This window comes from Dipteris shenzhenensis, chromosome 19 (genome assembly GCF_047967505.1).
Source record: "Dipteris shenzhenensis isolate YYH24624 ecotype China chromosome 19, Dip_SZ_1.0, whole genome shotgun sequence".
Taxonomy (NCBI): domain Eukaryota; kingdom Viridiplantae; phylum Streptophyta; class Polypodiopsida; order Gleicheniales; family Dipteridaceae; genus Dipteris; species Dipteris shenzhenensis.
This window is the reverse complement of record NC_141614.1, coordinates 45,549,117-45,621,205: the sequence shown is the minus strand read 5'-3', so window position 1 is coordinate 45,621,205 and position 72,089 is coordinate 45,549,117. Positions and strand designations below refer to the sequence as shown.

At 44.3% G+C, this 72,089-nt stretch overlaps 1 protein-coding gene across 1 annotated transcript; it reads right to left on the bottom strand.

The window, feature by feature from the left end:
* Positions 1–29,156: 29,156 nt before the first annotated feature.
* Positions 29,157–30,637, bottom strand: LOC147890532 (uncharacterized). The gene has a single exon (XM_087390315.1). The coding sequence runs from the start codon at positions 30,635–30,637 to the stop codon at positions 29,228–29,230; it is 1,410 nt and encodes a 469-aa protein (XP_087246441.1). The 3' UTR covers positions 29,157–29,227.
* Positions 30,638–72,089: the final 41,452 nt, after the last annotated feature.

The following is a 72,089-nucleotide window of genomic DNA, read 5'->3' as shown; positions in this document are numbered from 1 at the left end:
CTTATGTTCTTTTGTAAAGAGTGATCAGGGTTGGGACTCCGCATACATAGAAAGAATGATTCAAGAGTTTGAATCGCTATGCCACATTCTCTCTTGCCTCTCTTTGCTGCATAAACACCACTATAGATCTTCAAATCTGATGAATATGCTCGCTCTAGAGTAACCTGCATGGCTTCTTTGTCTTTTTTATCAACAAATATGACAATGTTACAAATCGCCACTTTGCTAATGGTGGTATATACTATTCTATCAATGAAGTTATGGATATCATCGCTAGAAACTTCATTGATAAAGAATAGTTGTGGCTTATCCCATGCTGACTCATTCTTAAAGAAGTCATCTTCTGAGACTCCCCTGAAGTTGACAAGCTTTCCAGACTCTGCCGTAACCTCTACATTGAATTGAAAGCTTTGGTGCATATCTGTTGGCATTCTTATCTCGCTGATTAATCTTTCCACATATGCAACCACCTGTTGTGGGATCTCTTTTCTCATATAAGAGGTTACTATTTCCGACCCATCTTCATCCTTTTTAATCCACCTGTTGGCCCATAGCTTTACCTTGGGTGTTGACAAAGAAGCTATATGCTTCACCACATTATAGTCAATGTTGCAATGAGTAAGTGGAATTTGTTTCTCTGACAGCAAATACTTGATGGCACTATGCACTGCATCACGCCTCACCTGTACATTGATGCATTCTTCCATGCAGTGGTCTTTGTCTTTTTTTCCAAAAAACCATTCTTTCTTTAAAATTCTTTGTGCTGCCATGGATGCATACTTATCAGGTAAGTACTTTACAGGCCTCCACATCCTTGCCGTCAACTCCTTCTTATCCATTACCTTTGACTTGCCGGAGATAAACAAAGGAGCTTCATAGGTCAGCTGTCCACGCTCACAAGCAATGCACGTTTCAAGCATCTCATTGAACACTTCAACAGGACGAAAGATGATAGAAGTATAGTCGGCATATCTGTCCCTCACCACCTTGAGGCTTGTCATACTTTCTTCCCGCTCTTGGGTTCCCCTAGGCACAACTGCACTCAAAGAAGTATAAAAGTTTGTGAGTGTGTCGGCGTCTGCTTTTGTGACCTTTCGCTTCAAATCAGGATTTGGGGAACCAAATGTTGTCCATATCACCCTTGCCTTCTGTAAGACCTCTGATGTTGAGGATATCTTACGCTTTCCATGGACATAATGATTAAGTCTTTCGGACTCAATCAAAGACTTAATCTCATGCTTGAATATACAGATCGTTGCAGGATAATAATGGAATGAGCTTATCTTTACAAATTGTTCTGGAGTGAGTCTTTTGCCCTCCTTTGCTTCCCTTGCGATCTGATTACAAGCATAAGCCCAATGTTGACCATCAATGGGCTGGAATCTGCAATGAAGGAGAAATTCCTTCTTGACTTCCTTTAGCATATTCTCTCCTTGTGCCTCTTCGCCTTGTTCATGTGGAATATTTTTTAGAGTGTTTTTAAAGAATTGACTGAAGATCTCCTCGAAATGTGTAGGCCCTGTAAATGTTATTTGATCCAGAAAACTATTTTTGGTTGGACAAAACATTATTGGGCGCAAGACCACATTACTTGCCACAGGTTTCTTGCCATCTCTCAAAGCCTCGTATATTTGCATTGCATAGGATATATCAAGGCTTCGGCTATTAGTAAACAGAGCTGCAGCTTCCACATCTTTGGCATTCACAAACCACGTCCTTTGACCCCAGATATATCCCACATCATCATCTGTAACTGCTTCATTAAGACGCAGATTAAGATTTTTAATTGATGTGAGTTCATCTTGATCATCTTCAGCCTCGGATTCTGAGTCTTCTTCATCTTTCTCTTTTTTTGACCGTTTTTCATCCACATTATCTTTCTCTACAGTGGGACGATGTCTTTTCTTACTGCTTGGAACCGTGGCTCTTGCAGTACTAGCCTTTTGCATTTCACGTCGTGGCTTGCTAGCAAGAGCTTCTAGCATAACTGCAGTGGATCGACCTTGATCTTCTTCAATTTTTGCTAATTCCCGTGCACTCAAGGCTTGTTTTTCATCATCCTTAGTTACATTCACCATTTCTGGCTCTACAAGTTTGCGCTCATGTTCTACAGGTTTGTGACAGTGTGCCTGTTCTTCTTGTCCCTGCATTGAAGTCTGAGCTTTTTGATCTCCTTCATGTGATGATTCTTGCATATGGAGAGCATATTCTGCATCCTGAAAGTATTCAAGCATTATCTTTGCATGCATCCTTTTTGCCACCACACTAGGAAATTGCTCCCAAGTATATGAAAGAGTCTCCAATGCCCTTTGCAACTCTGGAAACTTTGATGGTTGAGGAGGAGGCATCACAAAGGTCTTTGCGTCTCTCCTTGACACAATAAAATGCATACCGCCAACTTCAGGATCTGAACTCTTTGTTAAAATATCCACAAAGGTGTCTTTTCGCTGAATTATTATGCCTACTACAAGGCTTGAAGTCATATCTTTTTTGAAGAAAGTAGCATCCCATGGATCTTCAACACCATTGAACTCCCTTTTTGACATAAGTAGAAAGAGTCTCTTTTCCTTTTGATGAAGAAACCAGGCTCTTCTACCCATGTGATATCGAGTCCACCTACCAAAGCCATTGGGGCTATATTCCTTTCCTTTGAAATTCAAAGTGACATCAGAAACCCATTCTCTGATCTCAGAGTCATCTAGCATAGCCATCACATTAGCTGATTGCTCCATAATCCTACAAGAAAAGATAATGAAGAATTTAGATACATACAAGTAAAGTACAATATACAACCCTTGATACAATAAATGTGGAAAATAGCCCAAAAGGCTTTACAAGGCTTCATATGGCAATAAATGTGGGAAATAGCCTAAAAGGCTTTACAAGGCTTAAATATTTGTACAAATGTAAAAGAATTAGCCAATAAAGCTTTACAAGTAATATAAAATGTTGTCTAGTGATAAAGCTTCAATCTTCGTGAAGATTCATGTAATCTGTCCATACATTGATATCTGAGCACTGATACCCAACTGTTGCAATCTATCCACTAAAAACTGTTCCACTGATATCCACTTATGCAGCCCACATGATATCCACTTATGCATCCCACTGATACTCGTTAATTAGTGAATGGTCGGGATGGTCGGGTTTATTACAAGGCACTTCATATGACAATAAATGTAAAAAATAGCATAAAAGGCTTTACAAGGATTTTTATGACAATAAATGAGCTTAAATATTTATACAAATGCAATAAAAATAACCAATAATCATCAAGCTCCAATATGTCCCATGACATGTAATCTGTCCACTGATATATGCAATCTGTCCACTGATATCTGCTCATGCAATCTGTCCACTGATATCTGCTCATGCAATCTGCCCACTGATAAACTTCTTGGTAAATGGTAAAAGGTCTTATTTAATAGCATGTTATGAGTGTTAAACCGCATGTGAGCGAAGGGACTGACAACGAATAGGAACTAGTTAGAAAAATTTGAACATGGCTTCGATTGGCAACTTGGAGAATTGTCTCTCCTCTAAGGCAATCTAATCTATGCTAAACTATGCTAAACCAACCGTCGAAGCGAAGAAAAGCAATAAATAATTTCTTTTTCTGTGTTCATTTTAATGTGCTGGGGTTTAAGAGGCTTAAATATGCAAAAGAAGGGGTTGTGATGTAGAGGCTAAACCTGCATGTGATATAAATAAAGAACAAGTATCTAAAGAAAAGTTAACATTTTTCAATTTAAAAGATGAATATATATAAAAACATTATCTCACTTTCAAAACAAACCATAAATTCACTCTTTTATAATTTTTTAAAAGTATAATATAAAGTATGTAAATATATAAAACTCTCTTTACTTTCTCTCTCTCTCTCTCTCTCTCTCTCTCTACTCCTAAATCTCTTTGCAGCCATAGTCAAGACACCTCATTCTCTCTCTTAATCTCTCTCTCTCTCTCTATAACTCTTAAGCATTTTTCATTCCTCTCTCTCTCTCCCTCTCTCTCCCTCTCTCTCTTTCTCTCTCCCTCTCTCTCTTTCTCTCTCTCTCCCTCTCTCTCCCTACTCTCTCCCTCCCTCAAGGAGCCACGGTCCCCAAGAGAAGCCAAGGTCCCCAAGAGACCGGCTTCTCTCTCTTAATCTCTCTCCCTCTCTCTCCTCTCTCTTTCTTTCTCTCCCTACTCTTCTCTCTCATTTAAAAATATAATATAAAAGATGTAAATATATAAAACTCTCTTTACTTTCTCTCTCTCTCTCTCTCTCCTCCTAAATCTCCTTGTAGTCATAGTCAAGACACCTCATTCTCTCTCTTAATCTCTCTCTCTCTCTCTTTGACAACTCTTAAGTATTTTTCTCTCTATCCTCATCCCACTTATTCTCTCTCTCCCTCTCTCTCCCTCTAGCACAGAAGTTTCATTCCTCTCTCTCTCTCTCTCTCCCTCTCTCTCTCTCTCTCTCTCTCTCTCCCTCTCTCTCCCTAAGTCTCCCTCTTCTCTTCTCTCTCTCTCTCTCTTTTCCTCTCTCCTCTCGCCACGTTTCATTCCCATAAACTTTCTCTCTCTCTCCCTCTCTCTCTTTCTCTCTCTCCCTCTCTCTCTTTCTCTCTCCCTCTCTCTCCCTACTCTCTCCCTCCCTCAAGTAGCCACGGCCCCCAAGAGACCCGCTTCTCTCTCTTAATCTCTCTCCCCCTCTCTCCTCTCTCTTTACCAGCTTCTCTCTCTTAATCTCTCTCCGCCTCTCTCCTCTCTCTTTCTTTCCCTCCCTACTCTTCTCTCTCTTAATCTCTCTCCGCCTCTCTCCTCTCTCTTTCTTTCCCTCCCTACTCTTCTCTCTCATTTAAGGAGCCCCTCTTCTCTGTGTGAATCTCTCTCTCTCTCTCTCCCTCTCTTAAGGAGCCCCTCTTCTCTCTCTTAATTTCTCTCTTTCCCTCCCTCCCTATTCTCCCATTTCTCAAATTTACAAACTCGAATATAAATAAAAAACTAATTAAAATAGAACTCAAAAACTCAAATAAGAAACTAATTTAAAAAGAATTGTAATGCCTTCTAAAAGACCACCCTCCTCAAAAACTTTAAGAATAAACTAATTGAAAAAGAATTATAAGTAAAGAAAAAGAATTACAATACGAATTTTAAGAAATAGAACTCAAAAACCTTAACAAGAAACTAATTGAAAAGAATTGTAAGTAAAGAAATAGAATTACAAGACGAATAAAAAAGAATGCAAGTACCTGGAAAAAGTGAAAAAAGTAAGGCTCGGCTTATCCTTTCTCTTCCGCTCTTGGTTGCTTCAATGAAACGAGGAGAGAGTTAAAACTAGTCCACTCCTACACATAAATTTGAATTTTCAAAAAAGAGAGGGAAATTTGAATTCATTATAAATTTGAATTCAAATTTGTGTTCAACATTCTTCTTATACTTTCTTCTTATACGTTCCTTTTGAATTCAAATTTATGTTCAACATTCTTCTTGATACTTTCTTCAACATTCTTCTCGATTCTTGTAAGTCCTTTTCATTCTCGTAAGTCCTTTTCATGTAAGTCCTTTTCATTCTCGTACGTCCTTTTCATTCTTCTCGTAAGTCAAATCTTATTTTTCGTTCTTGCTCGTGATAGTAAGTCAAATCCTCCTCTCCCATCTCTCTCTCTCCTTCTCTCTCTCTCCTCTCTCTCCTCTCCTTCCCTCCATCCATCCCTCGACCCAATCCTCTCCTCCAACCTCCTTCCCTCCCCTCCCCTTCCCCCGCCGCCAAAACTCCTCCCTTCCCTCCGCTCTCCCTCCTTCCCCAAAATCCCTCTCCCCTCTTGCTACCCTTCCCCTCTCCCGTCGCCTAACCTCTTCCTCCCCTACCCCTTTTTCTCCCTACCCCCTTTTAACCTTCCTCCCTTTTCCCCACCCCCCTTGGCGACCCCCCCAACCTTTCCACCCTCTTCCCCACTCTCCCTTTGGCCCCCCCTCCCTCCTTCCTTGGCGACCCCCCCCTCCTCTCACCCAGCTCCCCCTCCGCCCTCCCTGGGGCTGGCCGCCAGCCCCCCCCTCTCCTCACTCCCTGGGCTAGCGGCCGCGGCCGCTAGCCCCCCCCCCTCCTCTCACCCACCCCCCCCCCTTCGCAACCCACCCATCCCCCCCCTTCACCCTCCCTGGCTGGCGGCCGCGGCCGCCAGCCCCCCCCCCCCTCTCCTCTCTCCCTGGGCTGGCGGCCGCGGCCGCCAGCCCCCCCCCCTCCTCTGACCCAGCCCCTCCCCCTCTTCACCCTCCCCCCCCCTTCCCAACCCACCCATCCCGCTCCCTGGCTGGCGGCCGCGGCCGCCAGCCCCCCCCCTCCTCTCACCCAGTCCCCCTGCCCTTCTCCGCTGGCGGCCGCGGCCGCCAGCCCCCCCCCCTCCTCTCACCCACCCCCCACCCCTCCCCCCCTTCACCCTCCCTGGCTGGCGGCCGCGGCCGCCAGCCCCCCCCCCCCTCTCCTCTCTCCCTGGGCTGGCGGCCGCGGCCGCCAGCCCCCCCCCCCCCTTCTCACCCACCCCCCACCCCTCCCCCCCTCCTCTTTCTTCACCCTCCCCCCCCCCCTTCCCAACCCACCCCCCCTCCCTTCACGCTCCCTGGCTGGCGGCCGCGGCCGCCAGCCCCCCCCCCCTCTCACCCAGCCCCCCCCCCTCTCCTTCCTCTCTCCCTAGGCTGGCGGCCGCGGCCGCCAGCCCCCCCCCCTCCTCTCACCCACCCCCCCCCCTCACACTCCCGCCCCCCCTTCGCAACCCACCCATCCCCCCCCTTGACCCTCCTTGGCTGGCGGCCGCGGCCGCCAGCCCCCTCCCCCCCTCTCACCCGGGGGGGTCTTCACCCTCCCCCCCCCCCCCTTCGCGACCCACCCGTCCCCCCTTCACCACCCTCCCTGGCTGGCGGCCGCGACCGCTAGCCCCCTCCCCTCCTCTCACCCAGCCCCCCCCCCCTCTCCTCTCACCCAACCCCTTCGCAACCCCCTCTCCTCTCTCCCTGGGCTGGCGGCCGCGGCCGCCAGCCCCCCCCCCTCCTCTCACCCAGTCCCTCTCTCTTCGCTCTCCCCCCCCCTTTCGGAACCCACCCTGGCTGGCGGCCGCGGCCGCCAGCCCCCCCCCCCCCTCCTCTCACCCAGTCCCCTCTTCACCCACCCCCCCCCCCTTTCGCAACCCCTCCCCCACCCCCCCTTCCCCCCCTCAGCCGCTCCCCCACCCTCCCGGGCTGGCGGCCGCGGCCGCCAGCCCCCCCTCTTCACCGCGCCCCCCCCTCCCCCTCTCAGCCGCGCCCCCCCTCCCTCCTCCCCCCCTTCAGCCGCTCCCTCACCCTCCCTGGCTGGCGGCCGCGGCCGCCAGCCCCCACTCTTCACCCTCCCCCCCCCTCCCCCCCTCAGCCGCGCCCCCCTCCCTCCCCCTCTCCCCCCTCTTCACCCGCCCCCCCCCTTTCGCAACCCCTCCCCCACCCCCCCTTCCCCCCCTCAGCCGCTCCCCCACCCTCCCGGGCTGGCGGCCGCGGCCGCCAGCCCCCCCTCTTCACCGCGCCCCCCCCCTCCCCCTCCTCCCCCCCTCCCCCCCTCCCTCCTCCCCCCCTTCAGCCGCTCCCTCACCCTCCTTGGCTGGCGGCCGCGGCCGCCAGCCCCCCCTCTTCACCCTCCCCCCCCCTCCCCCCCTCAGCCGCGCCCCCCTCCCTCCCCCTCTCAGCCGCTCCCCCCTCCTCTCAGCTGCGCCCCCCCCTCCTCCTCTCAGCCGCTCCCCCCTCCTCCTCTCAGCCTCCCCTCTGCACCCACCCGCTTCCCTCCCACCCGCCGCGCCAGCCTCCCCTCCCACCCTCACACCCACCTCCCTCTTCGCCCCTTCTTCCCCTCCCTTCTTCCTCCCTCCCGTCCCACCCTCTTCCTCCCCTCCCTTCCTCCTCCCTCCCCTCCCCTGAACCTTTCTCTCTCTAATTTCTCTCTCTTCAAATTTTAAAAAAGAAACTAGAAAAAAAAGTTTGCAAGTACCTGGAAACAGTTTGTAAGTTTGCTCTTTCTTGCTTTCTTGCTCTTCCTTCCTTGCTCTCTTGATCGTCCTTGCTTTCTTGCTTGAATGAAATGAGGGGAGAAAGAATGAATGAAGGAAGACTATATATAAGAAAAATTAGGTTTTCCTCCTCCTCTCCTATTGGCTTTCCATTCCTCCCCTCTCTCCTATTGGCTTTTCATTTATCTCCTCTCCCATTGGCTCCCATTACTCCCCCTCTCCTATTGAACCCCCATCCCTCATCCATTAGCCCTCCTCCCATCCATCCATTTCTTCTTCCTCCCCATTGCCACCACTCCCATCCCACATTTCCACCACGTCCCATTTTCCAAAATCCCATATTTCCCCATCTCACCCTCCTCTTTTTCATCCCCTATTAACTTCCTCACTCATTTCACTCCCTTATTAGCCTACTCCCCTATTACCTTCCCCTCTCCCATTCCATTCTTCCCTCCCCACTCTCACTTCCACTTCCCATTACTCACTTGCCATTTAAAAACTATTAATATATTATTATACTATTTTTTATACTAATTATCATACACCCTTATTACTTCCACCCTTATTACTTCCCTATCCTATTCCACTCCTCCCTCCTCATTCCCACTTCCACTTCCCATTACTCATTTGCTATACACATTTGCAAACTATTAATATATTATTACATGATTTTTTATACTATTTGTAAACTTACATATGGGCAAAATCACAGGTGTCAAAGCGATCCTATTGTGGTCATACAACAACTGTGCTTTTATTCAAGGGTATATTTATCCTCATCAACAAGCTTATTTACTCAAGGTATGAAGTGCATAATTTGTGCACTAGGTGTTTACTTTGTGCCAAAATTGTTTGCCACACACACACACACATATACATATACCGAGAATTTTCTAATATTATCGCATCTACATTTCTCCAATGGGCATAAAACTTTGTACACTCCTCAACCTAGGTCTTATTGACTTGCATACAAAGTGGTGCACCCATCTCATAAGTACTTGTTCGGATAACACACCTCCTATGTATTTTATGACGATTGTGCATAACACTAGGAACAAAATGGTGTATCATGTGAGACAGACTATGCAAAGCATATCCAATGGACACAAGACTTTACACGTTCCTCAACCTAGGCAGTATTGACTTGTGTGCAAAGTGGCATCCCCATCCGATAAGTACTTGTTCGAAAAATACACCTATGATCGTGTTTTTTGACGATTATGCATGACACTAAGGCAATAATGGTGTTTTATGCTTGATCGACAATGCAAAGCATATCCGATGGGCACAATACTTTGCACACACCTTCAACTAGGTAGAATCGACTTACATGCAAAGTGGCATGCCCATCCCATAAGTGCTTGATCCTATAACATACCTAGAAACGTGTTTTTTGACGGATGTGCATGACACTAGAGTAAAAATAGTATTTAATGCTCGATAGACCATGCAAAGGATATCCGATGGGCACAAAACTTTTCGTACGCCTCAACCTAGGTGGTATTGAAATGTTCTCAATGAGGCACACCCATCCGATAAGTACTTGGTCAGATAACACACCTAATGGCGTGTTTTTTTGTGAATGTGCATGTCATTAGGAAAAAAATGATGTATAATGCGTGATCGACCATGCAAATCATATCCGATGGTGACAATACTTTGCACGCACCTCAACGTAGTTAAAACGGACTTGCGTGCAAAGTGGAGCCCCCATATGATAAATATTTATTTGAATAACACACCTATGGCCATGTTTTTATATGGTTGTGCATGACACTAAGGCAAAAACGGTGTGTTATGCTTGATCGACAATGCAAAGCATATCCGATGGGCACGATACTTTGCACACACCTTCAACTAGGTGTAATTGACTTACATGCAAAGTGGCACGCCCATCGCATAAGTGCTTGATCAGATAACACACCTAGCAGTGTGTTTTTTTACGAATGTGCATGGCACTAAGGCAAAAATGGAATTTAATGCTCGATCGACCATGCAAAGCATATCCGATGGGCACGATACTTTGCACACACCTTCAACTAGGTGGAATTGACTTACATGAAAAGTGGCATTCCCATCGCATAAGTGCTTGATCGGATAACACACCTAGCAGCGTGTTTTTTTACGGATGTGCATGGCACTAAGGCAAAAATGGTATTTAATGCTCGATCGACCATGCAAAGCATATCCGATGGGCATAATACTTTTCCTATACCTCAACCTAATTGTTATTAAAATGTTGTCAAAGAGGCACATCCATCCGATAAGTACTTGGTCAGATAACATACCCAAGGGCGTGTTTTTTTGCGGATGTGCATACCACTAGGGAAAAAATGGTGTATAATGCGTGATCGACCATGCAAATCATATCCGATGGTGACAATACTTTGCACGCACCTCAATGTACTTAAAACGAACTTGCGTTCAAAGTGGAGCCCCCATCTGATAAGTACTTATTTGAATAACACACCTATGGCCGTGTTTTTATATGATTGTGCATGACACTAAGGCAAAAACGGTGTGTTGTGCTTGATCAACCATGCAAATCATATCCGAAGGTGACAATAATTTGCACACACCTCAAATTAGTTGAAACGGACTTGCGTGCAAACTAGAGCCCCCATCCGATAAGTACTAGTTTGAATAACACATCTAGGACAGCGTTTTTTTACGAATGTGCATGACACTAAGATAAAAACGGTGTTTTATGCTTGATCGACAATGCAAATCATATCCGATGGGCACAATACTTTGCACACACCTTCAACTAGGTAGAATCGACTTACATGCAAAGTGGCATGCCCGTCCCATAAGTGCTTGATCCTATAACATACCTAGAAACGTGTTTTTTGACGGATGTGCATGACACTAGAGTAAAAATAGAATTTAATGCTCGATAGACCATGCAAAGGATATCCGACGGGTACAAAACTTTTCGTACGCCTCAACCTAGGTGGTATTGAAATGTTCTCAATGAGGCACACCCATCCGATAAGTACTTGGTCAGATAACACACCTAATGGCGTGTTTTTTTGTGAATGTGCATGTCATTAGGAAAAAAATGATGTGTAATGCGTGATCGACCATGCAAATCATATCCGATGGTGACAATACTTTGCACGCACCTCAACGTAGTTAAAACAGACTTGCGTGCAAAGTGGAGGCCCCATCTGATAAGTATTTATTTGAATAACACACCTATGGCCGTGTTTTTATATGGTTGTGCATGACACTAAGGCAAAAACAGTGTGTTATGCTCGATCGACAATGCATAGCATATCCGATGGGCACAATACTTTGCACATACCTTTAACTAGGTGGAATTGACTTACATGCAAAGTGGCACGCCCATCGCATAAGTGCTTGATCAGATAACACACCTAGCAGCGTGTTTTTTTACGGATGTGCATGGCACTAAGGCAAAAATGGAATTTAATGCTCGATCGACCATGCAAAGCATATCCGATGGGCACGATACTTTGCACACACCTTCAACTAAGTGGAATTGACTTACATGCAAAGTGGCATTCCCATCGCATAAGTGCTTGATCAGATAACACACCTAGCAGCGTGTTTTTTTACGGATGTGCATGGCACTAAGGCAAAAATTGAATTTAATGCTCGATCGACCATGCAAAGCATATCCGATGGGCACGATACTTTGCACACACCTTCAACTAAGTGGAATTGACTTACATGCAAAGTGGCATTCCCATCGCATAAGTGTTGATCGGATAACACACCTAGCAGCGTGTTTTTTTACGGATGTGCATGGCACTAAGGCAAAAATGGAATTTAATGCTCGATCGACCATGCAAAGCATATCCGATGGGCACGATACTTTGCACACACCTTCAACTAAGTGGAATTGACTTACATGCAAAGTGGCATTCCCATCGCATAAGTGCTTGATCGGATAACACACCTAGCAGCGTGTTTTTTTACGGATGTGCATGGCACTAAGGCAAAAATGGAATTTAATGCTCGATCGACCATGCAAAGCATATCCGATGGGCATAATACTTTTCTCATACCTCAACCTAGGTGGTATAAAAATGTTGTCAAAGAGGCACACCCATCCGATAAGTACTTGGTCAGATAACATACCTAAGGGCGTGTTTTTTTGCGAATGTGCATACCACTAGGGAAAAAACGGTGTATAATGCGTGATCGACCATGTAAATCATATCCGATGGTGACAATACTTTGCACGCACCTCAACATAGTTAAAACGGACTTGCGTGCAAAGTGGAGGCCCCATCTGATAAGTATTTATTTGAATAACACACCTATGGCCGTGTTTTTATATGGTTGTGCATGACACTAAGGCAAAAACAGTGTGTTATGCTTGATCGACAATGCAAAGCATATCCGATGGGCACAATACTTTGCACACACCTTCAACTAGGTGGAATTAATTACATGCAAAGTGGCACGCCCATCGCATAAGTGCTTGATCAGATAACACACCTAGCAGCGTGTTTTTTTACGGATGTGCATGGCACTAAGGCAAAAATGGTATTTAATGCTTGATCCACCATGCAAAGCATATCCGATGGGCACAATACTTTGCACATACCTTTAACTAGGTGGAATTGACTTACATGCAAAGTGGCACGCCCATCGCATAAGTGCTTGATCAGATAACACACCTAGCAGCGTGTTTTTTTACGGATGTGCATATGGCACTAAGGCAAAAATGGAATTTAATGCTCGATCGACCATGCAAAGCATATTCGATGGGCACGATACTTTGCACACACCTTCAACTAAGTGGAATTGACTTACATGCAAAGTGGCATTCCCATCGCATAAGTGCTTGATCGGATAACACACCTAGCAGCGTGTTCTTTTACGGATGTGCATGGCACTAAGGCAAAAATGGAATTTAATGCTCAATCGACCATGCAAAGCATATCTGATGGGCATAATACTTTACCTATACCTCAACTTAGGTTGTATTAAAATGTTGTCAAAGAGGCACACCCATCTGATAAGTACTTGGTCAGATAACATACCTAAGGGCGTGTTTTTTTGCGAATGTGCATGCCACTAGGGAAAAAACGGTGTATAATGTGTGATCGACCATGTAAATCATATCCGATGGTGACAATACTTTGCACGCACCTCAACGTAGTTAAAACGGACTTGCGTGCAAAGTGGAGGCCTCATCTGATAAGTATTTATTTGAATAACACACCTATGGCCGTGTTTTTATATGGTTGTGCATGACACTAAGGCAAAAACAGTGTGTTATGCTTGATCGACAATGCAAAGCATATCCGATGGGCACAATACTTTGCACACACCTTCAACTAGGTGGAATTAACTTACATGCAAAGTGGCACGCCCATCGCATAAGTGCTTGATCAGATAACACACCTAGCAGCGTATTTTTTTACGGATGTGCATGGCACTAAGGCAAAAATGGTATTTAATGCTCGATCAACCATGCAAAGCATATCCGATGGGCACAATACTTTGCACATACCTTTAACTAGGTGGAATTGACTTACATGCAAAGTGGCACGCCCATCCCATAAGTGCTTGATTGGATAACATACCTATCAGCGTGTTTTTTTACGGATGTGCATGAAACTAGAGCAAAAATAGTATTTAATGGTCGATCGACCATGCAAAGCATATCCGATGGGCACAATACTTTGCACACACCTTCAACTAGGTGGAATTGACTTACATGAAAAGTGGCACGCCCATCGCATAAGTGCTTGATCAGATAACAAACGTAGAAGTGTGTTTTTTAACGGATGTGCATGGCACTAAGGCAAAAATGGTATTTAATGCTCGATCGACCATGCAAAGCATATCCGCGATTGGCACGATCCTTCAACTAGGTGGAATTGACTTACATGCAAAGTGGCATTCCCATCGCATAAGTGCTTGATCGGATAACACACCTAGCAGCGTGTTTTTTTACGGATGTGCATGGCACTAAGGCAAAAATGGTATTTAATGCTCGATCGACCATGCAAAGCATATCCAATGGGTAAAATACTTTTCCTATACTTCAACTTAGGTCGTATTAAAATGTTGTCAAAGAGGCACACCCATCCGATAAGCACTTGGTCAGATAACATACCTAAGGGCGTGTTTTTTTGCGGATGTGCATACCACTAGGGAAAAAACAGCGTATAATGCGTGATCAACCATGCAAATCATATCCGATGGTGACAATACTTTACACCTCAACCTAGTGGAAACGGACTTGCATGCAAATTGGAGCCCTTATCCGATAAGTACTAGTTTGAATAATACACCTAGGACCGTGTTTTTTCATGGTTGTGCATGACACCAAGGCAAAAACGGTGTCTTATGCTTGATCGACAATGCAAAGCATATCCGATGGGCACAATACTTTGCACACACCTTCAACTAGGTGGAATCGACTTACATGCAAAGTGGCACACCCATCCCATAAGTGCTTGATTGGATAACATACCTAGCAGCGTGTTTTTTGACGGAAGTGCATGACACTAGAGTAAAAATAGTATTTAATACTCGATTGACCATGCAAAGGATATCTGATGGGCACAATACTTTTCACACACTTTCAACTAGGTGGAATTGACTTACATGCAAAGTGGCATTCCCATCGCATAAGTGCTTGATCGGATAACACACCTAGGAGCGTGTTTTTTTACGGATGTGCATGGCACTAAGGCAAAAATGGTATTTACTGCTCGATCGACCATGCAAAGCATATCCGATGGGCATAATACTTTTCTCATACCTCAACCTAGGTGGTATTAAAATGTTGTCAAAGAGGCACACCCATCCGATAAGTACTTGGTCAGATAACATACCTAAGGGCGTGTTTTTTTGCGAATGTGCATACCACTAGGGAAAAAACGGTGTATAATGCGTGATCGACCATGTAAATCATATCCGATGGTGACAATACTTTGCACGCACCTCAACATAGTTAAAATGGACTTGCGTGCAAAGTGGAGGCCCCATCTGATAAGTATTTATTTGAATAACACACCTATGGCCGTGTTTTTATATGGTTGTGCATGACACTAAGGCAAAAACAGTGTGTTATGCTTGATCGACAATGCAAAGCATATCCGATGGGCACAATACTTTGCACACACCTTCAACTAGGTGGAATTAACTTACATGCAAAGTGGCACGCCCATCGCATAAGTGCTTGATCAGATAACACACCTAGCAGCGTGTTTTTTTACGGATGTGCATGGCACTAAGGCAAAAATGGTATTTAATGCTTGATCCACCATGCAAAGCATATCCGATGGGCACAATACTTTGCACATACCTTTAACTAGGTGGAATTGACTTACATGCAAAGTGGCACGCCCATCGCATAAGTGCTTGATCAGATAACACACCTAGCAGCGTGTTTTTTTACGGATGTGCATGGCACTAAGGCAAAAATGGAATTTAATGCTCGATCGACCATGCAAAGCATATTCGATGGGCACGATACTTTGCACACACCTTCAACTAAGTGGAATTGACTTACATGCAAAGTGGAATTCCCATCGCATAAGTGCTTGATCGGATAACACACCTAGCAGCGTGTTTTTTTACGGATGTGCATGGCACTAAGGCAAAAATGGAATTTAATGCTCGATCGACCATGCAAAGCATATCTGATGGGCATAATACTTTACCTATACCTCAACTTAGGTTGTATTAAAATGTTGTCAAAGAGGCACACCCATCTGATAAGTACTTGGTCAGATAACATACCTAAGGGCGTGTTTTTTTGCGAATGTGCATGCCACTAGGGAAAAAACGGTGTATAATGCGTGATCGACCATGTAAATCATATCCGATGGTGACAATACTTTGCACGCACCTCAACGTAGTTAAAACGGACTTGCGTGCAAAGTGGAGGCCTCATCTGATAAGTATTTATTTGAATAACACACCTATGGCCGTGTTTTTATATGGTTGTGCATGACACTAAGGCAAAAACAGTGTGTTATGCTTGATCGACAATGCAAAGCATATCCGATGGGCACAATACTTTGCACACACCTTCAACTAGGTGGAATTAACTTACATGCAAAGTGGCACGCCCATCACATAAGTGCTTGATCAGATAACACACCTAGCAGCGTATTTTTTTACGGATGTGCATGGCACTAAGGCAAAAATGGTATTTAATGCTCGATCAACCATGCAAAGCATATCCGATGGGCACAATACTTTGCACATACCTTTAACTAGGTGGAATTGACTTACATGCAAAGTGGCACGCCCATCCCATAAGTGCTTGATTGGATAACATACCTATCAGCGTGTTTTTTTACGGATGTGCATGAAACTAGAGCAAAAATAGTATTTAATGGTCGATCGACCATGCAAAGCATATTCGATGGGCATAATACTTTGCACACACCTTCAACTAGGTGGAATTGACTTACATGAAAAGTGGCACGCCCATCGCATAAGTGCTTGATCAGATAACAAACGTAGAAGTGTGTTTTTTAACGGATGTGCATGGCACTAAGGCAAAAATGGTATTTAATGCTCGATCGACCATGCAAAGCATATCCGCGATTGGCACGATCCTTCAACTAGGTGGAATTGACTTACATGCAAAGTGGCATTCCCATCGCATAAGTGCTTGATCGGATAACACACCTAGCAGCGTGTTTTTTTACGGATGTGCATGGCACTAAGGCAAAAATGGTATTTAATGCTCGATCGACCATGCAAAGCATATCCAATGGGTAAAATACTTTTCCTATACTTCAACTTAGGTCGTATTAAAATGTTGTCAGAGAGGCACACCCATCCGATAAGCACTTGGTCAGATAACATACCTAAGGGCGTGTTTTTTTGCGGATGTGCATACCACTAGGGAAAAAACAGTGTATAATGCGTGATCAACCATGCAAATCATATCCGATGGTGACAATACTTTACACCTCAACCTAGTGGAAACGGACTTGCATGCAAATTGGAGCCCTTATCCGATAAGTACTAGTTTGAATAATACACCTAGGACCGTGTTTTTTCATGGTTGTGCATGACACCAAGGCAAAAACGGTGTCTTATGCTTGATCGACAATGCAAAGCATATCCGATGGGCACAATACTTTGCACACACCTTCAACTAGGTGGAATCGACTTACATGCAAAGTGGCACACCCATCCCATAAGTGCTTCATTGGATAACATACCTAGCAGCGTGTTTTTTGACGGAAGTGCATGACACTAGAGTAAAAATAGTATTTAATACTTGATTGACCATGCAAAGGATATCTGATGGGCACAATACTTTTCACACACTTTCAACTAGGTGGAATTGACTTACATGCAAAGTGGCATTCCCATCGCATAAGTGCTTGATCGGATAACACACCTAGGAGCGTGTTTTTTTACGGATGTGCATGGCACTAAGGCAAAAATTGTATTTACTGCTCGATCGACCATGCAAAGCATATCCGATGGGCATAATACTTTTCTCATACCTCAACCTAGGTGGTATTAAAATTTTGTCAAAGAGGCACACCCATCCGATAAGTACTTGGTCAGATAACATACCTAAGGGCGTGTTTTTTTGCGGATGTGCATACCACTAGGAAAAAATGGTGTATAATGCGTGATCAACCATGCAAATCATATCCGATGGTGACAATACTTTGCACACACCTCAACCTAGTGGAAACGGACTTGCATGCAAATTGGAGCCCTTATCCGATAAGTACTAGTTTGAATAACACATCTAGGACTGCGTTTTTTTACGAATGTGCATGACACTAAGATAAAAACGGTGTTTTATGCTTGATCGACAATGCAAAGCATATCCGATGGGCACAATACTTTGCACACACCTTCAACTAGGTGGAATCGACTTACATGCAAAGTGGCACGCCCATCCCATAAGTTCTTGATCGGATAACATACCTAGAAGCGTGTTTTTTGACGGATGTGCATGACACTAGAGCAAAAATAGTATTTAATGCTCGATCGACCATGCAAAGCATATCCGATGGGCACAAAACTTTTCGTATGCCTCAACCTAGGTGGTATTGAAATGTTCGCAATGAGGCACACCCATCCGATAAGTAATTGGTCAGATAACACACCTAGTAGCGTGTTTTTTTACGGATGTGCATGGCACTAAGGCAAAAATGGTATTTAATGCTCGATCCACCATGCAAAGCATATCCGATGGGCACGATACTTTGCACACACCTTCAACTAGGTGGAATAGACTTATATGCAAAGCGGCACGCGCATCCCATAAGTGCTTGATTGGATTACATACCTAGCAACGTGTTTTTTGACGGATGTGCATGACACTAGAGCAAAAATAGTATTTAATGCTCGATCGACCATGCAAAGCATATCCGATGGACACAAAACGTTTCTTACGCCTTAACCTAGGTGGTATTGAAATGTTCTCAATGAGGCACACCCATTCGATAAGTACTTGGTCAGATAACACACCTAATGGCGTGTATTTTTGCGGATGTGCATATCATTAGGAAAAAAATGGTGTATAATGCGTGATCGACCATGCAAATCATATCCGATGGTGACAATACTTTGCACGCACCTCAATGTAGTTAAAACGGACTTGCGTGCAAAGTGGAGCCCCCATCTGATAAGTACTTATTTGAATAACACACCTATGGCCGTGTTTTTATATGGTTGTGCATGACACTAAGGCAAAAACGGTGTGTTATGCTTGATCGACAATGCAAAGCATATCCGATGAATACAATACTTTGCACACACCTTCAACTAGGTGTAATTGACTTACATGCAAAGTGGCACGCCCATCGCATAAGTGCTTGATCAGATAACACACCTAGCAGCGTGTTTTTTTACGGATGTGCATGGCACTAAGGCAAAAATGGTATTTAATGCTCGATCGACCATGCAAAGCATATCCGATGGGCACGATACTTTGCACACACCTTCAACTAGCTAGAATCGACTTACATGCAAAGTGGCATGCCCATCCCATAAGTGCTTGATCCTATAACATACCTAGAAACGTGTTTTTTGACGGATGTGCATGACACTAGAGTAAAAATAGTATTTAATGCTCGATAGACCATGCAAAGGATATCCGATGGGCACAAAACTTTTCGTACGCCTCAACCTAGGTGGTATTGAAATGTTCTCAATGAGGCACACCCATCCGATAAGTACTTGGTCAAATAACACACCTAATGGCGTGTTTTTTTGCGGATGTGCATATCATTAGGAAAAAAATGGTGTATAATGCGTGATCGACCATGCAAATCATATTCGATGGTGACAATACGTTGCATGCACCTCAACGTAGTTGAAACAAACTTGCGTGCAAAGTGGATCCCCCATCTGATAAGTACTTATTTGAATATCACACCTATGGCCGTATTTTTATATGGTTGTGCATGACACTAAGGCAGAAACGGTGTGTTATGCTCGATCGACAATACAAAGCATATCCGATGAGCACAATACTTTTCACACACCTTCAACTAGGTGTAATTGACTTACATGCAAAGTGGCACGCCCATCGCATAAGTGCTTGATCAGATAACACACCTAGCAGCGTGTTTTTTTACGGATGTGCATGGCACTAAGGCAAAAATGGTATTTAATGCTCAATCAACCATGCAAATCATATCGGATGGCCACGATAATTTGCACACATCTTCAACTAGGTGTAATTGACTCACATGCAAAGTGGCATTCCCATTGCATAAGTTCTTGATCGGATAACACACCTAGCAGCGTGTTTTTTTACGAATGTGCATGGCACTAAGGCAAAAATGGTATTTAATGCTCGATCGACCATGCAAAGCATATCCGATGGGCATAATACTTTTCTTATACCTCAACCTAGGTGGTATTAAAATGTTGTCAAAGAGGTACACCCATCCGATAAGTACTTGGTCAGATAACATACCTAAGGGCGTGTTTTTTTGCGGATGTGCATACCACTAGGGAAAAACGGTGTATAATGCGTGATCGACCATGCAAATCATATCTGATGGTGACAATACTTTGCACACACCTCAACCTAGTTGAAACAGACTTGCGTGCAAACTGGAGCCCCCATCCGATAAGTACTAGTCTGAATAACACATCTAGGACTGCGTTTTTTGACGAATGTGCATGGCACTAAGGCAAAAATGGTATTTAATGCTCGATCGACCATGCAAAGGATATCCAATGGGCACAAAACTTTTTTTACGCCTCAACCTAGGTGGTATTGAAATGTTCTCAATGAGGCACACCCATCCGATAAGTACTTGGTCAGATAACACACCTAATGGCGTGTTTTTGTGCGAATGTGCATATCATTAGGGAAAAAATGGTGTATAATGCGTGATCGACCATGCAAATCATATCCAATGGTGACAATACTTTGCACGCACCTCAATGTAGTTAAAAAGGACTTGCGTGCAAAGTGGAGCCCCCATCTGATAAGTACTTATTTGAATAACACACCTATGGCCGTGTTTTTATATGGTTGTGCATGACAGTAAGGCAGAAATAGTGTGTTATGCTTGATCGACAATGCAAAGCATATTGGATGGGCACAATACTTTGCACACACCTTCAACTAGGTGGAATTGACTTACATGCAAAGTGGCATTCCCATCGCATAAGTACTTGATCGGATAACACACCTAGCAGCGTGTTTTTTTTATGGATGTGCATGATAGGAGCAAAAATAGTATTTAATGCTCGATGGACCATGCAAACCATATCCGATGGGCAAAACACTTTTTGTACACCTCAACTAGGTGGAATTGACTTACATGCAAAGTGGCACCCGCATCCCATTAGTGTTTGATTGGATAACGTACCTAGTAGGCTCATGTTTTTTTACGGATGTGCATGACACTAGAGCAAAAATAGTATTTAATGCTTGATTGACCATGCAAAGGATAACTTGGCATGTCCATCTGATGAGTACTTGATCGGATAACTTCTCCCACTAATAAATTAAGTACTAATTAAAAATTATAATAAATAAGTAGATTATTAAAAAGAGACTAATATTTATGTAATTGTTGCCACTGCAGCTTGCTTGCGAAGGACTCTCACAAAGGAGATGGCTATAGATTTTGTTCCAGGGATGGATGTGATTTTATGTAGCAAAAGAGAAGTAGTTGCATTTGCTACAATCCATGATAGTGATCCCAATTCTCTTTGCCACTTTCGAAGACTTGGCGAAGATAAGGTAGCAGTTACTGTATCAAAGATTCTTAGCGCACATGTTGAGCTAAAGTATAAATGTGGAGATATGGAAACACTTGGAGATGTTATGCCCTACAATACATCCAACAAATCATTTATAGCATGGGACAAAGATGAGACTTATGCAACAGACATTATCAAGAATACAAAGTGCACCACCTTGGATTTTACTATAGGGGACATTTTACAAATGAGATCATTTGCAAATAAGATTGTAGCAGAAGGTGAAGTATTGGGATTTGAACAAGTGGAGCAATGGTCATTTGCGCAGATGAGGATTCTAAAAGTCACTGATGATGGTATGGTTGATAACATAACATCCTTATGTGATCCCTACTATGAGGTAGGCAAGAATATGAGATGGAGCATGCAATTTTTAAACATGAGAAAGAGGCACGTGGTTTTCAATGATAAAGACAACGCATACTACAATATCAAAGGACCTAAAAAGCGTGCCCATGTGCCAGGCTCTATCACTTCAAATGTGGATGATTTCAATATACTCAATTATAGAAGTGACATCTTATCTGGAGTGGATGAGTTCATTGGTTCCAAGAAACAAAATGATTTTAGAAGCGAAGCCTTATCTGGGGTGGATGAATTCTTGCACAGTGAGAAGGGCAAAGGTTTCAATAGCGATGTCTTGTCAAGTGTGGATGAGTTCATGCATATTAACAAACCTGGTGTCAATCAAGGTTGTGGATTTGTGAAAGCCATGCAAGATGTCCCAATGAGTGATGTTCTCTCAGGAGTGGAAGAGTTTCAAGGTTCTCAATACTCTCGTAGAATATTGAATTCATTGAATGGTCCTAAGAGTATGTTAAAAATGAGGATGAGATCAACAGAGGATTATTCAGTATTTAACTTTGATTGTGATATGAACAAGGATGCAACGACCAATCATGGATGCTTGGTTACAAACAAATGTGAGGAGAAGAAGTGCATAAATACAGATAACAATGTGTACGAGGAACGAAAACGGTCATACATATGCATGAAGAGAAAGAGAATCCAGGCAGATCCACAAAAGCAACCAAAGAGGAAGAGAGTAATGAAGGAGGAGAACATGTTAAATGCATTGGGATATCTATGTTGCAAGCGAAGATGTATGCGCTTCATTGATCTTGCAGACATCAGGGAATGTAGAGGACACGTGTGGCAAAGAAGGGGAAGCGAAAGAAATGAATACCTTCTCACAAGTCTCTCTTGCTTTCTTCAGAATGGCAATAAAAGGCTAAGTTCAAGACAAAAGGTAAAACCTCTCGTAAATGGAAAAAGGATTTGCAATAAGGCATATCGCAATATTACTGGATTATCCCATGGTACATATTGGGATTTAGTCACCAAGGCAAAGGGCGGCAACAAATTTAGCATTCACGGTAATAGAGGAAGGTCCAAATCAAGAATCTCAACTGTCAGGGCAGCAGCAATTTTACAAGACTTCATACATGAAAATGCTTTGCCTCAACCCCATATATCTACCAAACTCCCTAACGGTGACGCGATCACTGAAATGCACCTTCCAATGGGCTTGACAAAGCTCGAAGTATTTGACTCTATTGCAGAAAAGCAAAGGCAAAGAGGGGATGCTGTAGCTTCTTCTCATACTTTGTATACTCTTTGGAAGAAGAACTTTGGATATGTTAAAATCCCAAGGAGGCAAAAAATGTCAAAGTGCAATGTCTGTGATGATTTAAAGCGAGCGATTGAGAGTGCAACATGTCCAAATCAAAGGGAATTATACAAAAAAAACCGAAAATCTCATCATGACCTTATTCGACATTCCAGACAAAAATATGCATTTTGGAAGGAGCAAGCTATTTCGCATCCTGATGACTACATGTGTCTTATTGTAGATGGCATGGATCAGAATACAACAACATTGCCTCGTTTTGTTGCCACTCCACCTAAATTACAAGGAAAGCACTTTCTAAAGACACATCTATGTGGAGTGTTAGTGCATGGAATTAAGTTCTTTGCAGATATATGGATTGATTCCTTGCATCTACATGATAGCAATCAAGTTGTAACATCTATTATGAAGGCAATTCGCAATGTACATGCAGAAAAAGGTCGCCTGCCACCGACTTTGAGAATACAAGCTGATAATTGCTGGCGAGAAAATAAGAATGTACTTATGTTTGCCTTCTGCTCCATGCTAGTTGCTCATCGAATCTTCAATGAGGTCGAATGTGGATTTTTGTATGTTGGGCATACACATGAGGATATCGATCAGGTTTTTAGCACAGTCTCAAGGGAGCTTAAATGCAAGGATGTGGAGACAATAGATGACTTGGTAAGAAGATGTGGCAGGCAAGTTGGTGGTCGTAAGGAAAGTACAGTATGTGAGAGGCTCGAAAGAATGTATGATTAGAAGAGCTTCATTCTACCTTTCATACAAACGGGTGGTGATGCATTGACAGGTCATACCAATCCACACTACTTTCATTTTTTTTTAAAAGATGAAAAACCCGTAATGCAATGGCAACAGTATTCTCATGATACAAAATGGGAACCTGAAGAACCTTACAGTCTCTTAACTTCAATTCCCAGCAAGGAAAGGTATCCAACATGGGCTCCTATACAAGAATTTAATGAGAGATCTAATTGTGAAATAGATGGATTAAAAGCATTTATTACATACAAAGAGGAAATGCTCCAGAGATATCCTGATTCGAAGCCTGCTTGGAGAGAACACACTACCACTGTAATTAACAAGACACGAAATTTAATAAAGGACCTTGAGAGAATGCGAGGCTCAAAGGATGTCAAGGAAGAATGCAATATGTTTTGGCCAAATGTTCATAACGATTTGCACCCAGCTCCAGTCTTTGAAAATGATTTTGTATCATTACTCCCACGTCCATATTGTGGACCGAAGAAGAGAGAGTTTATGCCACAAGTAGATATAGAGGTTGATTGTTTTGTTGTGGTTCGGCCATCGGATGATGAATATGAGAATGTGAAGTTTTGGGTTGCAAAAGTAGTTGATGTGCAAAGAGATGACCAAGGGAGAGCTACAACATTTACAGCAGTATGGTATGAGCCAAAGGGCAAGAAGGAGAATATGGATAACAACACATTATATACTAATTGTATAATGAAGGAGTGGGTCCCAAATGATGAAGCAGTCTCTCAAGTTTCGACAGAGACAATCATAGTGTCTTGGCATTCAAGGGCAAAGAAATCAAAGAAGCACATGGGATATGAGGTAGAAGGAAAAATAAAAATACCACAGCAAACTATTTTGCATATACACGAATTTTTAAGGATGCTCGCCATGGAGGAAGTAGAAGGAGATAGCGCAAATGAAGAATGTCCATGATTAAAGCTTTGTATTGAAGTCCATTGATTCAGAAGGATTTTATTTGGGTACTAGGCAAGGAGCCAATCCAAGACAATTATAATCAGAGTCATCACCTCGTATGTCAAATGAGAGTCAAAATATGCACTGGATGTCACCCAAGGGTCAAGGCTTGCCAAGACAATAGGGAGTTAATGCAGATGGCACCTGGCAAGGGACTATCACATTGAGCAATAAGACAATGGGGAGTCAATGCACCCAAGGGGCAAGGCTTGGCAAGATAACTTGTGGGAGTTAATGCAGATGGCACCTGTATTTTGCACTGGATGTCACCCAAGGGTCAAGGCTTGGCAAGACAACAGGGAGTTAATGCAGATGGCACCTGGCAAGGGACTATCGCATTGAGCAATAAGACAATGGGGAGTCAATGCACCCAAGGGGCAAGGCTTGGCAAGACAAGCCTAGGTCAAATTATGCAGATGGCAATTGGCAAGGGACTGTCGTGACATTGAGCAATAAGACAATGGGGTGTCAAATTATGCAGATGGCACGAATTGAGGCTCTTTAAGAGCAACAATTTAAATTGTAAACATATGTTCAATCTATATCATTTTGGATATAAAGACTGTAGCTAAGAGCAACGTCTCTCAATGTAATCATATACATAAAGCTACAATTGCTATTATCCCTCTTTGGTCTTATAATGGCATCATGTCTTCTTTCTATTTATTAAAAGTTTTGTTAAATTTTGTGCATATTGCCGAGTGACAATGTTATTTTCATGAAATATTTAAGTCTCCTTTCATGGATTTATAAATTTATCATGTCAATGAAAAACGTCAAGGAAAAATATTTAAAATAATTAAATTAACAAATAACTTAGATATAGCTAGAATTTCTAATATAGGATTATTTCAAATTCTTGCATGTTGGTGTAAAAGTATAGATTGAAAAAACAATATTTGTATGTGAATATGATAGAGCCACAAAGTGAACTTTTGATTTGGGAAGGAAAAACGTCAAGGAAAAATATTAAAAATAATTAAATTAACAAATAACTTAGATATAGCTAGAATTTCTAATATAGGATTATTTCAAATTCTTGCATGTTGGTGCAAAAGTATAGATTGAAAAAACAATATTTTTATGTGAATATGACAGTGCCACAAAGTGAACTTTTGATTTGGGAAGAAACTTTTTAGAAAGTAAAATTTTGATTTGGAAAGGATATTTTCATAAAGTAAAGTTTTCATTTGGAAAGGATTTTTGGGCTTCGTCCAAAAACAACACAAAAAGTCCAAAATTAATGAAATAGGTGTTCCTTCTTTTTGTTAGCACTAGTAGAGGACTCAGCTTTGGTGGAGGAACCACCTTTGCCTTTTGTAGTGGTAGAGAAAGCAACATCCCCAGTGCCGCCTCCATCTCGATCTTTAAGCCTCAATTCCTCCTGCATAAGTAAAGCACAGAACTCCTTAAATGACAATGGTTGGGATCTCACCTGAGTGTTAAGTGTTGTTACCAATCCATCAAACCTTGGTGGACATATTCGAAGACACTACCGAGCTAGCTCTTCGCTAGTCTTTTGTATCCCAGCACCAGCCATCTGGTCATGCAAATTTTTGATTCGGCTTATGAACACCTCCGCTATCTCTCCTTCATTAAACTTCTTAACTGCGAGTTGATTCTCCAAGTCCTGGATCCTTGTCTCATTTCGCATCTCATACAGACTCTTCAATATGTTCCAGGCCACAATTGCCTTAGATGTATGCGGAATCAAGGTCAAAACACTATCAGTAGTACTTGTAACTAGGGCACATAGAGCATCTATGTTCCTGCATTTCGAAGCTTGTAGAAGGTCGGAATTAGGAGGTATCATACTCCCCGGATTTGCTGGGTCGGGGGTTCCTTGTGGTTCTGGGTCAGTCCCTAGTACTATCTCCAGAAGCTCATATGAATCTAGAATAGCACTAATTTTAAACTTCTAAGTTCGTACCATCTAGCTTGCCTTCAGTGAAGGCTGGTGGGCAAATCCTCAATGCCTGGATTATTGGTGCAACAGCAGCTGCTAAACTCGAGCCGCTTCCTATTGCCATCACTCCGTATGCTGTTAAAGCCCTCGCCTCTCTTTTATTCTTTGATCCTTAGAGCCGCCTGAGATCTAATACCATGTTAAATAGTTACATGGCGCAATGGCACAAAAACTGAACAAAGAATAGAGAGTACACAGCAAACTAGAGAGGAACAAACTTTTTTTTCAATACTGATGTAGTGCAGATGATGGCTCCATCCACCCATGCACTCCCATAGTGGAGCTTAGATGGCGATCTAGACAGATACTAGGTGAAGAGCTACTAGCTGGAAGATCTGATCTGATCTGAACTGATCTGATACAATGGACTAGGGAGGTCACCTCTTTATAGCTATGAGGGCGGTAGTCAGATCAAAGTAGTCGGTGGAGCCGACCAGTCAACCTTGTCGGTGGAGCTGACCAGTCAACCTAGTTAGTGGAACCGACTAGTCGTCTATGGAATATTCAAGGAATATTTCATATACCATCACCTCGAGGGCTCTCACCCCCGAACCCCTACCAGGGGGACCCTTGGCCCCCCTGGGACCCCCTAGATCCTAGTAAGAATAAGGGGCTTCCACACAGTCACCTTTCTACCATCAATAGTCTCATTGATAGACCTCATCTAACATGCAAGTCACCATCCAGTGTCTCGAGCTTACACATGGCTTCTTCTCATATGGGGGCCTTACAACTTGAGCACCTTGGACCACTAGCGATTACCAGGAGGGTGGGACATTGAGCATATCTAACAAAAGAGAAAGTAGGCAGGGCAAGAGAGGATCCTAGTTTTAAGGTCATTAGGGATAGATATGAAGATTGCAAGTGCATCATCTCTAATAAAGATGAAGTGTTTGAGAAAGTAGTTTGTCAGAGATAGATATCAAAACTACACTTGCAACATCTCTCATAAAGATAAGTTATTTAAGAAAATACTTCATGTTAGTTTAGCTTACAATGAAAGGGAAAATAATGTATGAGGCAATAGACTGAGTTAGTGAAAAGTAAAGGGTGATAAGAAATGTTTACCGAAGATGGATGATTTTTGCATATTAGTTTTGTTAAGAAGTGAAACTTTTATATTGTCATTGAAAGTTTATATGCCCTAACAAAAATCAAATTTTGAAACACTAACCAAGATTTGAAACTTGCATGCAAAACATTGAAAAGTTTTGCCAAGATGTACATATTTTACTTAGAAATTCAAAAGAAACTATATAATTTAATCATACTATGTTTTTCCAATATTATGAAACTAAAAAATTAGCTTGATAAACTTTTGCCATGATATTATATTAGTATAAAAGTATAGCTTTGATAAAAACATCCATGTTACCGAATGATATCTATTAGTGTCCCTAGCCCGTTGAATATCAAGGTGGATAAGTTGAAATAGTCTGTGGGAAAGAAGCAAGGTTTTTGGGATTGAGAGGAAGATAGAAAGAGTTATAGTTTTCACCATTGATGAAGCAATAAACATTACTCCATATGTTTTGATTTATTGAGGTGACAAACCTAATTTTTCATTGTTGAGCCTTGTGCTCGATGGATTATTAAGGAAGAGTTGCTTTGTAGTAGCCAAAGGGGAGAGCAAGCCTAAATTTGAGTGTGTTTCTATATGTGAGTATGTCCTCTAAGTTTGAGAGGTTGTGCCTGTATGTGTGCATGTATCCTAAGTTTGAGTGTGTATGTGTGTGTGAGTGTGAGTGTGAGTGTGTGTGTGAGTGTGTGTGTGTGTGTGTGTGTGTGGGAGGGGGGGGTGGGGGGGAATAGTTACAAGAGAGAATTTTTTTTATTTATGAGAGAGAGAGAGAGAGAGAGTCTGTAACAAGGATGTATGCATGTATGTGTGTGAAATGTACATGAGAAAGAGGGGGAGAATATCCTATGTTGAGTATCTGTATGTATGCACGCGATGTAGACACTGAAGGGAGAGAGAGCACACATAGCTGGTTGATAAGGAGAGAAATATTATTAAGTGCACTAAGAGAGAGAGAGCGAGAGGAGTGTTAGGGGGGGATTTTTTGTGTGAAAGATTTGCCTCTCAGCTGGTTGATACGGAGAAAAATATTATTAACTGCACTAAGAGAGAGAGAGCAAGAGAGAGGAGTGTTAGGGGGGGATTTTTTGTGTGAAAGATTTGCCTCTCGATCAACATCATATGGCCACTCATCTAAATGAATCATTGATTAAACTAGAGAGTAACTTCAAAATTTTATTTCTTGAAATAAGAGACATTTTAAGATCCCACCTTTGAGACCCAATGGAGCAGGTCTCTATGCTATAATCTATTCGTACTTTTTATTCCCAATATTTCTCTTTTCAAACAATCACTAGCCAAGTGTTGTAAGGAGATAAAAGAGTACAAATTAGCCAAAAAAAAAATCCATTCATACACCCATATTCGAATACTGTGTATATAACAGGATGCATAGTTATGAAGCTACGGAAAAAACTCCTAAATCGACTCGGAAACTACAGTAACGTTATAAATTCTGGAAAGTCCTACATAGTAGGAAGCTATAATACAGCATAAAAGTGTAGAGTAACAAAGTGCGAAGTGAACAACATCGATTACATACTTAGCATAAAAATCGGCCCAGTTATTGAAAACTAGAACGAGAGAACGAATTAGAACCCTTTGTAAGCAGTATACTTGCGGTTGAGGCATTTGGTGATCTCCTCGCAGAAGACTTTCCATTCGTCTCCATACTTTGCATTGGTATCAGGATGATAGTGGCTGATTGCTCTCCTGAGAACTGCCTTGGTTTCTCCCTGTGTGCCCAGAGTGCCAATGCACTTGGAGGTATCAGGATGTGGGTGCTCCTTGTACACGTACCGAAGCAACGATTCTGTGCTTTTTTGGCACTCGTTCCATAGCTTGTCTACCTTTTCTTGCAGCCGCTTTAGAATCGGCTCGCGAGCCTTCTCCTCCTCCTCCTCTTCCTTAGCCACTACCCTCTCCTGGTGTTGCTTTACTTTCTCCAAGGAGTACTTGTACCAATCGGATGTCATTATTCTGGACGACATCAGAATTAGAGCTAGCCTCGTCGCCTGAAGATGAAACTGATGAGCTTTCTCATGCATCTTGAACACCTCTGAGTACACTTTGCCTATTCTACTCATTGCCACTGCCTCGTTTTCCATGTCTAGCTCCTGGGTTCGTACTGCGGCCTCCCGATAATAATCCAGAGCGTTCCACGCGAACTCCATATCCGCTTCCTCTTCCTCAACCGTATACTTTGTCAATGCCACATCCCCGAGGGCCAAGGCTTGCTTCGACTCGGCAATGCAACGATACATGTGCACTTGCTCTTCAAGTCTTTGCACCTCCTGCGAAGCTATTTTGTTTGGCCGAGTTCTAACTAAGAGGTCTTTTGCTCTCTGCAATGGCTGATGACAATCGCACATCAAGCTGAGGCACTTTTTGTAATCCGCTTGCCCTTCCTCTTTCGATATTGCTGCAATGCCTTGGCTGAGAAGAGCCCTGGCATAATTTTGGTTCGCCAAAATGGCAGCCTCACAATTGACAGCATTACAGGGAACAACTTCGTGGAATACCTCGCACAGGTATCTGAGAATGGGAGCGTGAAGTAACCCAGATGACTGTTCAGTTGCCCAATCTGCCATCTTGATGAGAACGCTGTCAAGATGATCCAACCACTCCTTAGCTTTGCCTGCTATTTCTCCAGTCTCTTTGGCTTTCATAATGTACTCCACGCTTTGACGAAGATAGTGTTTGCAAACTGGACTAGCAATCTTGGCTACCCCTGCATGATCGGAAATCCCTCCTTTGATCAAAGCCTGCTCAAGTTCGGCTTTACTCCACATCCAGAGGAGTGCACCCAAGTTCTTGCAACATGATGCCCTATCGTCTAAACAGCTAGAGCTTTCTTTCAATGCTTCCGTATAGAGCTGCTGAGCACGAAAAAACTTCATTCTCCTCAGAGAAAATGCAAAATTACCGGCAGACGCTTGCTTGTACAAAAGATTTCCTTCTTTGCGTAGCCTCTCGCTCTTCAGCGAGTTACCGGCAGACATAGCTTCTTCGGCTTCCTCTTGAGCTACAACACCGTTCTGCTTATTTATCACTCCTATCTTAACTGATGTGCTGTGGATACTGTCGTTCTTTCGTCTGGAATTTGTTTCCGAATGTTTCGTTGCGAAAGTACCTAACCTCGACTAGGAGTCAAGCTATCTTCTTATATTACAAGAGTGCTTCAATGATTCTGAGCGTGAGTGTTACGATCCAGGCACTTCGGATAGTCGCGAATGATTCGTTGCGAAAGTGCCTAACCTCGACTAACATGAAAGCGAATTATCGAGGAGTCAAGCTATCTTCTTATATTACAAGAGTGCTTCAATGATTCTGAGCGTGAGTGTTACGATCCAGGCACTTCGGATAGTCGCAAGGATCACGCTCGCTTTAAAAAAATCTCGTGTTACGATCCAGAGTCGTAAGGATCACGCGAGCTTTGTCTTATGGAAATCTCACTTTATCCTCCATGAAAGACCTGGGTCACCTAAAGGCCACTAACTAATGGCTGTTACATCAGAAAAATCCTCGACAATGAATCCTTATGAGGTTATCTTCTATCTGAACCTTGAACACTTGTAGCTTGCATAGATGATATCAAATGTTGATTCCAAGCCTCCAACATTGCGATCCTTTTGTTACATCAGAAAAATCCTCGACAATGAATCCTTCTGAGGTTATCTTTTATCTGAACCTTTACCTGTAATTCTTTATTTTTCTTCTCTATGCCATCATATGCAGACATTTGAACACTTGTAGCTTGCATAGATGATATCAAATGTTGATTCCAAGCCTCCAACATTGCGATCCTTTTGTCTCTTTCACTAAGCAAAGATTGATATTGGCTGGCTGTGAAGGCTACTTGCTCCATGACCAATCAACCTTCGAGAATATCCTAACAAATCATTCTCACCCTTACATAGAAACTTTATTAAGCTGGTCAATCCATGGAATTGAGAAGTCTGACAAGTTTGTGGATCTACTGGATATATTTTTCCTTCTAACCACAAATCCATATGTGCTTTTCCTTGATTTTGAAGAGCTACTAAATCACTTTCACTTGCTAAGGAGGATTCATTTCTCTTTAAAAATGGTGCATTCTTTACATCTATTTGAAAATGGATATCCACCTTTTTTTATTCCAAGTGGCTTGCATGATTTCATGCACTTTCCACCTAATATAATATAAAATTGACATCAATAAATAATATACAAACATGACATGTTTTAGAAAAGTATCAAACCAAGCAAAAATGAAAACCCCAATTGCATGCAAAATCTAATGATTGAAATCTATAAATTCAAAAAAACATTTACTTATCTCATCAAACATTGTTAAACTATGTGAATGAACAATATTTCACAAGAATCTTTGAAGAAAAAATGTGATCAAACTTGTCCTCCTCAATGGTCCCTCTTGTAATCCAGGATGCTAAAATTGATGGATTTTTCTCCAATACTAATTATATGCTTCCAAACAACTCCAAATCTATTTCTAATCATCTTCTATAAAAAAACTCAATAGTAAGAAAGTATCTTTTAAAACCAAAAAATCTTTCTTCCTATTTTAATCATGTATTAAAAGAAAACAACAAAATTACCAAGACAAACTACAAATTAACTGCTTCTTCAAAGTTGCATCATAAAGTCTCATTATTTAATGGTCTCTCTTATAATCCAGGATGCTAAAATTGATGGATTATTCTCCAATACTAATTATATGCTTCCAAACAACTTCTAACCATCTTCTATAAAAAAACTCAATAGTAAGAAAGTATCTTTTAAAACCAAAAAATCTTTCTTCCTATTTTAATCATGTATTAAAAGAAAACAACAAAATTACCAAAACAAACTACAAATTAACTGCTTCTTCAAAGTTGCATCCTAAAATCTCATTGTTTTCATTGTCTTGCATTGTTCAAAATGTTTTCTCACCTGAATCTCCATGCAAGCTGCTTTGATAGACCTTGATTTGAGTTGAAAACTAAAAACATTCTAAAACTACATGAATGAATAGTAGTACCTGATTCTTGGAGCAAAATTCTTTGAAAGAAAAATGTGATAAAACTTGTCTCTCCCAGTGGTCCCAAATGTTTCCAGGATTGATGAAGTTGATGGTTCTTTCTTTAAAACAAATTATATGCTCCCAAACATCTCGAAATCTATTTCAAGTAATATTCTATAGAAAACCATTGATAGTAAGAGAGAAAAAGACTCATTTCTCACGGAATTTCTTACAAAACAAACAAATTTTTAAGTGTTTTCAAACCATGAAATAAAACAAAACAACACTACACAAAATGAACTACGAACTAACTGTCTCTTCAAAGTTATATCATTAACAAACAAATATCGTCATAATCACTCTGTTGCATTGTTCCAAAGATTATCTCACCTAAACCTCCATACAAGCTATCTGGATGGACCCAAACCTTCACAAATGGTTTGAAATCATGCACCCTTAGAGATTACAATAGGGAAAGTAACTAGTATTGAGAGATGGGCAAAAGAAAGATTGATTCTCATGCATCAGCAACTGCAATGCCTAAAAGTCAATCTTCTTTGATCCTTTCTCAAAGAATCTCGTCCAGTAGCTCCTTCTAAGCTACAAACACCTTGCATCATTCATTGCTCGCTCAAAACATTGATTGCCTTGTCTTCTTGAATGAAATGATTTTAGATCATGGGAGAATCTCAGATGAGAGAGAAAGTGGCAAGATTTAAAGGAGAAGCACCCAAAATAGAGAAAGAAGAAGGTAGGTTGAATCTCATTCAAAAATCTTGAACGTTTTGAAAGAATGAGAGTGAAATGGGAGGGAAATACAAGTAGAGAAGAGAAGTGACGAGATTTTGGTGTGAGAGTCCATCCCATGAGAGGAAGAATAGAGAAAGAAGCTTCCCGCTCAAGAGCCAATAGGAAAAAGAGGGCTGGAGCAAAGGAAAATTCAACATGGTGCTCAGAAATGAGGGGGAAGCAAGAGGAATGAGAGAGAATGAAAGGAGTGTGGTAGTTGGATGGGAGGATTTGGTTTCAGGTCAAATGATTCAAGTTTGGTTGAGAAACTAGGTTTCTCAGTTTGGTTATAGTTAAAAAACGTGATGGGAGAGTTGAGGCAGCAAGTGGGTGCTCCACCTCATTGTTTGGGCCATTGAATAAAGAAATAGAGAAGTCAAGCCACTTCCAATATTATATTGCCCTCCACTAGCCAATATTCTATTGGGTTTTATTCACCTTATTCTTCCATGTCACGAACCCAAGGGCTCCCTTACAAGGCCCTTTTTTAATCTAATTTTTTTGTAATGGGGGAGGGGGGGAGGGAGAGGAGAATAGGACAGGGAAGATGAAGATGGAGAAGAATAGGGAGAGGGAGTGAGGAGCAACAAGCCATAGAGGAGAAAGGGATGAGAGGAATTTCACAAAGGATAGAGCATGATGAACATAAAAAACACTCTTGAAAGAAGAGAAAGCTTGTATTCCTCAAGCTTGCAAATAGCCAACTAAAGACCAAATTTTGACTTTTGGCCTTTTATATAAGCCAACTTTGAAGGGAGGGCCAACCCTATGCTCTCACTCCTCTTCCTACCATTCTAGTATCTTATTCTTAGTATTACAAAGTTCATGGGCACATTGTGCATATCTACAAGAGTTTGTAGGAAGGCATAAAATGTAACAATGTTAACCTAGGTAGTACATGCACCCCTTCCTACAATTGATCCATCCTTGGATCAACATATTCAAACTAGACCAAAAGTTTGTGTTGTCTAGATGAGGGAATGCTAGTTGAGTAGTCATTGAGAGATTTGACAAAATAAAATTGTGGCTCCTAGAAATGAGCATCATGAATGTTCTTAAAATTTCATATGTGATGATCATGAAGGTTGCGCACTCAGAGACCGGGGGGGGGGGGCACTATGTAAAATCTCCGGATAGCACGTGCAATCAAGGGGTATTTAAAAAAATCCCTACCTAGAGATTTTTGTAACCTATATACACCCCTTCTATAAACTTTGAGATAATTAAAGTATCGTGTATGAATATTTTGACTTTTTAAAATAAAAAACCCCTTATGTATGTATATTTTCTATAACTCCATAAAAATATAAAACCTCTTCCATTGATCGCACGTACTATCTAACATATTTCTTTTTGATCGAGACTCAGAGGTACATGTGGATTAGGAGGTGCCCTCAGTAAGCTTGAAGACTAACATATGGCAGATATTTAATTGGCTTTACTACTACAATTGGAGATCTTGTGGGGATATCCCACAAAAAAATGATTAGTAGTTGGAAAAAGTGAATTGAAGCAAGGACAACTACAGGATCAAGAACTATTGCATACATGTTGATAAAAGTTTGTATTTGATATGTGAGACCGTAGATAATGGTGACCTTTTCAAAGTCAAAGCATGGGAAATTATAGCCCACATTAGGGTCGCTTTTTTGAATCTAGAAGAATAGACTCCATTTCCAATGGCAATGGAGAGGCATATAGGTTGGGTGGACATGATTGTCCCTATAGGCATTGTGGTACATTTGCCAATATCTCAGCTACATAAAACAAGGAACCTACTACGTTGGTTCACTCCAACATCTATTTCATTGAAGAGTATAACTAGGGGATTGGGATCTATGTATCCATCTTGTTGGAGGTAGTGGCCTTCACCCACTGCTTGTGTGGAGCATGTTTATTCATAGGGTGGCAAGCAGCAGTGACACGTGTATTTGAGTAGATTAATTTCATAAACATATGGGGACTTTAGACATCCTTGAATATAAAAGTCCTATTGAGATTCTCCTCTCCTATCCCTCTCGGGACCTTTTGGGGGGAGAGGAGGCATGACATGGGTAGGAGGTGGGGGATTGGGACCCCCACACTCGGCATTATGTAGGACATATGTGACAACCATGCAAGCTGCCAAGTCGATGGTATTGAAGCAAGCCTGAACCTGTGGACTGTAGCAATTCTTTGATGGATAGCATGCTGCTATAGATACTGATTGTTCATGGTGGTGCATTGTTTGTGACTTTACTACGGTAGCAACAGAGGCTCTTAAAGGATCTGACTATGATTCAACTCGCTTTGGTCTTTAGCGGAGGCTACTTGGTTACAAATTGGCCTTTGTCTGCTTGTGTGGGGACTTTGGTTCATGCCACATGGGTATTTGGTTAGGTGCCCATTTGATTTAGTTGAGGGTCACATTTGTTTTGCTCAATTGTACCTTGGGGTTTGTCCACAGGGTGGTGTCTGAGGTAGTGGCCTTTACCCCTCGCCTATGTTGAGCATGTTTATTCATGTGGTGGCTCACAACAGTGACATGTTTATTTGAGTAGATTAATCCCATAAGCATGTGGGGACTTTGGACATACTTGAATATAAATGCCTATTGAGACCCTCCTCTCCTATCCCTCTCGAGGCCTTTTGGGGGAAGAGGAGGCATGACATGGCTAGGAGGTGGGGGATTGGGACCCCCCGCACTCAAAGTCACCTAGGACATATGTGGTAGCCACGTAGGCTGCCAACAAATCTTTAGTATAAGATGAGAATACCAAATGGGTGATATTGTTAGTATTGTATAGGACAGAGGATACCAAAGGGGTGGCATTGAGTGACATTGTCGACTTAAAGATAATTACGGGCTTGTTCAACTAGGCATGCGAGTTCTTAAATACCTCAAAGGAACTCTTGACTATGGCATCACTTATAGATCGGGAGATTTCTTGATTGGCTATTGCGACTTGGATTGGGCAAGTGACGTTGACTCTGAAAAGTCAGTTGCTTCTTACTTGTATCTAGGATTTGTTCTTGGGTAAGCAAAAGCAACCCATAGTGACCCTCTCTTCTACTAAAGCAGAGTACAAGGCATCTTGTTTCTCTGCATGTGAGGTAGTTTGGCTTCGAAGGATCTCGATAGACATAGGAGTTCCAGTGAGAGAACCTACATAACTAAGGTGTGACAACCAAAGTTGCATGCCCATCTCTAACAACCCTGTGTTTTATGCTCGGACAAAGCACATCAAGATTCAATACCACTATGTGTTGAGAGTTCACGCTCAACATCATGTGATCATGTGTGCATAGCACCATCACGTGATCATATGTGCATAGCACTAACCTTATAGAGTGCTATAAAGGAAAGGGTTAGATCCCCTAACCCTAACCCTAAAAGGGTTTGTATATATTCTATTTTTTCAACTAATTCTAGTGTACAGTTAGTCATTTGTGGTGTGCTCTCTAGCTGTGCCCTCTCTCCTCATCTCCACTCTTCTCCTCTCCCCTCTTCATATTTTGTCATGGTATCAGAGCTTCCTTGTCTTCCGCTGAGACATTGAGTTTCTTGAGAGTGTGAGAGAGATTGTGAGATTGAGAGTTCTCTTGAGTGATTGTGAGATCCTTCCCTTCACTTCCGTTGAGAGAAAATTCCGTCCATTTGGTGAGATATTTCCGTCCATTCTATGTGTGATTTCTTCATGAGAGATTGAGAGATTTCTGTTCATTCTATTGAAGGAATTCTTAGTTCATCGAGAGAAGAGAGATCTGAGATACATCTCTTCCGTTGTGAGGTTGTATGAAAGAGAGACATTTCAAGAGTTTGTAAGGTCTGTGTAAGTTTGTTCTCGGAGTTATGTGGTTCTTTGTGAGAAGTTCACGTTCTTCTATGGCATAGCTTTCCAACAAAGCTCGATTCCTTCAACGACAAAAGCTGCTCCTCACAACACCGGCCAAAGGAATGGCATGCGAACAGTCGACCTGACCACAGGTTCAGTTACTGCATTCCAAGCTCCTCATCAGAAGCTCAAGAATCTCCATGGTATTCTCGCTGCCGTTTCTTGGGGTGTTCTTCTCATCGTGGGAGCTATGGCGGCTCTTCAGCAGACACCCAATTAGGGAATCCAGCATGTAAAGGTATAAATGGAGAGCCTATGGAGACTCTATATTGATCAGAACCCGGGACTGTATGATGATCATCACCTCGGTAATGATCGAAGTCCGCTAGAAGACGTCGAAGCCCAGGTCTCCCCGGATCATTGAGATCCAGGGAATTCTCCCAGGCCGAAAGCTTGTTTCCATGCTTGGAGAATTTCTTCAGAAGGGTTGACAGGTTGGCGATGGCCGCGGCGAGTTGATCATTTGCGCTGTCCATCAATAGCGCGCAGTCTTCAAGAGCTTGATGCTCGAGGATAGGAAGATCTTGCTCCCACGAGCAAATCCTTGCAAAAGCATGCGCCTCGCGCACAATTGACAGAGCTATTTTAAACGTGATAGCCACTAGTGCTTGAGGACTGGCGTGGCCAGAACCCGGATACGAAGAGAGGTCCCGTATGCAAGCATCGGGATAAATGGTCGTGTTGCAAATTAAGGCTATGGAGTGTGAGACCAAAGTTGTAGAAGACTGTGCGTGCAAAATAGGCTGGACTTCGACATGGGCTTTGGACGATCGGGCGGTGAAGCCAGGCAAAAGTAACTGCAAGGACAAGGAGAATGAAGGCAGACACAAACAAGATAATGCGGGTCTTTCTTCCATGGTGCCATGGCACGAGGGACTTCAGTTACTAACAATATCCCTGCTCCATCGACCTTGCAACTCCCTCAACGCGGCACCAGCAGCTCCTAGCTCCAAGAAAAATACCAGCGACGATAGCCACCGGCCAAGCGACCTGATCGAAGGTCACCCAAAGAAGATCCGTCGACAGAATCTTCAAATTTCTGCACCTATCACTCACCTTGGGTTCCGATTAACCCAGGTGCAGTTAGGAAAGGATAGGGTTGATCCACGTTGCATCTTATCTTGCCACGTCAGCAGGCTCCAGCATCTGCCACATCATCACTTATCCTTGTGCCACGTGGCAACATCATCCTATCTGCCACATCATCAGCCTATCCACACTGCCACGTCATCTGACATGTCAGCACTGCCACATCATTAGGCCACATCATCAGGCCACATCATCAGTGCCACATCACCCTGCTGACATCATCTGTGCCACCTCAGCAGTCCAGTCAGCACTGACCCTCTGCAGGCACAGTCCCTTGCTAGGCACACTGTGCACACACTGCATGTGCACACTCCTGCCACCTCAGCACAGAGCTTCACTGGCACACCTCTTGCTAAGCACAGTGCCACATCATCACTGCATATGACTCACAGTGACACATCATCATTGAGCACCATTTGCACTCCTTTTGCCCCTCCACCTAGATCAAGTCATATCTCTTGATCCAGGAAGAATTTGAGGGTGCTCCAAAAAGGAAAGTCGCTCAATTTTTCGTGCTCTACGCGCTCGTTACATCACGTGCACATTTCGGTGCAAGTTACACTCACATTTAAGCCTCGCCGACAAAACCACTTCCTTCACGCACATTTGCCTCTACATCGACGCATCTGACCCAGCACTTAAAAAGAACAAAGGAAAAGGAATTATTTGCTGCTCTTTCATCGATTGACGGTTGGTTTAGATCTAGATCAGAGTAGACTAGATTGCCATAGAGGGGACGCTTTGAATTCCCCAAGTTGCCAATCTAAGCCATGCCCGAAATTCCCGACTAGTACCTACTCGGAGTCAGTCCATACGCTCACATTCGATTTCACATCATTACATTACCTGAAACCTTACGTTCATCAGTTCAGTGAGCAGACTTCAGAGTTCAGAGGCATTGCAGATTGATTCAGTGGGCAGATAGCACTTGATTTCACACACACATGCCACCATTGTAAAGCCTATTTGGCTATCTCACGGCATCGTGCACATCATTTTTTCAGCCTTGTAAAGCCTCTTGGCTATTCCCGGCATCATTGCCACAAGCCTTGTAACACAGGTCAGATCTTATTTACTGCAGTTCTATCTTCACCGACGGTACAGAGATTTCACTTGGCATCTTCAGTGTATTTGCAGTTGATTCATACAGAGTTTTTCAGGACACTTTTGAGTACATTGTTTGCACCATGTCGACTAGCAACCTCAATCTGGAGGCATCTGCTAAGTTAGACAACTCCAATTACGGTACATGGAAATACCGAATGGAGACCATTCTTGTGCTTCAGGACAAATGGGAGTATGTCGATGGATCCATACCTAGACCATTGGCCGATCCAGCCACCAGTAGCTCTACTCCATCTGTTGTCACAGCACCAGCAATGGGATCTACATCGGGATCTACATCTACACAAACAGTTTCCGCACCAGTAGCAGATCCTGCCATTGCCCGAGCTCAAGCAGAATGGGATAAGAAAGACAAGTATGCCTATCACCTGATCAAGCAGAATGTGCAAGATGTCATGCTAGGATAGCTCAACACAGTCAAGACATCAAAAGAAGCATGGGATATGTTCGCAGCTCTCTACGAGTCCAAGAACACATCCAGGATTCTCACCCTGAGAAACCAGATCAACCAGAGTTTCCGCAACAGCAGTGAAACCGGTCATGCTTATGTACTCCGCATCAAAGACTACAACAATCAACTTGCAGCAGCAGGAGAGACTATGAATCCCGCAGAAATGGTTCAAGTAATCCTGAATGGACTAGGAGAAGGATATGAGAATCTAGTCCAGAGTATTGCCATCCAACGGCAAATTCCAACACTGGAAGAACTTCAGTCAGTTCTACTTGGTGAAGAACTCAGGACTCAGGCCATTCAGGCACGTAAAGGTCATTCTAATGATCAGGCATTCACAGCTTCAGACAGAAGCAGAGGCAAAGGCAGAAAACAGAGGTAGATCATATCAAAAAAGTGGTCATCATCATCAACAAAATCAAAGTCAGAATCAGCATCAGCATCAGCAGCATCCTCAGCAACATCAAAATCAGCAAAGAGGAAATCATTCCAACCAAGGAAGATTCCAAGGACGAGGGAATGCATCCACCAATGTGTCAAACATTCAATGCAACTATTGTCACAAGTTTGGACACTATGAAAGAGATTGCCGCAAGAAGCAGTATGACCAAGGCGGTCAATCCAGCAGTAATCGAGGGAATTCCCGAGGAAGAGGAAATCATCGTGGTGGACATTCTAGTCACAGTCATTTTGCAAATGAACATGGCAATATGTTTCTTACAAGTGAGGAATTGCATCAGACTGATACAATGCACCTAGACACTGATTTCAATCCCAAAGAGGATTTCAGCTATCAAGTCGACCAAGTGGAACAGGATCCTTGGTACATCAACAGCGGTGCATCATCTCATATGACAAATCATCAGGAATGGTTCACAGAAATGAAGCCATTAGAAGGTCAAAAGAATGTCATCTACACAGCAGACAATACACCGAATCCGGTTCAAGGGACAGGTGTTATCCCTATGAACAATTTCACTGGTACAAAAGGATTAGTCAAAGATGTGCTCTATGTTCCGAAGCTCAGCAAGAACCTTTTGTCAGTAGGTCAAATGACGGAACACAACTACAAAGTCATCTTCGACGGTGATGAATGCACTATCAGAGACAAATCCAAAAGAGGTCAGCTAGTAGCAAAAGGTGTCAAGGAAGGATGCTTATACAGGATGCTAGCTACAATACCAGATAAGCATGCCATGTCAGCTCAAATGCAACAGATGCCACTATCCGCAAAATGGCACAAGAGATATGGTCATGTCAACTTCAAGTACTTGTTAGATCTAAGGAATCAGAATATGGCAATTGGGATTCCGAAGCTACAGTTTCTTGGAAAAGTTTGTGAAGCATGCTGCTTCGGCAAACAAAAGCGAACCAACTTTGTCAAAAGTACCTCTCGTGCACGAGGTATTCTTGATTTGATTCATACAGATGTATGGGGTTATGCCCAAACACGCAGCATCAATGGTTCACTTTATTACTTGACCTTCATCGACGACTACAGTAGATATTGTTGGGTCTACTTTCTGAAAGAGAAATCTGAAGTGTTTGCCAGATTTCAAGAATTCAAAGCCATGGTAGAAAACCAAACAGGCAGAAAGATCAAGGTCATGAGATCAGACAGAGGAGGTGAATACATGTCTTCAGCCTTCATCAACTTTTGCAAAACTCACGGCATTCGAAGACAATTCACATGTGCAGATACTCCTCAGCAAAATGCAATAGCTGAAAGGAAAAATGGGACTTTAGCAGACAGTGCTAGAGCAATGCTTAGTGAAAAGCATCTTCCGAATCAGTATTGGGCAGAAGCAATAGCTACAGCTAACTACTTGCTTAATCGGCTTCCTACCGAACCGATACAAGGTATGACTCCTTATGAAGCATTCACTGGACACAAGCCACGCATTGGGCATCTCCGCATATTTGGTTGCATAGCATATGCCCATCTTGAGGGAAGGTGTCGAGAGTTCACGCTCAACATCATGTGATCATGTGTGCATAGCACCATCACATGATCATATGTGCATAGCACTAACCTTATAGAGTGCTATAAAGGAAAGGGTTAGATCCCCTAACCCTAACCCTAAAAGGGTTTGTATATATTCTATTTTTTCAACTAATTCTAGTGTACAGTTAGTCATTTGTGGTGTGCTCTCTAGCTGTGCCCTCTCTCCTCATCTCCACTCTTCTCCTCTCCCCTCTTCATATTTTGTCACTATGTATGGGAGCTAATCTAGGATGAGATTGTTGATATGGAGTACTGATGCACTGAGAAAAATTGTGTTGACATCTTCACCAAAGCTTCGGCGAAGGAACAACATCTTCATGAGTTTGGCATTGGGCCAAGAAACTAGTCCACCTTCAGGTGGACATTGAGAGGGGGGTGGTATATGTGCAATGCTCACCTCTCATATGTGACCACTACTCTTCCATAGTGTTCTTTTGTAAGGCACCCATTATGAGGAGAAGCCATGGTGTGAGCACTGGACATTGGTAGGATCCTACTTTTGACACTATATGAGGTCTCATGGTGACCGTTTGATGTTTAGAGATGGTAGAAGGAACAACATACTCCTCGAGGGTTCAAGGGCAAGGCTCCCGATCTTAGGGGTCTAGGGGCAATGCCCCTGGAGCGACGAGGTCCAAGGTTTGTCGATAGGCCCCGGTCCACGATGGTATTCCTTTTGTTGCATTCGCACAAGCATTCACGTGTGAATTTGTTTATGCACATGTGGTTGTTGGTCGGTGGTCAATGGTCTTTGGCCGGTGGTGAAATTCAAGCAAACTTGTGCCACCGTCCTCACACTTGGTCAGGCAATGTGCTAAGTCAATATTGTTAGATATTAATGCTCCATTCTCATGTAACTACACGGGAACCAGCTAAGTCTACTTGTAAGCCCCCCATATGAGGAGAAGGCATTTGAGTACCTCGGTTATCTGGTAGGTCCTGGTTTGAATACCAGATGGGGGCCATATGTGGCCTGATGGCTAGATGGCTTCACATAGTGTTGGCACACCGCCAACTAGGCTACATGCAAGTGCAGGAAGGCATCCCTTGACTGACCGCACTGAGGGTAGATGGAACATTTCCCGGGGCAGCCCACTCTTGGGTTGCGGGGCCTGTTTGGAGCCTCACATGATCCTGGATGGCTCTGGGCCAAATGGCAACCATAGGTCAGTTGCTCTGTTTTGCGCACCGGTTCTATCGTATGGTCGGTGGCCTATTTCGGGACCGACCCCCAGTCGACTATTTTGGGCAGACTGGGTCGGTCACCCAATTGAGCCTAACTGACTACGACTGGTGGCTACATAAGAGCAAGCCCATGAAGCCCATTTCATCATTGGCTATAGCAACCCTGATTCCTTAGCATCTAGCCTCCATCTTCTACTATTTCCAACATGCTATCGAAGCTTCTTTCACAGGAGCGCACGGTTGGGAGGCAATGCCATCTATTGTATCAGTTCTACAATAATCAAATTTTTTATTCTCCATACTATCTTGTTTTCTCTCTTACGTACGAGATCCTGTTATCTATTGAGCACAGACGTATTATTTTCTTACATGGTATCAAAGCCTAGACTCTAGCAAGAAGATTTGGAAGTGTGTTTCTATTTGCGAGCAGATTGTGAGAGATGGCCCAACCCGCAAGATTGCGAATCCCACCGTTCGGCGAAAGTGGAAAGTTGGATGGCTCTAACTATCCACTCTGGAAGTTCAAGATGAAGACCATCCTAAGCGCATATAAACTTTGGGACACTACTACTGAGGTGGACGTGAGGCCAGTTGTGAGCCCGGATCCAGCCAATGTAGGACAACAGATAGTACCAACTGCAGATGAGATTCTCACGTGGACAAGAAGAAATGCAAATGCACTGTGTTCTATTGTCTGCAGTGTTAGTGATTCTATCATGGCGTTAATTCAACATGTCACCACAGCGGAGGAGGCATGGACGGTCTTGAAAAATCAGTACGAGACCATGAATCAGACACGGATTTAGAATCTGGAGACTCAACTTGCGTACGAGAAGTTGTCTGAGTCTAAAGCGGCAGAGAAAGTTCATCATTAGGGTGAAGAATCTATGTGATCAGATGACTGCAATTGGCATCACCATCACCAGTGAGAATCTAGCACGAAGGTGCATATGGATTCTCCCACCAAAGTATGATGGTCTTGTTGTAGTGCTAAATACGCAGAATAGAAATCCACCCCTCAACTTTGAGGATTTGAGTGCGATGCTTTTGGAGGAGGAGATGCATCAAAAGATGAAGACTAGAGAAGATTCGGCTTTCTAGACCAGATCTAAGAAAGGTAAGGGTAAGGACTCAGAAGGACTCTAGTAACCCATCTTCTTCTGATGATAAAAAGAGAAAGAAGATCAAGTGCTTCTATTGCAACAAGGCAGGGCACAAGCAGAATGAGTGCTGAAAGAAGATTGCAGATGAGAAGGACGGTGTAAAGAAAGAGTCTAGCAACAGCGCACAGGCAATACCAGTAGAGCTGTTCATCGTAATTGAGGAGATTTGCATGGAGGCAATTCATGTACCTACGGATGAACCATGGATCATTGACAGTGGTGCATCACACCACATGACCAGTCGGAAGGATTGGTATACCTCTCTACAACCAGTAGGGAATGACATCCTAGTAGCAGTCAGCAATGATGCAAAATGTCCAGCAAAAGGAAAAGGTATGATTGCTCTCAAGTCAGATGGAGTTGTAAAATAGTTGTCCGATGTTCTTTATGTGCTAGCTATTAGGAGGAACTTGTCCGTTTCAGCGATCACGGATCGGGACCTCAAAAGTTCAATTCGATAAGAATGGTGCACATATTCTGGATCTTCAAGGGAAGGTCATTGGTAAAGGTACATGGTGCAACAACATTTACAAACTCTCAGCTTTCAATGCTCGAGCAGATGTGAAGAACACTAAGCTGTGGCATGAGAGGTTTGGTCATCTAAACCTTAGTTCTTTGAAGGGGATGCATAAAAGTGGAATGATTGCAAACCTACCAGAAATTTTAGATCTGCCCAATGTATGTGAAGCTTGCATGATGGGCAAGTAGCATCGGCATTCCTTTCCTAAAGAGGCCAGCAAGGCAAAGGCTCCTCTAGAGCTCATTCACATGGACCTCTGTAGAAAGATGGAGACAGAAGCTTTGGGTGGTTCCTACTACTTCATGATGCCGATCGACGACTACAGTAGAAGGATATGGATATACTTCCTAAAGACTAAAGACGAGGCTTTTAGTAGGTTCAAGGAATGGCATGTAATGGTCGAGAAAGAAACGGGGAGGAAGGTAAAGAAGTTGAGATCAGATAGAGGTGGAGAGTTCACATCAACTGAATTTGAAAGTTACTGCAAAAGTCACGGAATCAAGAGGCAAAAACCCCTGCCACATACATCACAGCAAAATGGAGTAACAAAATGCAAGATGTGCATCATCTGTGAAATGGGCCGGAGTATGATGAAAGGGAAAGATTTGCCAAAGACTTTCTGGGCTAAAGCATGTAACACTATAGTTTACATCCTGAATCCTAGCTACATGAAGGCTGTGAACGGGATGACTCCACTGCAAGTCTTTTCTGGTAAGAAACCTTCAGCTGCACATTTCAGAGTTTTGGATGTGACTGTTTTGTGCATGTCCCTGATGCTACCAAGACCAAATGGGAACTGAAGAGCCGGAAGTGTATTTTCTTGGGCTATAGTGAAGAGGTGAAGTGTTACTGTCTCTATAACCCTATTACCAAGAAGGTAATTGTAAGTCGTGATGTGGTCTTCTCAGAACAGCCGCATCAATTAGAGGAGGATGCTTCCTTCCCAGACAACCAGGACCAGGATATCCATCTAGTACCACCACCAACAGCAGATCGAACTCCCCCAACAGTGCTTGGGAGGATTCAAGACAAAGAAGATGAAGAAGAGCTTGCAGAACCACAATAGCAATGGCCATTCCCCAAGTGGGTAAAGCTGCTTTTGCATGGTAGAGAAGAACACCACCGATCCAAGAGATTAGAGGAGCAAAGAAGGGCACAAGAACACTTGGTCAACTATGCTTTGATGACAGAAGTGATCGGTGCTGATGAACCCAAGTGTCTTGAAGAGGCACAAGGCGATGATAGGTGGATGGAGGCTATGCAATCAGAGTATGGCTCCATAATGAAGAACAACACTTGGGACCTTGTAGATCGACCACCAAAATCCAAGGTAATCGGAACCAAGTGGGTGTACAAGACCAAGTATAAGTCCGACGGCATGTTGGATAAGTATAAGGCTCGGCTCATGGCAAAAGGATTTGCACAAGTTCATGGTTTTGATTATCAAGATACTTTTGCTCCCATAGCTTGACTAACCACAATTCATAGTGTTTTGGCTTTAGCTACCTAGGGAAGTTGGCCCGTGTTTCAGATGGATGTGAAATCTACCTTTCTGAATGGAGATCTCAAGGAGGAGGTATACGTGAAACAACCACCAGGTTTTGAGATCCCCGGTTCAGAAGGTAAAGTCTGCAAACTGAAGAAGGCACTTTACGGGCCGAAACAGGCCCCACGAGCGTGGTACAAGCAAATTGATGCCTACTTTCTGCAAAATGGGTTCAGGAGGAGCCCATCTGATGCAAATTGGTATATCTTTAGAGAAGTAGGCGGGTGTATGATCATGGTCCTTTATGTCGATGACCTTGTTGTAACAGGGAACCATGAAGAGAAGATCTCGCAGACGAAGCATTTGCTAGGAAGAGAGTTTGAAATAATAGACCTCGGACTGATGCATTTCTATTTGGGGATTGAAGTTTGGTAGGAGCCAAAACAGATCTTCATTTCATAGCTGAAGTATGCTGGAGAGATACTGAAGGCATTTGGCATGGCTGAGTGCAAGACAGTTGGTACTCCTATGGAGGTTGACGTGAAGCTCTCAAATGAGGATTCATCACCACTGGTGGACGAATCGAAGTACAGAAGGCTTGTGGGTAGCTTGATTTACCTATGCAACACATGGCCGGACATTAGTTTTGCGACTGGTGTACTAAGCAAGTTTTCCAATAAGCCCCGGGAGAACCATTGGAGGGCAAGGATGCAGGTGCTAAAATACATCAATGATTGCATCACCTATACCAAGAGCAACATCCTTCACCAAATTCTGTGACTCGGATTGGGTAGGATACATGGATAGTAGGAGATCAGGAGACATCAGTGATAGGGTATTGTTTCTCACTTAGATCTAGAGTTGTGTCATGGGACAGCAAGAAGCAACCCACAGTTGCTCTTTCTTCTACCAAGGCCGAGTACAAATCTGCATGCTTTGCTTCTTCCAAGGCAATGTGGTTGAGGAGGATTTTGGGGGACGTGGGTGCAGTGCAGAACAAGCCTATGCAGTTATCATGTGACAATCAGAGTTGCATGGCGATTGCAAAGAACCCAGTGTTCCACGCTCGCACAAAACACATTGAGATTCAATATCACTTTGTATGCGAGCTCATCATGGATGGAGAGGTTGACTTGGTGTACTGTCCGACTACGGAAAATGCTGCAGACATCTTCACAAAGGCTCTTGGAAGAGATTTGTTGGAGAGGCATCTTCATCAACTTGGCATTAGGCCGAAAAAGTAAGTTCACTTGCGGGTGGACATGGTAGGGGGTGTTAAACATAAATGCTCCACTCTCGTGTAACTACGCGAGAACCAGCTAACTCTACTTATAAGCCCCCCATATGAGGAGAAGGCATTTGAGTAGCTCAGTTATCCAGTAGGTTCTGGTTTGGATACCAGATGGGGTCCATGTGTGGCCTGATGGCTGGATGACTTCAGATAGAGTTGGCACACTGCCAACTAGGCTACATGCAAGTGTGGGAAGGCATCCCTTGACTGACCGCACTGAGGATAGATGGAGAATTTTCTAGGGCAGACCACTCTCGAGTTGCAGGGCCCGTTTGGAGCCTTAGATGATCTCGGATGGCTCTGGGCCGAACGGCAACCATAGGTAAGTTGCTCTGTTTTGCACACCGGTTCTATCGTATGGTCAGTAGCCTATTTTGGGACTGACCCCCAGTCGATCATTTTGGGTGGACTGGGTCGGTCATCTAATTGAGCCTAACTGACTATGACTGTTGGCTATATAAGAGCAAGCCCGTGAAGCCCATTTCATCACTGGCTACAACAACCCTGATTCCTTAGCATCCAGCCTCTGTCTTCTACTGTTTCTAGTATGCCATCGAAGCTTCTTTCACAGGAGCGCACGGTTGGGAGGCAGTGCCATCTATTGTATCAGCTCTACAGTAATCAAATTTTTGATTCTCCATACTATCTTGTTTTCTCTCTTGCATACGAGATCCTATTATCTATTGAGCACAGACATTGTATTATTTTCTTACAAATATACACTAGTGTGCAACCTGTGGCAAGCCTTGGGCTTCAAAATGAGCATCACCTTTCTGTCAATTAATCCAATTGTACTCGCTCATCCTTTGCTCCCATATTCACCATCCTCGTTCCTCAATTAATGTAATTATACTCACTCTCATACTTTCCTCCAAATATCCACCTATTTCTCGACAACGTATAATGGACGTGAGTTGTAGTATAAATGAGAAATTTTATGTTATGGGATTAGCTCAAGGTTGCACTAATTTTACTTTTTTAAGGGTTTTTATTGAAACAAGTATTTTTAAAAATTAGATTTTTTGTCCCTATATAAGAGAATGCGCCCTCATTTTCATTTCACTGTTTAAAGAGCTCTCCACTCCCACACCACCTCCCACTTGCCCCTGACATTTCCACCCTATCTCTTGCACCCTCACCCTTTCTCTTGCACACTCTCTCCATCCCCCATGGCCAGGCCCAAGATCAAGGCACCACGGAGGCTGGCACAGCTAGACCCACCTCTAGACTCAAAGACAGAGGGTGATAGCCCCCCCTTCTCCCGTCAATGATTCCCACAGAAGGGAGAAACTACCAATCTAGAGGCTAGATAGGGAGCACGAGGGATAGAGAAAGGCATAAGAAGATCCTCTGATAGAGATGGATGACTCAGAGAGCATAGAGGAGGAGCGTGTGGAAGAGGAACAACAAAGGACAGAGCAGAGGACCAAGAGAAGAATAGGCAATCAGGGTCCACGCCAATGGGGGAGAGGTGCCCAAGCTCCAAGTGTAGGTCAAAGAGGTCCTCAACATCCAGGAAGAGGCCCTCCACATCAAGGGTAAAGAGGCCCTCCTCTAGTGAGGCAGTACAAATTCAAGCCAGGGACAGTGGCACTATGGGAGATCAGAACGTTTCAGAAGTCCATTAATCTATTGATCTCGATGGCCAGCTTCACAAGGGTGGTACACGAGGTCATGCAGGACCTCAACCTTAGTGCAATGTCTCAATTTTATAGGCGCGGAATTGTGGAGGTTCCTTGGCATATTTTTAGAGATGCCTTATTCTACTACAACATGCATCTGAGGCCTACCTAGTAGACCTCATGGATGACACCCAGCTGGCTGCCATCCATAGGAAAAGGGTCACGGTGACCGCTGCAGACATGCAATTTATTATATGCCTTAGGAAGCCCAAGGGCACTTAGGGATTTTGTATGCTCCACCTTGTACTCTCTACCTACGGGCATCTATCTTGTACTCTGCCTATGGGCATCTACCTTGTACTCTGCCTAGGGGCATCATATAATAAAATATCTTTTTTAGAATTGTCTTTGCATGTGCAATCTTAAATTTATTTTCAATGAATTTACAATCTATTAATTTACTTACATGCACTCTTAATGTATACAAAAGCAAAATGAAATAATAAACATCAAATCTTAATAGAACATGCAAAAGGAAATAATACTCAATTTTACTTAGCATAGAAAAGGAAACAATGTTTTGTAAACGGGGAGAGAAAATTATTTGAAAATGGTATTCTTTATTTACATTGAGTAGTATCATAAAGATCATCAAAGCTTGAATGCGTAAGCTACTCTAGTCTATGCTTCTTCTTGCTTGGCTCAAATCCCCTTTTTGCTTGCTGAAGCATAGAGGGCTGCACAATTTCATTCTCTATAGCCAAGGGATCTGTAATGCCAGCTAGCCCTGTGATAGCTATAATACTATGAAGCGGACAAAATTGTGTGTCTGAGAATAAAAATAAAGCTACACTACGCCTAATCAAAACAACACGATCAGTAGTAGGACGGATGGGCCTCATCTTCCCCATCCAACTGAGGACCCTGAACTTCATGATGTTTATCTTTCCATCTGGCGATAATTGTCGATGGAACACCAAAATGTGTTGAGCCACTCTATTGATGTAGTGGCCGATTGATGCCATCCCCCTGTTAGCCCTCTCTACTCTGAAGACTAACTCGAAACGCACTACTGCGACAGATTTACATGCGTAATCGTACTTCAGAACTGCGTATGAAAATTCATAGAGTAGAACAGTGATCGACAGAATCATTCATGATAAAACAATAAGGCAGATGCAATAGAATCTCTGTATAACATTTCTCCGAGCAGTACAACACCGTACTCTCTGATACATAGCACTGATCCTTGCTCCGATCCTCATCAATGAGCCTCAATTGATCTCTCTGAATGATCGCTCTCTTCTCTCTTATCTAACCGGCACACATAACTCCTTCACGGTTGCCGTGCCTATTCAGTTCTCCGCCTGCCCCTAGAACTTCCGTCTTTTCATATCTCATTAATAAACTAGATACAACGTATTAATAATAATCTAAGGACTAATGATCTAAGGACTCCCCCCCTAGCTCCTCTTTACTGTGGCTGCTTTTGCCCCTAACACTTGGCACTCCCGGGAATCGGATTCTGGATCCGCATCCGAACCCACCGGTTCTCCGCTACGGTTCATCCTCGACGTCGCCACCGTCATCGTCCGCCGCCGCCGCTGCTGCCGCTGCCACCGGAACTGCTGGAACTCTGCGGGAGCTGCCGGCGCCGGTACTGGTACTGCCGGAGCCGCTTGCGCCGGTCGAAGTAAAGGTAGCTGCTGCGGGTTGAGAGCATGGGCATCCACAAAAATTTGGAGCTGTCCATAGAAAGGTGGTGCCGCCGCCCCCGCCTGCTGAGCTACTGCCGCCATCCGATGAATATAGCGGCATGCCGTCCGCAGGTCAACCAACATAGCTGCTCTCTCAACATGACTCGTTCTCCGCAGCTGTTGTAGCTCCTCTGCATGCAGTCGGGTCTTTTCAGATAAAGCGAGTTCGAGATCGGTTACCCGCATAGTGCGATCTGCTTTCTTCGCCACACTATCCAGTCGTTTCATTACCCGCCCCAATTCCTTGGTTTGGGCACCTGTTGAGGGGTCTGCCGTAGTAGCTCGGAGCTGCAGCAAATCGGCCATGAGGCTCTTCACCTCAACTTCATGTTGCTGGTGTTCTTCTTTCCGGGCGAGCTTGAGTGCCAACAGCTGTCGTCACACTGCTGTTGCACCACCGCGACGTGTTCTTTCAGCTGCAAAAAGTGCCTTGCGTCCAAGGATTCCCCGTCCGCTGGCTCCGGAAAAGCTGCCACAAAAGCGGCTGCTGCGTCTGCTCGGGGTCGTGGCATCAGCGCGGTCTCGGGTCTTTTTCCTCTGGCCTTCGCTCTTCGGAGGGCTTCTTCCAGCTCGGCGATCCGTTTGACATAGCCTTCGGCAGAATCCACCGGTCCCGCCGCTGTCTGCTTCCCGAGAGTATTGGCCGATGTAGAACTTCCACCCTCCGGTTGTGCCGCAGTTGCCGTCACCGGTACTGGTGGTAAAAAGGCTGTTCCTGCGCCCCCTCCCGCCGGATCATCCTCATCCCTCCGGGCCAACCGTCGGTCGAGAGGCCTGCAAGCCCGCTCCAGCTCTACTCGCAATTGATGTTGATGATCAAGAAAAATACCCTGCATCTCTGCGACGAAGGCTTCCGATAAATCCAACAAAAGGGCCTCGTCCAGCATGCGTGTAGAGCTAGAGGGTTGCCGGTACGCCATCACTTCCGCTTCCAACAACTGCACCCTGGCGGTCGCAGCTGTAGCCTTCTCCGTCAATTGTTCCGTCAGCCGCAGGTGTTCTTGAGTTTGGGCGACAATCGCCGTCCTTGCTTCCTCCATATCCTGCTGTCGCCGTGCATCCACCTGTTGGAGTCGTACCAACTGCTCCTGCAGCTGTTGAGTGCGTTCGAGCAGCCGGGCATTTTCCTGGCGCAACCTCGCCTCATTCTCCTCCAGCTGCCCCTTCTGAAAACATTGGAGCAAGCGCTCCGCCAACCGCCGTGCCGTGACCAGATCATAGGTCTCCACCGGCGGAGATAGCTGCAGCTCACCACTCCCCCTTGGGACTACACGGGCTTCCTCCTGACCTGCCTGTCTCCCCGAACTGTCCTCCCGAGTGTGGACTGAGCTTTCCCCTTGCAAGGCCTCCGCTTCCGGGCGGGTTTTCTTCAACATGCCTCCTTCCGGCGCGAGAGCCAACTTTCGTTTCAATAAACTGGCCATGCGGCTCGATGTTGCTGAGACCGCTGGCCTACTCCTCGGGCTACCCTGTGGAACTTCTGCCGGAACCGCTGGCCTACTCCGCTGGCTGCCCTGTGGAACTTCGGCCGGAACCACCACCGCAGGGACTACCGCCGGAACCTCCACCGCAGGTACTACCGGAGTCACCTGGTTCCTTGGCATCAGCGTCAGAACTCCCTCCGTTGTTGATCGCGCTGGTTCCACCTCTTTGGACTCCTTGTCCGAACCCTCGTCTGTGGACTCCTCCACCTCCACATACGATCCTGGGATGACCGGTTCCGCATCTGGTCCGAACAAAAAGAATAAGACCTGCCCCATCCGGGATGTTGCCGTGGGCTTCAAGAGCTTCTTGGCCACCTCCAGAATTCTGTCCGCCAGCAGCTTCGCCCAGGGAACCGGTTTCCCTTGCTCCGCCCTCTGGAAATAGGTAAACTGGGTCTGTCCCAGTAACTCTGCTTTCACCTTCTGCCAGAGTGCCTCTGCAATAAACTTGTAGCATATCTTCGTCGAAGCATCCAGCTTCTTCATATTATACTCCCCCTTGCAACCTGCGCCGAGAGCTGCCTCCATGGCACTGCTGGTAAGCTTCGTGACTTTGCAGGGGCCATCCACCGGCAAGTGCAAACGGGCCGCTACCAGCTCCTTGCACAAGGTGAAAGTCTTGCCATACACCACGACCTTGCGCCCGCGTGCAAGCTGCGCCAAGATATCCTGCGCCAATGGATGAACTGGTGTCGTAGCCCATGGCAAACCCGCGAACTCCACCAGACGAGCTCGTGTCAGCCAAGACTGCACAGCCTCATCCCCAACAGGTAATGGATTGATCAGATGGAAGACCACCATAGCGGCGAAAAGCTGGGATGCGAGGGAGAAGAGTTCTGGAAAACAAAGAGTTGGAAATAAGCCCCCTTTTGCTTCCAAAGTGCCTTTTGGATGCCCTGGTGAACTCCTTGTTTGCATGCAACGATCAAGTGTCCCATCATTCTGATAACAGCCCCACTTCGAAGATTCAGTAGATTGCATGGCGGCGTCCGCGCCCCGCAACACGAAGCTTTGCTCCCACCGTTTCTCGGAATAAAGTGAGTGAGACCACACGTGCGTATTAATAGCCCCCATCATCGGTTTCTCCACCGAAATGGCTACAAATGCATTTGAAATGATCTTCACAGGTGGTTTCTCCGGAAATGGGTAAGGTGGCATGGGCCCTGTATATGGTCGGAGACGAAATCCATTTACCGGCTTCTGCAACAGCTCCCCCTGTAGTGTTCCTAATCGGAACGTGCCGTCACCATAACGCTCCACCACCCAATACGGACCTCCCCACCGTAACTTCAGCTTACCCGGATGCGGACCCATCCGAGTATTAAACAATATCACGGCATCTCTCCGTTTGAAGGTCTTCTTCTTTGAATGACGGTCCACCCAGACCTTCCGTCTGTCCTGGACTACCTGTGCAAGATACGCACTGTAGAACCGCTCCTCACCCAGCCGATCTAGCTGTTCAATCCTCCGGTCTACGGACTCGTCCCAGCCCAATTTCTCTGCCGCTGCAATCCGCAGACTCGGTACTAGGAATTCCATGGGGACCACTGCTTCAACTCCGTAAACCAACTTGAATGGCGTGAACCCCGTCGCAACCTTATAGGAAGTCCGGAACGCCCATAATGCGGAGTAAAGTTTTTCATCCCAATCTGTCCGATTTTCATTGACCAGCTTTTTCAGAATGACTAGCAACACCTTATTCGAGGACTCCGCCTGTCCGTTTGCCTGAGGGTAATACACTGTGGACTTCTTATGAATGATTAGGTGCCGGGTAACCAGTTCCCGTAACACCGCATTAAGAAAATGCCCACCTTGATCCGTGACGAGCTCAACCGGACACCCGTACCGTGTCATAATGGCTTCATAAAGGAATCTGGCCACAGCCTTTGCCGAATTATCCTTCAGTGCTCTGGCCTCCACCCATTTGGTACAGTAATCCGTCGCCACCAGGATATACCGGTTACCTGTCCTCCGCGCCCCTCCGCGCCGGCGGCGAAAACGGACCTACAAAGTCCAGCCCCCACTTCATGAACGGTTCGAGGGCCAGTATGGGATTGTGCGGCATCCGGTCCCGACCTGATGGCTGGCCCAACCTCTGGCACACATCGCATCTTTTGACGAACCTATGCGCATCCCCCATTAATGTTGGCCACCACAGACCTCCTTGGAGTACCTTTCGTCCGGTGACTTCTCCTGCGAAGTGTCCACCGCTGATTCCTTGGTGAGCCTCTTCCAGGATGACCTCCTGCTCATGTGGGTACACACACCGTCGCAACACACCATCCAGCCCCTTTTTATACAATTGGTCAGCAATGATCCGGAAGTCTCTGCTCTTGAGCGCGAGCCGTTTCCGCTGGTCTCGCGACATTCCGTCGCGCATCTGGCCCGTGTCGACAAAGTGAAACATGTCGTCGTACCACGTCTTTGGAGCTACCGGTACCACCGCCTCCAGTTCGAACAGCTGGGCATCCGGAAAATCGTCTTCCACACCCATCGGGTCTTCGCCAGATTCCAACCGCGAAAGGTAATCCGCTACGGCATGTGTACTTCCTGGTCGATGGACCACCGTGAAGTCGAACTCCTGTAAAAGCAGCATCCACCGGGCCAACTTTCCAGTGAGCTCGGGCTTGTGTACCAAATACAACAAGGCGGAATGATCCACATGAAACGTGAACCGATTCCCCAACAGGTAGTGACGAAACTTGGTTACGGAATAAATCATCCCCAATGCTTCCCGCTCCGTAGTAGAGTAATTCCGTTCGGCTTTTGACAACCTGCGACTTGCATAATACACCGGTCGGAACCACTTACTTGTCGCTTCCTGCATGAGGACACTACCAATAGCCACGTCCGAGGCATCCACGAAGACATGAAACATCTTCGCCCAATCTGGCGGCTGAACCACCGGTGCTGTCGCCAACATCAGTTTGAGCCGTCGAAAGGCTAAGTCACAAGCAGAAGACCAGACTAACGGTACTTTGTTGAGTTGGTCATACAGTGGTGTCGCCACATCCGCCAGATACCGCAGCATTCGGCTGTGCCATTTAACCTGCCCTAGGAATCTCCCGAGCTGCTTACCGTTGCCAGGAACCTTTGCCTGCCGAATCGCTTCGACCTTCGCCGGATCCACCGCAATGCCTTCCGCCGAGACAATGCAACCTAGCAGCATACCGCTGCCCACGGCGAATGCACATTTCATAGGGTTCAGACACAACCGTGCCTCCCTACACCGGGTTAAGCATTTCTTCAGATGCTCAAGGTGCTGCTCGCGACTCCCAAAAACACTGAAATCGTCCAGAAATACCTGCATAAAGATTAGTAAATAATCATGAAATATCTCTTGGACCATGCGTTGAAATGTTGCCGGAGCATTCTTTAGCCCAAATGCCATCACCAGGAAAACAAATGCTCCCCACTCCGTGATGAAGGCTGTTTTCTCTCGATCTTCTGGTGCCATCTGCACCTGGTTATACCCACTGAAGCCATCCAGAAAAGAATACATCTCGTGACCTGCCACTGTATCCAGCATAGTATCATTAAACGGCAATGGAAACGGATCCGTGATTGTCGCCGCGTTAAGCTTTCTGTAGTCAACACAGACCCGCAACTTCAAATTCTTTTTCGGAACAATCACGATTGGCGAAAGCCACGTTGCACGGTCAACCGGACAGATAAACCCGACCTTTAGCAACCTGTCCAGCTCCTCCTTCACCCTCTGGGCATAGTGCGGATTCATTCTATACCGTTGTTGCCGAACCGGTATCGCATCCTTCTGCAGATTGATCCTGTGCTGATAGAATTTGGGATCGATGCCGAGCAAATCTGTGTAGTCCCAGGCGAACACGTCTTTGAAGGATTTCAGCAATGTCTCCAATTTTCCCCGAAACCCTTTATCGAGCTTTGCACTGACACGGACGTTCTTTGGCTCCCCCTCCGTTCCGAGGTTAAGATCCAGCAGCTCGTCTTCTTTGACCCTCCGCGAGCGACGGAGTTCCTGCTCGAAAACTCTTTCCGCCTCCGCCACTCCCGCTTCGTCCGGCATGTCTCCTGTGCCTTCCGGTAGACTCCCTTCGACTGGTTCTTGCGTGGAACTGGATGACTCCTGCGTAGCCGAGGGAAGCTGATGCTGATATTGCTTTAAAACGGCAACCACATCTACCTCGAACAAGCTTACCAGCTCCGTATTCCTACTGAAGTAGTCATCCTCCTCTTCGACCCCCATTCCGTCCATCATATGGATACCTTCCGCCATCGTCGGTCGGAATGGCGTCCTCAGCCCTTGTTTGGTATGTACCGAGAGCTTCAGCTTCTTTTTTCCTTTCCGAATGGTGATGCGGTCGGATTGCCAGTCTTGTTTCACACGGGCCTGCCTCAACCACGGTCTTCCGAGCAATAACGGGTATGACCCGCTAATATCCTCCATCCGGAGAATCACCGCAGTGATTTCGAACTTTACGCCGCAAACCTCCATTTTCAATCCACGGAGCAATCCTAACGGCTGCACTCTCCGTTGGTCCGCCATCCGAACGGCGAAGGGTGCGGATTCCCATTTTGTGATACCCAACGGCACCAGCATTTGTTCGGACAGGATGTTGACCCCAGACCCTCCGTCCAGCAACACCCCTCCCACACGGCTGTTCTCCAGCGTTACGGAAATTACCGGGACCGCTTCATCAAAAACAGGAGGCTGTTCTTCCGCTTCAGGCTTTGCAGATCCGTCAGGCGACACTTCCATTGTTACCGCTTCCATCTCCGACTCCATCGCCCTGACTGGTTCCGTCAATTGTTTGATGAGAGAATTCCGGAAGTTGGGTACCAATGCTAACAATTGCTCCATTGTCATGTGTATTTGCTGTTTCCGCAAATCTTGCCATAAATCATATGGTTCAACACCCTCCTTGCCGGTCATCAGGCTGTCCTTCTGACTGGTAGGTAGACAAGTCGCTTCTGGCTGGTCTCCTTGCAGGCGCCTTGCCACCGTCGCACCATTCTCCGTCACCGAGACTGCCTTTTCCGCGCTAGGCCTAGGTAACACCGTTGGGGTTTTCTGGACCCATTCACCGACCGTCGACCGCACCTGTTGTTGTGCCTGCCAATCCAACGCCGGGGGTCGCCCCTTCTCTTGCGGGGCCTTGTAGTCCCGCACCTTTTCCTGGGATCGTGTGACCACGAGCACATCTCCGCTCGCCCTTCCTCCCACGTTGTCTTCAACAGGGACACCCGCCGGTACTTCCGGTACTTCTTCGGACTGCGGACTAGGCTCCTTGCTATCCTGTTGCGGACTGTCATCATCACATTCGATAATCAGAACCGCGTTCACTGCTGGTGCGGACTTGCCTTCTCTGGATCCCCGGGTTGCTTCCCTTTCCGCCTTATGGCGCTTGAATAATTCGCAATCTACCTTGCGATGTCCGGGTTGATTGCAATAAAAACATAGGAACGTCCGTTCCCCTGCTGGTTCATCTGCACCTGTTCCAGCCGTTCTCGGCCGCCAAGGTCTTTTCGCCGGTGCGGCTGGTACCGCGGCTGGTGCTGCGGCTGGTGCCGCAACTACCGCCGCCACCGCTGGTGTCGGGGCTATGCGTGCGTTATAGCGGCAGATCTCCGTGGTATGCGTCGCTGTTTGGCAAATCGCACACCACCGCTCATTCAAACCGCATTCCTCTGCTAAGTGTCCTGCATTCCGGCACCGATTACACCAAGTATCCTTGCGAACTTTTGAAGAGGACCCTATTCCACTATCCCGGCTTTTGGCTCCGGCAGCAGATCCTTCCGGAAATAACTTCCCTGCCGCTTTTCCAGCCTTCCGCCTCATGGAACGTTTGTCCTCCTCCTCATCCGACTGATCCGACTCCGCCTCAGTATCAGTATCGGAGTCTCCCTCAGCCTCCTCATACTTCACTTTTCCTTTCCTTCCCTTGGAAGTAAACAGGACTTGTTCCGCCCTCACCGCTGCTTGGACGACTTCTTCCAATGAAAGAGCTTCCAGATCCAACGATGCCAGGGACCTTTTCAATCCTTTATTCAGCCCCTCCATGAAGTAAGCATTTTGGATGGGGACTGCTGGAGTAGTTGCTGCATCGAGGCGGCGGATCAACGACCGAAACCTGGCCGCATACGCCTCCACTTCTTGGTTCTTCTGTTCCAGTTTCCCCAGTTTGGCCAGGACATGAACACGGGTCTTGTCCTCCCGAAACCGGAGCAAAAAGGCATCCCGCAGTAGATCAAACGTGGCAAAATGGGTAGCTCCATATTGCGCGATCCATACTGCCGCCCTGCTTCTGCAGTGTCGGGATGAAAGTCGCCATCTTCATAAGATCTGTCGCCTGCACTGGTGGAGCCGTATTCACCATCCATGCCATTTCAAATGACAGTATATGTGCATCCGCATCCTCCTTATCCCGTCCCGAAAACTTGGGGTACTTCACCGTCATCCTGGATACCAGTGGTGGAATAGCCGCACTGCTTACCGCCGGAACTCCACCCCCGCCTCCGCCGCCACCGCCTCCACCTCCCCTACCGGGATCTGGTGACGGACCTGGGGCTCCGCTTCCTGCAGGCACACCACCCTCCCGTCTCCTGGGACTCGGTGGTGGGGAATTCCGCAACGGTGACGCTTCGTCTTCCGGAGGAGTACCTGTTAAATCGAACGGGCTACTGCGTCCGGAGGATTCGCCTTCCTCCTGAACACCGGAAACAACTGGACCTTCCTCTCCTGGGATCAGCGGAGGTGTGTCAGAGCGGCTACTACTCTCACTATCCGTGAAGAAGCCGAAGAGAAGATCACGTTGAGCCACATATCGGTCATGCCGTTCCTCGCGGGTTGTACGTGCCGATACTGGAGTTGCAGGCTCCCGAGGCCGGTCCGGAGAGCGCGATGTTCCCCCTGGCGCACTCCCAGCGTCATTCATGCGCTAGGCCTCGCACCGAGGAATCAGAGTGTTACAGATGGGGAGCATCCAACCTCTCCGGGGGAATCCACCGCGACGAACATGGACATCTTCCGTGGTCGCCAAAGTGTTAGCCCTCTCTACTCTGAAGACTAACTCGAAACGCACTACTGCGACAGATTTACATGCGTAATCGTACTTCAGAACTGCGTATGAAAATTCATAGAGTAGAACAGTGATCGACAGAATCATTCATGATAAAACAATAAGGCAGATGCAATAGAATCTCTGTATAACATTTCTCCGAGCAGTACAACACCGTACTCTCTGATACATAGCACTGATCCTTGCTCCGATCCTCATCAATGAGCCTCAATTGATCTCTCTGAATGATCGCTCTCTTCTCTCTTATCTAACCGGCACACATAACTCCTTCACGGTTGCCGTGCCTATTCAGTTCTCCGCCTGCCCCTAGAACTTCCGTCTTTTCATATCTCATTAATAAACTAGATACAACGTATTAATAATAATCTAAGGACTAATGATCTAAGGACTCCCCCCCTAGCTCCTCTTTACTGTGGCTGCTTTTGCCCCTAACACCCCCCACCAGAAGACCCTCTGGTTCCACCGTTACACCCGGCATATTCATCAACCCATAAAATATCCTGCAACCAACATATTACATCAAAATACAAAGATTATATAAATTAATAAAATATCATTTTTCAAGAATTGATAAGAATAAGGGTTTTTTTACAAGTAAAAATCATATCTTCAAGAAATCTTATTTGGGAAGCCATTGGGACCCTAGCAACCATGCCCATAAATTTTGTGCCCAACAAACTCGTGCAAGCCCAAAATCCAACATCATGTAGAAACCGGGTTCTAGTCACATGATGTTGGATTTTGGGCTTGCATGGGTTTTTTGGGCATGAAATTTATGGGCATGGTTGCTAGGGTCCCAGTGGCCTCCCAAAAAATATTTCTTAAAGATATGATTTTAATCTGTGAAAAAACCATAACCCTGTTTACAAAAATGGAATGGGAAGGGCAAGTGGCAGGGGCATGTGTAAGGGGCAAGTGGCAGGGCAAGTGTGATAGTGGCAGGATGTCATGGGTTCAAAATCATAACATTTGGTTGGGTTTTGTAACCTAAACCCTCAATCTTATTTTTCACTCCCTAAATCAAATTTGGGATGCCTTTGACACCCTAGAAACCATGTCCATCATTTTCAAGCCAAAAACCCCCTTGTAAACCCTAAATCTAACATCATGCAGCTAGAGCCCTATTTCTAACTGGCCGCATGATGTTCCGACTTAGGGTTTACAGGGGTTTTTTGGCTTGAAAATGATGGACATGGTTTCTAGGGTGTCAGAGGCCTTCCAAATTTGATTTAGGGAATGAAAAATAAGATGTGGATGTCTTGGTTTTAAAAGTCATAAAATTTTATTGGGTTTTCTACTCTAAACCCTAAACCCTATTTTTTATTCCCTACTAGTTGAAGAAAAAGCAATGATTTTTGTTCCTAAAATGGAACCTAGAATTATACTAATGATTTTGAATCACATGATGAAGCTAGCAAAGCTACATACCTTTTCTGCCTCATCGCTAAGTGCTTCAGCTATAGTGTCCGACTGGACTTTGTTTTGTGGTTGATCTTGAACTCCATGTTGGCTTGAGGTGCTAGCTTCTTCATTTCTGTCCCCAAACAATTCCCTCTTCAACTTCATGAACTACGCATCGGACATGTCGTACTCTAGTGCGGCATCCTTGATTGCCTTCTGTGTTAGTTGGATTGCCTCTAGATCGGTGAGGCTCGAGTCATCAAAGCATGCAATCTCATCGATTGTTGGATTCACTAGAGTATCAAAGTCAATTACATCATCAAAAGTGTCATTCGAGAGCCGACAAAGCAACTCGTCCTCTCGAAGACCGATTTCTTCCATCACTTCCAATAGGATAAGGTATTCCTCACCCTCAATCCTGATTGGATCAACCGAAGCAAGGTGTGACTTGCTTGCTGCCTCATCTAGATTATAGGTAGAGGATGGATATGCACGAGTCAAATATGAAGATAATATGACCTTGCTTTCAACTTGCTCCTCAGGCTCCAAGTCTAGGTTTAGCTCATCTCCTCCACCACTTGTTGATGGACCTGCTCCACCACTTGTGGATGCAGGACCCTCAGGCTGCTTGCCAACATCCTCATCAGACTTGCTAGTCACAAGGAGAATGGTAAGGGCTGAATCTCTCTCAATCAAATGAATTGGGAAAGATGAATCATCCCCGATGGGAATAGCATACTCATGGAGAGAAAAAGGGACATTATCCATGGCTCTACCTAGTGTCTTCTTGAAGTTAGCACTCTAGTCAAAAGAGCTCAAAATATCCAATGAAACCCATTGGCGAGGGGAGTTAGCAATCGCGACAGATTGCCCATGGATAAGTCTATCAAAAAATTGAAGAGAGGGATTATCAACAGGAAGGAGAGCTCTCAAGTGTGACTCAAGATGGAATGTTTTGCAGAAGATAGGATAAACCTGATATGCAGAGGCATGGGAATCAGTGGATGAAATCCACTGGTCAAAAGCCTCTCTAGGGGAAGCCATGAGGGTGGGATGATGCTCAGGAAGAAAAAGAGGAGGCTATGGAATGCAAGGTTACTCAAGAGTGGGAAACTGAAAATGTGAAAATGACCTTAGAAGTGTACTTTATAAATGGACATTGCCCTTAAAAATATTTTTATATTTATTATTTTTTCTTTGGAAAGTCTCTCTCTCTCTCTCTCTCTCTCTCTCTCTCTCTCTCTCTCTCTCTCATAGACCCACAAGGTCTTTCGAGGATGTTAATATATCTTTCTTTCTTTCCCTTCCTTTGTGTCCCTCATTTCTCTCTCTCTCTCTCTCTCTCTCTCTCTCTCTTTCTCTCTCTCTCTCTCTCTCTCTCTCGCTCTCTCTCGCTCTCCTCCTCTCCCTTGCTCTCTCTCTGTCTCTCTATCTCTTTTCCTCCCTTTGTGTCCCTATTTGCTCTGTGTGTGTGTGTGTGTGTGTGTGTGTGTGACACCCGATGATCATCTTGTTGCCATGTTACCCTTAGCTATCTATGTCATGGAGATTCATTTTACATATACACTTTTTGTATTTTGTTAGTGGCTCCACCCTTTGGATCATTGTACATGGGTTTTTTTTCAATCTCATAGTCTCTCAAAGACTTTAATTAACTTTCTTATTTTTCTCTTTCTCAACGTAGAGGTGCAAATGAATAAATGCAATCTTAACTCTCTCTCTCTTCCCATTCTCTACCTCTATCTCTCTATCCCACTCTCCATCTCTCTCTATTTGTCCCCATCTCCATTGTCATGGACATTGATTTCATGTATACACTTTTTGTATTTTATTAGTGGATCCACCCTTTGGATCAGTTGTATCTAGGTTTTTTTTTTTCAATCTCTTAGTCTCTCAAAGACCTTAATTAACTTTCGTATTTTTCTCTTTCTCAACTTAGAGGTGCCAATGAATAAGTGCAATCTTAACTCTCTCTATCTCCCTTTGTATCCCTCCCCCTCCCTTTGTCTCTAAGAGGCCCTTTGTGTCCTTGATTGCTCTCTCTCTCTCTCTCTCTCTCTCTCTCTCTTCATACATGTAACTCTGTGTCATGGCCAGGTGCATTATTTGTGTCGCTTATTGTACTCTCAACTTCTCTCTCTCTCTCTCTCTCTCTCTCTCAGTCTCTCTTGCATGCTCTAATTGCTATCTATCTTGAGATTACATACTCTCTGTCTTGCACAATATAGATATACAAATATCCACACAAATTTAAAATTACAAATATTTATTGCTTTATCATTCATAGACCATAGAGAGACATCAATCTTAAGGTGCATAATTGATTAAAAAATCTTAACAATAAATGAAACAACACTTTGTATTATATATGATTTTTGTTCATACATGTAACAATGCCTCATTGCCAAGTGCATTGTTGAAGCACTAAGGATCCAAGAAACTGAACAAGTATCCTTTGTAAGAATTGTTGGCCCCCCCATATGCTAGAGATAGTAAAGACATGATGGTAGGTATTTCATATCATCCCTACATCTAACTTTGTCATTATTAAGTCTAAAATAATAGAGTCTTGGGGAGGGCTTGCTATTGCCAACCGCAATTCTTCCCTGATAAAGCACATGATCCACTCCTCTTCCAATTCCAACATTAGATCAAGATGTCCTTGCCGATAAATTGATACCTCGACAATAGGACTGTGAGTCCCATTGCACAGATCATCATCCATTGCTTCCCATTGAAGGTTCTTCCATCTAAACCTTCTATAAGTGAAAGTCATGCAGAGATTTTGCCTTCCAATGAAATACCTACAAAATTTGGGATCTATTAATACAAAGTATCCTGATCATTTTTTATACAAATAAGAATTGTAAGATTTGCTCACCGAAATGTCACATCTAAAGTGTTCAATCAACATTGTACTAAATCTTTGGCATGACATGTTCTTGTTGTCCATCCATTGTCAAATAGCTCAGATAGCCAGTCCATTTCTAAGCTGTTGCAAGTGTAAATAATCTTTGTTTTCCTTGATTGCCTACAACTTCCAAAGAAATCAACAAAGCATGAAAATGGAAGAAACTAGCTCAACCTAGCATTTCTTCCACCAATAGTTGGCTTCATAGTATTTCTCACATCATTAAACATTCTATTTCTATATGATTCACTTATCTCCATGCTTGGAAGCAGCCATTCTGGACTATCAAAAGAGGGCAAGGGAAGAGATTCTAATCTACCATACTGTCGTTCTTCATCTGGCACAATGAAAATTGAGTCATAGAAGAAGATCTCGTTCGATTTTTAATTCTGATGGTGTGCGACCTGTTGAGATATCGAGCTCCACTCGAGATATGCCAGGGTGACCGTTGTGTACTTATGCCACCGACTTGTTAGCTGGAGATGCGGTTGGTACACCGCCCACGAATAATAGCTGGATGACAGCTATCCTTATCTACTATAGTTTGTGGCTCAGTTAGTATGCCACCTTAGTTAGTTGAGTTTGGTTTGAGACCCACATATAGGGTTCTTCTATTTCTTTGTACTAGAGTTCTTTTGGCTTTACACAACTAAGAAGAGGAAAACTGTTTTCAGCCTCCACCTTCATGTGTATTCCCCCATTGTGCATGTGAGAAAGCCTCAAGTGAGACTCCTTTCCTCTCTCCCACAATCTTCACATGGTATCAGAGCCTTGTTCGTGGTAAGGAGCTCAAGAAAGCAAGCCAAGTTCGTGGTGTCCTGGTAAGAGGACCAGTGTTGCTTTCCTATTTCGAGTTTGGGAGCAAATCTCTGCAGGTAGCACAGCCAGAAGTGCAGGAGTGCACTGTTTCAGATTGAGATGCCCTTCGCGGTGTGGCGAGAGCGCAGTATATGCTGCGGGAAAGGGCAAAGCCCTTAGTGACTTTATTTTTCTGATTTGAGGCTGTTTCGGGGCCCGTTTTGAAGGTGGAAGTTCTTCGTAGGCACTCAGAAAAAGGCCCTATTTTTTGCTGTGCGACCACTGCGCGGCTAGTCGGTGGAAAGGTGCCGCATAAATTGCATCGTATGCCTATGTGTAGAGATATTGGGAGTTGCAGATTCATGCCTGTTGCCTGTTGATGCAAAATCGTCACTAGGAAGTGACTGTGTGGTGAAATACCACTTTCGTCAGTTTTGCAGATCTACCCGTGTGAGGCAAAAAGCTGTGTTTTTTGCAATGACAGAATATTTTGCAGTGTTTTGTAATGGCATCTGATTCTCTTTCACAGATTGTCACTGAAAAGCTTGACAAGAACAACTTCCAGGCATGGAAGTTTAGAATGACAAATTTCTTGATGGGAAAAGGCTATTGGGAATTCATTACAGGAAATGAAGAAGAACCTGTTCTTCCTAACGTTCCCAGTCAACAGGAAATGCAGGCATTCAAAGGATGGCATGAGAGAGCCAGGAAAGTTATGTACTGGCTGTCTATCAGTATCTCGGACTCCATGATTGTGCATATTCAGGATGCAAATACGCCAAAGGAGGCATGAGATACTTTGGCAAAAATGTATAGCACAAATACGCAAGCCAGGAAAATGCAACTCAAACAGGAGTTGCACAATGTGCAGAGAGAAAATTTGAGCATAAATGACTGCCACATGAAAGTGAAGAAAATTGCAGATGCACTTGCTTCCATTGGGTCGCCAGTGGATGATGATGATTTGGTTTCTGTGACCTTGAATGGTCTAGGAAAGGATTATGCACAGTTCCGGACATCCATTGCCGTCCGTGAAAACTTTCCTGATTTTGAGGAGTTGATTGCTCTTCTAATTTCTGAAGAGCAGAGAAATGGGGGGCGCATCTTCTTCAGTAGGAACTTCAAAAGAAACTGTCTTCTACTCAAATGCTGGCAGAGGTAGAGGCAGAGGTAGAGGAGGCCGATCTGCAGGCCGTGGTAGAAATCAGAATATGCAGCAAACACAAGAAAACCAGTCCTATGCAGGAGGACGTGGTAACTCTAGAGGCAGGGGGAGCCAAAGAGGCCGTGGTGGATGGCAGAGAAGCCAAAATGCAAACAGCAATGTTGAATGCTACTATTGTGGCAAAATGGGTCATATGGCTAAAGACTGCTACAAAAAGTAGAATGACATTATGAGTGGAAAATTGCAGCAAGGCAATTATGCATCCTCTAGTAGACAGGGCGATGACAGAAATGAGCATTTGTTTATGGTGCAGCATATGACAAATTCTGTAACAAGTGCAGAAGAAAGCAATGATGTGTGGTATGTTGACTCAGGTGCGTCAAACCACATGACAGGTCACATTGAATGGATGCAGGATGCAAGAAAAATGGAAAAACCAGGATTTGTGGAGACTGGTGATGATACTGCACATCCTATTGTGCAGATTGGCAAAATTCCTTTGTCTATGCAGGATGGGAAAAAGAAATACTTGTCGGATGTATTTCATGTCCCGAACATCACCAAGAACCTAGTTTCTGTTGGTCAAATGGTTGAGCAGGGCTTGCAGGTTAGATTTAATCCTCATCAATGCTTTGTTGAGGATATGAAAAATAACGGTCGCTTGATAGCAAAAGGAAAGAAGAAGGGCAGGATGTTTACGTTGGATGCAGACATGCCTGAATTGAGTGCAGCAATGTTTGCACATGGGACCGGTGTAGTTGCAGATATTGATATCTGGCACAAACGCATTGGTCATGTTAATATACAGCGACTAAAATCAATGCAAGCCCAAAATATTGTTGCAGGATTGCCTAAATTCAAGGTTGCAGAAATGCACAAGGTTTGTGAAGCCTGTCAATTTGGGAAACAGGCAAGGAAACCTTTTCCTAGGCATGTTCAAGAGAGTTAAAAGCCATTGGAATTAATCCACTCTGATGTGTGGACTACAAAAGCTGCATCTATTGGAGGCTGTCACTATTTTGTCACATTTATTGATGACTTCAGCAGAAAACTGTGGGTGTATTTTATGAAAAAGAAAAGTGAAGTGTTTGGGCACTTCAAAGCTTTCAAAGCTATGGTTGAAAAAGAAACAAGCCTGCAAATAAAATGCCTAAGGTCAGATGGAGGGGGAGAGTGCCTCTCAAATGAGTTTGCAAGGTTCTTGCAGGAGCATGGTATAAAGCAGCAATATTCATGCAGTCATACCCCACAGCAAAATGGAATTGCAGAAAGAAAAAACAGGCATATTGGAGAGGTATCTCGGGCTATGCTAAATGAAAAAGATCTACCAGATTATTATTGGGCTGAAGCAGTTGCTATAGCAGTCTATATAATGAACAGGACTCCCACTGCAGCAATACATGGCATGACGCCAGAGGAGATGTATACTGGTAGGAAACCAGATATTTCTCATTTGAAGATTTTTGGTTGCATTGCCTATGTCCATGTGCCAGATGAGTTGAGGTCCAAGTTGGATCCAAAAGCTGAGAAGTGCATCTTTATTGGTTATTCTCTGCAGCAGAAAGGGTATAGATGCTATAACCCTTCTACACGTAAGTTCACAGTGAGCAGAGATGTTGTTTTTAATGAGATGAGCAGCTGGCATAAACCAGTAAATGTGATGATTGATGTAGATGCCCAAAATGGTAATGCTGCACAGAATGCACAGCAGCAATCACAAAATATCAGTGGACCTGGAGTGTCCTCTACCAGTGGTTCACATACTTCGCCATGGATAGGCAGATTGAGATCAGGAGAATCCCCTCAAAGCAATGCAGAGAGTGGTACACAGGTATCACGAAAAGGAAAAGAGAAGGTAGATCAGCCCATGTATGATGTGAATGCAGGTCACTCTTGTGTGGATGGTGAATCCAGTGGCTCAGAACAGAGCATTGATGATGAGTTGGGTATTCCTTCTATTGTTACACCTGGAGTAAGGAAGACCAAGGATGTTTTGAGAGCACCTGGAAGTGAGCCTATTTTGCGCAGGTCTACCAGGGTTAGGTATCCTGTGGATAGGCTAAAATATGATGGATTTACAGCCATTCACTATGCCTATATGGTCAAAGTGATACAGGAACCAGAACCCACTTCTTTTGAGCAAGCCATGGGAAATGAAAAATGGGAGAAAGCCATGGATGAAGAAATGGATGCCTTGGATGCTAATGCTACATGGGAATTGGTGCCTTTGCCTAAAGGCAAGAATGCAATTGGTTGTAAGTGGGTTTATAAGATCAAGCACAATGCAGATGGTTCTGTGAATAGATACAAGGCAAGATTAGTTGTCAAGGGGTATGCACAGACATATGGCATTGATTATGAAGAAACTTTCAGCCCAGTTGCAAGGACAGCAACCGTAAGAGTAGCCATTGCTATGGCTGCATCAAAGGGATGGTCTTTAAATCAGATGGATGTAAAGAATGCCTTCTTGCATGGTGATTTGCAAGAAGAGGTCTTTATGGAGCAGCCAGCAGGTTATGTTCATGCTACTCATCCTGAGTTTGTTTGCAGGTTGAAGAAAGCCTTGTATGGCTTGAAGCAAGCACCTAGAGCATGGTCTGACAAGATAGGACAATATCTTGTCACTATTGGCTTTCAGATTTCCAAGGCAGATTTCTCACTCTATGTGAGAAAAACAGAGAAAGGGATTATGCTGCTGGTCATTTATGTTGATGATTTGATCATCACAGGTGATAGTGATGAAGATATCCTTCATGTGAAAATGCTATTGAGGCAGAAGTTTGAGATGAAGGATTTGGGAGAGCTGCGTTATTTCTTGGGCATTGAGGTGATTAGATCCCCAAGTGGGATACAGCTCTTGCAGAGGCAGTATGGATTGGACATGCTGTCCAAATATGGGATGACAGGCTGTAAGCCTATTTCAGTTCCTTTGGAGCAGAATGTGAAGCTAAGCACAGATGCAGGTGAGCTTCTGGAAGACCCTACTATGTACAGACGCATAGTAGGAAGTTTGATTTACATGACTATTACCAGGCCAGATTTGAGCTATGCTGTTGGGTTGGTAAGTCAGTTTATGCAGGCTCCAAGGAAACCGCATTTGGATGTGGCTAGACGCATACTCAGGTATGTGAAGTCCACATTGCAGTATGGACTATTTGATGAGGCTGGGGTTCAGATACAGTTGCATGGATACACTGATGCTGATTGGGCTGGTAGCATTTCTGATAGATGATCTACCAGTGGATATGTGTTCTCTTTTGGGAGTGCTACAGTCACTTGGAGCAGCAAGAAATAGCCTACAGTTGCCTTGTCGAGCACAGAGGCTGAGTACAGGGGTGCAGCAATGGCTGCATGTGAGGTAGCTTGGTTGCATAAGCTACTCTATGATATGCATCAGTCTACAGATGGGCCGGTTGTCATTTATTGTGACAACATGAGCAGTATACACTTGGCAAAGAACCCAGTCTTTCATGCTAGAACAAAGCACATTGAGGTGCATTATCACTATGTGTGGGAGAAGGTTTTACTAGGTCTTATTGATCTAGTTTATGTCAGCACAGAGGATCAGGTAGCTGACATATTCACGAAAGCATTGGGCATAGAGAAGGCTGCGCAAGTTCAGAGACCTGCTTGGTGTGCAGGATTTGGGATTGAGCTCGAGGGGGAGTGTTGAGATATCGAGCTCCACTCGAGATATGCCAGGGTGACCGTTGTGTACTTATGCCACCGACTTGTTAGCACCGACTTGTTAGCTGGAGATGCGGTTGGTACACCGCCCACGAATAATAGCTGGATGACAGCTATCCTTATCTACTATAGTTTGTGGCTCAGTTAGTATGCCACCTTAGTTAGTTGAGTTTGGTTTGAGACCCACATATAGGGTTCTTCTATTTCTTTGTACTAGAGTTCTTTTGGCTTTACACAACTAAGAAGAGGAAAACTGTTTTCAGCCTCCACCTTCGTGTGTATTCCCCCATTGTGCATGTGAGAAAGCCTCAAGTGAGACTCCTTCCCTCTCTCCCACAATCTTCACACGACCTTCATACTGAAGACTCTCGATCTCAACGTGAAGGACATGCAACACCCCAATTACACACACCAGATTGACCTCCTTGGTCATACTACTTCTTGCGGCAATCTCTTTCATAATGTCCAAACTTATGACAATACTTGCACTGAATGTTTGACACTGTTGATGGATGCATTCCCTCATTCTTCAAATATCCCTCTATTGGAATGATTTCCTCTAAGATGATGATGTTGACTTATTTACCAAGTAACACCGACTGTAACTCTTCCAATACTGGAATTTGCCTTTGAATAGTATACACAATGTTTTCATGGTGCTAATTGGTCACTTATTTTTAAAGAATTTTGTTGAGGATCACATTGTGGAGGGTTTTCAACAAGTGGTCATGCATAATAAGTTGGTCTTGGTATACTAAGGCTCAGTGGGATCTTGTTCGGATCTTGTTTGTGTTATTATTTGGATCATGGTGTTTCCTTTTTGTGTTTCATCATGATGAAGATTCTAGTGTTTTGAGGGACCCAAGGGGCAAACCCGGAGTCTTATCTTCGGGATTTTGTTCGAGGATGCCGGATTTTTGGATGGTCCATGAAGGATTGGGCGGAGATTTTGCCTGATTTTCTTGAAGGTGTAGCCTTGAGTTGGCATGAGACCTTGCCGGACTCTACCAAGGAGGACTAGGACCAAGTGGTGGCAGCAATGAAGTAGAGATTTGGGGCAGTGGAGTCGCCAAATGCTTTGATGTTGCAGTTGGACCAGTTCTATCAAGGAGAGGGTGAGTTGGTCTCTGCGTTGGCAATCCGATATGAAACTTTATGGACAAAGTATGAAAGGGCAGCTTTGTGAGCTATGGCATCTACATCATCGGCCCCTCAAAGTCTCTCAGGGATGGAGCACTTAAAGATGAGCAAATTTGTTATGGCTTTGGAGCCTCATCTTCGCTCAAAAGTAATGAGTAAAGATCCAACAACATACGTGGAGGCACTTGGCATTGCAACCAAGAAAGAAGCTTCTCTGAAGATTGAATCCTCTTTTGTGTCTTCAACAACTTCAACTTCTAAGGTGGAGGTAATGGGCACTCCTCAATTACCAAAGTCATCTGAGTTAGATCATAATATCTCCCAATTGATGGCAGAGTTTACTGATTTGAAATTGCATTTGGTTAATGCACGACAACCTAGAGCACCAAAGAGTGAAGATAAGCCTCGAGATAGGAGTGGGGTCACTTGCTATGAATGTAATGAAAAAGGTCACTATCGCCCCGAGTGTCCTAGATTGAGAAAGAAAGAAGAAAAACAAGTATCCTTGTTAGAAGCTTCTTCAGGGGATGAGGAAAGAGAGGTAATGATGGCTAAACAAGGGTGTGGTAAAGCAAAAGAAGAAGAAGAAAGCAAGGAAGAAGTAGATGAGGAACATCAGGAAGAGGAACACCGTAGTAAGAAAAAGAAGGCATCTAGAAAGAGAATTAGCTAGTCAAACTTTCCTTTAGGACAAGGAATTGGAAGCTATGACTTGTTGTCCGACCTTAAAGAAAAGGAAGCTCGTATCACCTTTGGTCAATTACTTGCTTTGTCTCCAAAACTACGGAAGGAATGGGGAAAACTAGCAAGCACAAGAGTGTCAAAGAAGAAAAAGAAGAAAAGTGCCATTCCTATTGTTCAAAATGTAGATATAGATGTTGGTGATGATGTACCGGTGGTTGATGTGATCATTGATGGTCAAGTGATTTCTAATGTGTACATTGATGGAGGTACATCGATTAATGTCATGAGTGAGAAGACCATGATAGATGCTGATTTAAAATACTCTAGTACTACCTCTCCATATCGCATCAAATTAGCTGACAACACTAGGGTTAAGACCTTGGGAGTTGTGAAGAATCTAGAAGTGGATGTATGTGGAATTTCTATGCCAACTACTTTTCAGGTGATCCCTACCAAGCCAGATGCACGTGCCTATCCATTGATTTTGGGAAGGGCTTGGCTATGCAAGGTGAAGGCTGTTCAAAAGTGGGATAACTTCCTTTTTGCGGCTTTTGATGTTGTAGCACACCTTCTTATCATTTCCCTGCAAAATCAATTCTCCAGGGGAGGAGTCTTCAACATCAGAGAGTTCAAGCTTTGACTTAACCGATGAAGAAGAAGAGACAGGGTGTAGCTTCGAGGAGTCTAACTCAGAGGGTGAGGTGGAAGAGTGGCCTTTGGTCTTTGTCTTGGTGGTGATCGGGATGAGTCAGGAAGGAACAAGGTGGTG

What these genes read in the sequence shown, in the direction of transcription:
- LOC147890532 (XM_087390315.1), bottom strand. Translation starts at nt 30,637, where the DNA reads ATGTCTGCCGGTAACTCGCTGAAGAGCGAGAGGCTACGCAAAGAAGGA.